The sequence below is a fragment of the Primulina tabacum genome, chromosome 3 (genome assembly GCF_025594145.1).
Source record: "Primulina tabacum isolate GXHZ01 chromosome 3, ASM2559414v2, whole genome shotgun sequence".
Taxonomy (NCBI): Eukaryota; Viridiplantae; Streptophyta; class Magnoliopsida; order Lamiales; family Gesneriaceae; genus Primulina; species Primulina tabacum.
In genome coordinates this window covers 18,748,718-18,820,806 of record NC_134552.1, presented here as the reverse complement: position 1 = coordinate 18,820,806, position 72,089 = coordinate 18,748,718, and the positions used below count along the sequence as shown (strand labels likewise).

The window sequence follows — 72,089 nt, the reverse complement described above, 5'->3', positions numbered from 1 at the left end:
AAAATCTGTTATTACCCTTCGAAGTGGTAAGGTTGTGGAAAAATCCATTCCTGAACCTTGTGAAGATGATGATAAATCAACTCCAAAGGGTAAGGATGTGGAACCCATAACTTGCGAAGAGGAGGTTCAACAGACAGTGTCACCACCATTCCCTCATGCATTGAAAAATACAAAAAAATCAAATTTGAATTCTGATATATATGATATTTTTAAACAAGTAAAAGTTAATATTCCTTTATTAGATGCAATAAAACAGGTACCATCATATGCCAAATTTTTGAAAGACTTGTGCACTGTGAAAAGAAAAATTGAATGTGAAAAAGAAAGCATTTTTAGCCGAACAGGTAAGTGCAATCATTCAAAATAATAATACTTTGAAATACAAAGACTCTGGTTGTCCTACTATTTCATGTATTATTGGAGAACGAAAGATTAAAAAATCCTTGCTTGATCTTGGAGCTAGTGTGAATTTACTTCCATATTCAGTTTATCAAGAACTCAATCTAGGCGAGTTAAAATCTACTTCGGCAACACTTTTACTTGCCGATAGATCTGTTAAAGTGCCAAGAGGTATGGTAGAAGACGTGTTGGTCCAAGTTGATAACTTTGTATATCTTGTCGATTTCATAGTTTTAGATACACAACCTATCGAAGCTTGTAATGCAATTTCTGTAATTCTGGGTCGTCCATTTTTAGCAACTTCTAATGCTCTTATAAACTGCAGGAATGGAATAATGAAGTTGTCATTTGGTAACATGACCTTGGAGCTCAATGTTTTTAATCTTTGTAAGCAACCACATGACAAAAGAGATGAAAGTGAAGATGAAAATCTTATTGAAACTCTTGTGGAAGAAAACATTCAAGAAGGGAGTACTCGTGATCAATTAGATATTTGTTCAATTGAAACTGTTAAAGAAAATATTGAAATTGATCTTGATGATTTTATCAGGTATCACTCGTTACCAGGATCAGAGAAAGAATTTGATGCAAAATATGAGAACAAAGATGAACCACCCATATTGGAGTTAAAACCCTTGCCAGAAGAATTGAATTATGCATTTCTTGGAGAAGATGAAACATATCCGGTGGTAATTTCTTCCAAACTAGAAAGTGATCAAGAAGGTAAATTAGTTGATATGCTTAAAAGACATAAAAATGCAATTGGTTGGACACTAAAAGATCTCAAGGGCATTAATCCACTAATTTGCACACACAAAATTCACTTAGAAGAAAATGCAAAAACATCTCAACAACCACAAAGGAGATTAAATCCACACATGAAAGATGTTGTGAAAATTGAAGTTCTCAAACTACTTGATGTTGGGATTATCTACCCTATTTCTGATAGTAAGTGGGTAAGCCCAACACAAGTAGTTCCAAAAAAATCAGGCATCACAGTGATAAAAAATGAAAAAGGTGAATTGTTAACAAGTCGTGTCCCATCTAGTTGGCAGATGTGTATTGATTATAGAAAATTAAATGACGCCACTAGAAAAGATCATTTTCCATTACCATTTTTGGATCAAATTTTAGAAAGAGTAGCAGGTCATCCATACTACTGTTTTCTTGATGGATATTCAGGTTATTATCAAATTCCCATTGCACTCGAAGATCAAGATAAAACTACATTCACATGTCCTTTTGGAACATTTGCATTTAGAAGGATGCCATTTGGATTATGCAATGCCCCAGCAACATTTCAAAGATGTACGCTAAGCATTTTTTGCGACATGGTTGAAAATTATTTGGAAATTTTCATGGATGATTTAACTGTCTTTGGGAATACATTAGATAATTGTCTTGAAAATTTGGAAAATGTTTTAAAAAGATGCGAGGAAAAATGTCTTATTTTAAATTGGAAAAAATGTCATTTCATGATTACTTCTGGAATTGTTTTAAATTGGGAAGAAACGGATGAAAAATCCTTACGCCTTTACACCTTTTAGATTTTGATTTACGCAAGATTCATCCGTCCGAATTTCAATCCGACTGTGGTATCGTGTTTCTATCGACGACAGCTTCAACTAGACGTAAGTTTTCTTATGTTCTGATATGATTTGAAATTATGATATTGCCAGAATCATATATGATTGATATATGCTGTTATTGACATAGTAGACATCGTATAATCGAAACTGAATCGAAGAACAGATACCGTATGTAATTGTTACGAATTTTCAGAGTTGATTTGATTGTGATTAGACCAATTTGATATCAGAATTGTGTTGTTATCGATTATGAGATGTTGGGATTGATATCTGATTGATACTGTATTGCTGTTTATATTGATATTATTCAGATTTGGATCAGATGAGTTGTTGATTGTGTATACTGATATTGTATTGCCGGTATTTCGAGATTGTACAGTTATGCCGTTGAAACAGAATTTGATTAAGTTCTGATTATATCCAGTATTGATTTGATTGGTGTATTGATATTACACTCCTCGACCTTTGTTATTACTAGATTGATATGGACAGATCTGTATTCGAGACTTCGACTTCGTCAGACCGAGAAGATAAAGGTATAAATCGATGTTAAACGAGAGATCGACTTAAGTTAGATTTAACTTTTGTTTCCCTAAACCACATACTTTATTTATTGCATTGATATTTGTGATTCCTGAGACTAATATGCTTAGTTTATTGATTTATAGCAAAGCATATAGTCTTTGGTTGATTGTTTTCATACTTTTGTATTATCTGTCTGAGTATGCTTATTCTATTGACGTATAGAACAGTGTTGCGACTTTGATTGTTGCACTCCCAAGAGCAGGTTGTCAACAAGTAGTATAATTCGGTGAGTCCGAATATCGTATCCACATGGAAGCTAAGGTAATTACAAGCCCACTACAATGTCTTTTTGTTTTTGTTTTCTTTTCTTTTAATGGTTTGAATCTTTAATTGGTAATTTTTAATTGTTCAAATTTTAATTTAAGTAGTTGAGATTAAAGGATCTACTCTTGGTATTTTAATAAAGTTATTAATGAATATTATTGAAATCCACTTAATAAAATGGTTCCAATATATATTAAATAATCATATTTTTATTATGTTATATATTATTATTTTATAAATATATAATATATACCAAAACTTGTAAATGTTGTTAAGTATTTATTGTGCTATATATATATTTGTAAACACTAAATCAAGGTTCCCACTTTAAATGGTTGGTAAAACCAAACAAACATTTAAATGGTACCAAGAAATTAATATTATGATATTAATATATAATAAATCAAGGCATCCACTTTAAATGGTTGTACATTTAAATGGTTCCAAGAAATTAATATTATGATATAATCATATAATAAATCAAGGCATCAACTTTAAATGGTTGGTAAAACCAAACAAACATTTAAATGGTACCAAGAAATTAATATTATTATATATTCATATATAATAAATCAAAGCATCCACTTTAAATGGTTGGTAACACCAAAATAACATTTAAATGGCTCCAAGAATTTAGTGTAACATATAGCAACAATAAATCAAAACTCTCACTTATAAGTAGGGTATAATAATACTTAAAGAAATAAATATAACATAAACAATAAATAATGATTAAATAATATAAAACATAGATTCTTACCTTTTAATAACCTTATTATCATGCCAAGAGTTTCACCTTTTCATCTCAACTTTGGGAAGTTAGCTACTCATTATTCAAAGTGTAAAACTTTGAATATGAATTTAACATGCTAATTATATTTAAATGAAGAAATAAAGGAAAAACAAAGAGAGAAATATTATGAACTCAAAGATTTGTTCATAAAATGACGGATATCTCAATACATTACAATGCACCCCTATTTATAGCCAAATTTGGGGAGACCACCAAAAATAAAATATTATTTTTTACACATAAGTCTTCATTGGTGTTCCAAGAAATTAATATTTTAATACACATCAATTTTGAAAATCTTCCCATCTGAATTTTCTTCTCCACATAAAATAAAACATGTAGATATCTGAGTTGTTTGAATTGTGGTATTTTTTTTAACCATTTGACCAAGTAATTTGAGAGATATGGTCAAAATACTAGAGCATGGTAAAACTGCCACTTCTTTGGTAACTTTAATTGTTGCTTAATTTGATCACACTTGTGAGAAGATTTTTATCTCATGCTTGCCACCAATATTGTAGATATTAACATCAACTTTCTACAGGTCCAAGAATCATCTTAATCCCATTTGCAACGTCAAGTTTATTCTTGTTTTATCGAACCTGTAAAAAATAGTAAAAACTTATAATTACACAACAACTTATATTTTATACAATTTATTATAAAACATATAATATTTAAACATTTAATAAAACAAAAACTATATATTTATATTATAAAATATTTAATTAATATACAAATTTTTATCTTTATCACACTCCCCAACCAGCTTATTGCTAGTCCCTAGCAATTTAAGCGTTAATAGCAACACAAAACATATTGATTAATTTAAATAGAAATGTAATTAGAAATATCCAAATGTTTAAATTAAATTTGAAAACTGTCAAAGTAATATCAAGATCATTATAATTATAATTTATGAAATAATATGAACTGATCAATTCAAAGCTTATTTTCAGGTAGTTAAATGTACATGGCCTTCAGAAATTCCTACTAAGAGTCTCAACTCCATATCCTCAAAGGTTAATAAGTGTTTCAATTTATGGGAATGATTTCTCTCATGGAGTTAGAATACAGATAAATGCTCAGGAAAATGGTTTACAGAATGCAGATAGACAAACGAGCCAAACTAATCAAAAGATAGAAAATCCATAGATTCAAAATTCAGTTGTTCTTATTATATATTTTTTTCCTGATTTTTTTTACATCATGGAATCAGACTAAGTTTATGCTTCTTGACCACATATTTATTTAATTTGTACAATGTATTTCTCTCTTTCTTTCTTTTTTTTTTCCTTTTTTTATTTGTATTTTTATGAGAGATAAATGGGTCGCAGCATAAAACTTAGAAATTACATAAATCTTCAACATCTTTCTTTTTTTTTTCAGGAAATATCAATTTTTTTTTTCAAAATAAGAACATAAGATCTAAACAATAGATAGCATCTCTGATGATCAATAAAGGCTCGCAAGCTGTTTTCTCAATCCTCTCCACTCACTCACAAAATATGTGTGAGTTTAAAAATTTTAGGCACTCTTATCAGATATATCTTGGGCCATATACTTTAATAACTGATTTTATCACAATGGTTAATCATTCAAAAAGATTTCATAAATCATATTTTTATAGTGATCAAAATATTAAAATTGACTTTTTTTTCAAATAAAAATTTAAACATCCTTAGATAGATTATTACAATTTCTAATCTAAACCTTTCAAACATGTAATATATGATATTTTTGCAAAAATTACTAAGATACAAACAATAAACATGTTTTTGTTTAAAAATAATTTTACATGTTTTTATTTTAAAATAATTTTTTTTTTAATTTTTAAGTTTATTCTCCTTCCAATCAGAATATGACATTGTCCTTAATGTCAAAATAATTATTAATAAAGAGTACATAATGAAAGAGATATCACTTGAAATTTTATTGAAGATAACAAACTGAAACAAACGCAAACCAATCCACGATTTTTGAATCAATGATATAACTTTCTTTTCTTACTGCTTGATTGCGACCAATTGATATTTGTTATCATCGGATCAGGCTTATGAACAAAAGCTTCCAAATCATCAATTAATTGATCGGCAGTCGAAGCATAGATGAGAATCCGTCGTGAATTTTCGAAATAAAATTCTGTTCCACAGCTTTATCAAGAAATGTCAACAAACTGTCATAATAATTATTGATATTCAACAAGCCCACAGGTTTATTATGGATATTAAGTTGTGCCCAAGAAACAGTGTGAAAAATTTCTTCTAATGTACCAAAACCACCTGGTAGTGCGATAAAAGCATCAGAATTTTCAATCATTTTGATGATTCTCTCATACATAGAAGAAACTTTTAATTCCTCACCAATCGTAACACCTGTAATATTTCCTTCAGCTAAAGCTGTAGGAATAATACCTAAAACCTGACTACCTCCAAGATGAGCAGATGTTGAAACAGATCTCATTAACCCAATATTACCTCCCCCATATACCAAGTGAATTTTTATCCCAATATTACCTCCCCCAGATCCCATTAACCCAATATTACATCCTCCATTAATTGTTGCTTATTTTGATCCCACTTGTGAGAAGATTTTTATCTCATGCTTGTCACCAATATTGTAGATATTAACATCAACTTTCTACAGGTCCAAAAATCATCTTAATCCTATTTGCAACGCCTAGCTTATTTTTGTTTTATCGAATCTGTAAAAAATAGTAAAAACTTATAATTACACAACAACTTATATTTTATACAATTTATTATAAAACATATAATATTTAAACATTTAATAAAACAAAAACTATATATTTATATTATAAAACATTTAATTAATATACAATTTTTTATCTTTATCAGATAGCAGTGTATAGCAGATAGCTATTGAGTGAGAGTCACTGACATAGGGGCTGAATTGTGACAGAGTAGTCACTGGCCCATTGCACATTGTCAGAGTAGGATTGGCTTAAGTGCCAAGTCTTTGGCGGATGTGCCAAGACACTGGACGTTTGGTATATCGATGGGCTTAAGAGACAAAGAGGTCCTTAATGCTGATTGGTCGATATAGAGTAGACCAAGTCCAGGAATAAGGACGTACCACCACCGCGAATGGGAGAGTTAGGGGGAGACTTGTTACGTTCTTATTCAGACCGTGATCCCTAGATGAGAGATGAGTCGAGTCTGAGATGTCGAGTCAGGAGTTTGATTTGCAGACCTGTATTGATTTATGTTTCGTAGATTACGATTCATGTTTTATTTACAGTTTGATAACGATTCATGTTGTTCGATTATGATACATGTAATGAGATCTAATTCATGCTTCTATATCAGTTTATATGATTGCATGTATACATGGTTTATACTGGGAATATAATTCTCACCGGAGTTATCCGGCTGTTGTCTTGTTTGTATGTGTGCATGACAACAGGTGGGACAGGATTCAGGATCAGGAAGATGATGAGAGATTATAGGTAGCGTGGAGATCCGGGCCCAGAAGCAGAATAGGATTCAGCACTTGATGTATAGCTGTTGAATCTAGTTGATATAAAGATATGTAGTACATGATTTGTACTTTTATATTGACATGTATATTAGATAAATTACTGTTACGTTTCCGCATTTATAATTTAAAAAGGAAAAAAATTTAGTCTCACTTTTCTTAATTGTTATGTTTGACATTAATAATGATTAAGACATGAATTAGCGTCCGGGTTCCCACATCGAGGCCCATCATTTAGTCTTCTAACTATCTGTAAGGTTAAGCGACAGAGATAAGACTTGTCAACATTGTAAATTCTCAACTATGAGTCGAGTTGCTTCACTGCACTTTGATTTGAACTATTTCAACATGATGTGTCCAAAAAGAAGTTAAATTTTTTATTTTGGTAACATATTGATATATATAGTTTTATACCCAAAAAATACCTTATATTTTTTTAAAAAAATTAGCTTTGTTATTTAAAAATATTATATATTTTTTATTTTATATATATTATTTCGGTATTTCGGTACATACCGAAACTTTCAAATTTTATACCGTTACCGTACTGAAAATTTCAAATTCCATATCGTTACCGTACTGCATATTTTGGTATGGGTACTATACTATACCAAAAATTTCAATATACTAAAATTTCGAAAAATTCGATATTTTTCGGTAAAATAACTTTGGCAGACCGAAAATTCGGTATTTTTCGCCACCCCTATATGCGATTCCAGAAGATGATTCATAATAAGATCAATTACGTTTATTGGTGGACAATAGAGTGGTTTTATAAAAGAAAACTCATTTACATATTATTGTAACGACTATTATCATACCTTATAGTTGGGTTGTACCTAGTCGTTGGTAACAAAGGTTTTGCCCGATTAGTGCTCGGGAAGACAATATTTGCATTCTTTTACTTGAAAGTTGGAGGATTTTCATTTCCTTGATATATTCACAAAACTTAGATTTCCACCCCCCATTTAGGCCCAATAATAAGGTAAGAGTGTTGGGCTTATAGCAGGCTTTAACCCAATAGAATTGGGCTTTTTGCACAACAAAATTCTCTCTCCCGTCTCAAAATAAAAATAAAAATCATCAAACTATTTTTTTTAGAAATCAAACATATCAATGGTTATTAAAAAATTTCTCTCTATTTTTGTGAATCTTAATTTATATCATTTCATGTATTCACTTCAAATATATTAAGCTAACGATTCGAAATGTATTACCTTATTATATAACACTTCCCATTTATTTTAGAGGTTTTTTTAAAAAAAATAACTTCGAGGAAGTCATTTTCTTAAAAAAAATAGTTTATCAAACTTATTTTAAAAATTTCCCCTTAAATATACCAGTCCTTTATTAAAATGAATCAGTCAAGCGTTAAGAGTTACTTGATGTGAAATATTTTTCAAAATTTAAGGCCGATTCGTTATTATTAATCACAAATACGTATTATTCTACTCGAAGAACCAAATAATTTGATTTTAAAAAAAATAGGGATTGCTTAATGGTTTTGCCCAAAATAAGGTGAATATATCATGCACGTGATACAAATGATCGGTAGCTCTATGTTCTAGAACCATGCACAAGTGATTTCACTCCGATAATGATTCAACCAACAGATAGTTGCTTGCACGCGCGCACACACATATAAAGAATGTTAGAAGGCATGCTGCATGCATGACGATTTTTCGAAGAAAATTTCTCCGACGTTCAAGTTAAAGATCGGAAAATATGGATAAAAGGGAAAGGATATAACTTAAAGGCAAGAAATAACAATCTCAATATACCAGTTTTATACAATAGATGGTTTTAGGAATGAAAATGGTTTAAATATTTTATATAACCAAGCTTTTAAAAAAATGTTAGAAGTAATTTTATTTGTTTGCCCAATAACTAAAAATTGAATTAAACATATTTTCTCTTTAATTGATAATTGTGGATTCATGGTCGAGCATTTATATAATTAAATTATCATAGACACCACATAATAAATCTATATGTGTTAGAGTAGGTGTTCAATATATGGCTTCAGCTTTATTGACTCTTATGTAAAAATAATTTTTATTTTAATAATATTTTATGGTTATATCCAATTATGATATTTACATTATTTGTATACTCATGCAAGCTGCATATATTAAGTCCTTGAATATATTAAAAGTGACATGAGATCTGTTTCTCAGCGCAAGATCATGAAACTCGTTAGAAAATGTACCGTATATTCTAAACAAGTTCTTAGTCGAATCAACCGCCTGAAATAATTGATAAAAGTCGTTTGAGTTTAAGACTAGCATATGTGATGTAAACGTCATGTTTCATTGACACGAAGATGTTCATTCATACAAATGAGTAATCATTTGATGATGTAGTGAACAATCCTCCCTCGAACTGTTTACGTGGTTATCACTTATCACGTGAAATAGTCTATGGTTATGGTCTTTCATCATTAGTCATTTGACCCGGGACAACGTGGATGCTCTACGTACTAGCATACACTTTAATCCGTTTACCGACTCTGTTGAAGGACATCAGGTGGAGAGGTTGAGTGTAGTTTCGAAATGCGCAGGAGTCAATACATTATAGCTGGTGATTCAACGCTCTCCTATAAATGAATATATCCTATGTGATCTGATGAATTAATAGTGTAAATTAAAAATAATATTTTTTCATGATGACCAAAATACGCGTAAAGATAACACAATCTCATTTCCTCGTTAAAATCGCAAACCATGTTAAATATTGTTCCGAGCGGAATGAACGGAAGAATAATGTGTTAAGATGTGTGAAATGAAACTAACAAGTGGACGGACGCATGCCCTTTTGTTGGGACATGTGAATTCCATTGCCCCCTTTTGTCTCTTTCATCATCAATGCATTTCAATTAATTCTATTTTTTTAATTTTATACACATAAAATTATATATTTTTACGGGGGTTTGCCTATTTTAAATAATAATATAGTAATATTTTATAAAGTTAGCACTGTGAATGTTTGTCCTTTTTTCATTTTGTGCATTTGCAAGCTGAATTGTACATGCTTACCAAAATCTGACACTCCCTTGGGCCACCAAAAAAATGTAGTGTTGGCACTATCAATAAAGTTCATGCTCTAAATTTTTTTTGTTTTTCAAACTCCTCTCACCTAATTCTACTGAATTGTTATATTATAATAAATAATAATAATTAAATCCAACCCTACTCATTTTTTTTATATATGACATATAAAAAATATTATAAATCAATTTACATGAACGTGTAGGTCTCTTGTGAGACGATCTTACGAATCTTTATCTGTGAGACCGGTCAACCACACTCATATTCACGATAAAAAAGTAATATTTTTAGCATAAAAAGTAATATTTTTTCATGGATGACCTAAATAAGATATTCGTCTCACAAAATACGATCCGTGAAACCGTCTCACACAAATTTTTGCCTATATGAATAATAAATATCATATGGGCAAAACACTTCTGAAGTAAACAGTCAACGTGTGATGTTTGAGTTCTTAGATGGTTATAATTCGTTATAAATTTTGATATAACGGTAATCGTTCGATTCTATAATTGATATCAGAATCAAAATCACGTGTTTGATTTTCGTTAATTGTGATGTGTTTAGTCATTGGGAAAGAGATTGTAATATGAAGTAATCGTACCTGCTAGAAGAATTATCTTATTTGATAAAACGACAAACATATTATTAGTATCGGATTTTTATAATATCCACATATTTATAAGATAAGTCTCATTTCCATAAGGCTGCGTTTACTTAGTGTGTGATGTGATTATATATGGATAAATCATAGTAGGACTATTAAACAAATTTTATAAGTAACGATGGATAAAGAATAACATGTTTATTTTGATTAATCGATTTTGTAAATGAAATACGATAAAGTTACGAGTTACAATTTTCTCGTCCGTCTATGATAAATAATCTTATTTTTAGTTTGTATTTTTAAAGTTGATATTGTGATTTTTTTTATTGAAAAATGTAAATTATTATTAATTTTTCTGTAAATTAATTTAGTGAACCAAAATTATTGGGTATACATATTGGCTATTTTCTAAAAATAAAAATCAATAAATTGAGTAAAAATAATTCAATGAATAAGGATAAGGATAAAATCAAATGAAATGTGTAAAATAATATCTTAAATTATTTGATTTTTTATTCATATTTTATATATTTTTTAAAATAGGTTTTTTTATGTACAGTTTCTTGAAAAGTAAAAGATATTTATGTAATCTTTCTCGATTGAAAAAAGTCTTAGTTAAAAAATAATTATTTACAATCATCAAGTTTTAAAGTCTCAATTAAATACGTATGAATGAATTTTATGAATTAGTACGAGCTATAAAAAATAAATAAACATGAGATCGACGAAATTATCGATATATGATACGGTAACGATACTGAAATTTTCGGTACGTTAACGATAAAAAATTTGAAAATTTTGGTATATATCGGAATATTGAAGTATCGAAAAAATATATAAATTTTTTAAAATACATAATATTTTAAAACAATAAATTTATAAAATATTTTAAAAATGTAAGGTTTTTTTCAGTATAAAACAATATATATTGATACGGTATCGAAATCTCGGTATATTGTACAATTTATGTATAATCGATATGCTAATTATATATATCGAAATTTTTGATACGATATCGGTATAAAATTTGCTTATATAGCAATTATCGATTCAGTTACGGTTAGGGATGTAAATAAACCAAACCGTTTGCGAGCTATTCAAAGCTCGGTTCGATAAAAAGCTCGTTTGAGTTCGTTTGTTAATCATATCAAGCCAAGCTCAAGAAGCTCAATTTTGAGCTCGAAAATTTAATCAAACCAAGCTCAAGCCTAAAGATATTCGGCTCGTGAGCTCGCAAACATGTTTGATAATAGGCTCGCGAGCTCGAGCTCGAGCTCGGCTCGTTTAGTTGTGTGGGGACCTGGACGTTAATCATGTTCTTAATCATCATTGGGACAATTTAATCAATTATAATAAACAGAGTCTAATTTTTTTTAAATACATTATTAAATGCGGAACGTAATGGAATACATTCTAAATATACATGTCAATATTAAAGTACAAGTCTTGTACTATATACAATCATTTAAACTAAGGTTTAACAATTAAATATCAAGTGTCCAAACCATATCTCAAATTAAAGTCCGTAGTCTCCACCCTAATCACGATCTCTCTCTTCATCTCCTCGACCCAGATCATGTCCCACCTGTTGTCATGCACACATACAAACACGACAACAGCCGGATAACTCCAGTGAGAAATACATCCCAGTATAAATCAACGAAACATGCAATCATATAAACAATGTAAAAGGATGTATCAGATATCAGTAACATGTATCAAAATCTGAAACATAACCAATAAAAAATCGTCACTCAGACTCGTAATTCCACGTCTATGACTAGACTCAATCCTAGTCTAGGGATCCCGGTTTCCAGACGTTGGTATTCCTATATCGAACATCAGTAATAGAAGAAACTCCAATTCTATCCACTTCGATATAACCAAACATCCGGTGTCTTGACCTATCCGTCACAGACTTTGGCACTATCGCCAACTCACTATCTTGTGACAATGTGCAATGTGCCAGTGACGATTCCATCAATATCGGCACTTATGTCACAAGATCACTCGTCTAATACTCGTCTAATACATGCTTTCTATAACTCAATAGAACAAGCATATTAATTCAAATCAATGTGCATAATAACAATAAGTATGTGATTTAGGGAAACTCAAGTATATCATACTCGAGTCGTTCTCCCGGTACCACATTGACTTATACCTTTCTTTAATCGCAGTTCTGACAACGTTCAAGTCTGGAATTCAAAGTCTGTCAACACTCAATCTGGCAATGACAATATCAAGAGGTACTATATCAATATACTGTTCAAATCAATACCAAATATGATCAATCTGAATCTAACTCAAAATTAACGGCATAACGGAACAATCTGAATATCCCCGTCAATACAATATCAACAGATATCAATTATCCCAACTCATAATCAATAACAACACCAATCTGATATCAATCTCAATCAAATCAACTCAGAAAATCATAACAATTCCATACGGTATCTGTTCTTTAATCCGATTTCGATTTTTTTGATGTCTAACATGTCAAGAACATCATATCTGAATCATATCCGATTCCGATAATATCATAATTTCAAGACATATCAAAACTTAAGGAAACTTACGTCCAGTTGTAGCCTGCGTCGGTAGGAACTCAGTACTGAAGTCGGATTGAAAATCAGACGGACGGATCGAAATATAAAAGCGTAAGAATTTTCTGAAACTATTCTGTTCTCCTTTGTTCGTTTTCTCCATTTCTGAATGAAGGAATTCGTATATATATACCCTAACTTGCATGGTTCAGCAACGTGTCGCTTTTCTTGGATATCGGTTGGCGCTCGAGCGGACAAGAATTTCCGCCCGGGCAAGGGCGCTCGGGCGGATAAAAACTTCCGCCCGGGCGCGAGATGCTCGGCTTTCTTCCCTATTCAATGGCGCTCGGGCGGACAAAAACTTCCGCCCGGGCGCAACACTTTCGGTCCAAGAATTGGTACATTTCATATACTTGCCCAATTTGGTCTCGTAATGGCCCGGCTACATTCACATCAGCTCATAATCAATAATCTCAGATTAACAGAATCAAAATCTCGGGCATTACAAGTTGGCTCGTCGCTTGAGTTTGACTCATTTGTTGAGTTGACAAATAAAAATATTAGTACTAATATCAATGGAAGGAATTGAACACAAGATAAATAAAAATATTAGTATTAATGTTATTATGAACTTTGCAGGATACTTGACTAGTTGTTATTGGAGATGATTTTGTAATTCCTGATTTTAATGGATTCTTTGACGTCCTCCTTACTTTCTCACCATACTTAGTTGAAATATTAAAGGGGTGAAATTATTTCATTATTATTTATATGGTGATATCAGTGTATGATGAATATTCTAGACGTATTATTTTGGAATGTTCAATAAGATATTGATTTATATTTTTTTGGCTCTTATTTGTGTCGTTTTGGTTATTTATGAAGAATGTACATTTTTATGTTTGATTTAAAATTAGTTTATAGATATATTTAATTTTCAACAAGCTCGAATCAAGCTCAAACTCGAGCTCCATTCTGTGCTTTACAAGCTCGAAAACGAGCCGAGTTCAAGCCAGACTTGTTAAACATGCTAAACGAGCTATTAATGAATCAAACTCGAGCCTGGCTTGATTAACATGCTAAACGAGCTTTTAACGAGCCGAGCTCGAGCTTTTCTCGAGCTTGGTAATTTCAAGACAAACGAAACTCGAGCCTGATAATAAAAGCTCGAATCGAGCTCGAGCATCAAACAATCTTAAACGAGCCAAGCTCAAGCCTGATACTGTTTGGTTTGTTTTGGATCGTTTACATCCCTAGTTACGGTATATAATTTCGGTACAATACCATATAAAATCCCTACTCATATATTAAGATCCACAAAAGCGTCTTATAGCATACATATTCTTAAAATAGAAATATATTTTGTTAGAAGAAATATTCAAATGGAGGTAAATGAGTATTATTTTATTAGAGAAATTATATCTTATTCTTAAATGTAATTATAAAAATGTAATTTTTCAATTTTTTTGTATTTTATAAAAAACAGTTATTATGATAAAAACATCAGTGGAAGAAATCATTTCCCCGCAAGAAAAGGTTCCAAAGCACATGGCGACCTTGTTTCATATCTTGCAACTAGGGATGTAATCGAGCCGAGCCGAGCCGAACTCTTGAATATTTGAGCTTGGTACGTTTATAATCGAGCTGAGCTCGAGCTTTATTTAACGAATATATGCATGGCTCACGAGCTTATTCAAGCCTTTATCGAGCCTAAACAAGCTTAATAAATATGAATTATACATTTAAATTTTTATTAAATTAATTAAAAAGTAAATTATATATTAAAAAAAATATATTATTCTTATTAAAATTTGTAAATTTATTATAATAAATAAATTTAATAGATTTTTCTATATATTTTCATAAATAATATGCAAAATCAATAAATTAAATATCAAAAGTATTATTTTTTCATCTAAAAAATTACTCATGAACTTGCCAACGAACATGTTCACGAGCTAACGAGCCGAATACTGTAAAGATTGAGTTTGGTTTGTTTATCTTAACGAGCCTCACTCATTAAACGAGCTCAAACGAGCTTTTATCGAATCGAGCTTCAAATAGCTCACAAACGATTTGGTTCGTTTACGTCCCTACTTGCCACTATCTCCGAAATTATTTCATATTTTTCGGAAAATGAAACGACTTCTTCTTTAGTATGCACTCAAATACAATGTTTTATTATATAAAATCTCATTTCTATTTGTAATAATAATAATAAAGGGAATCTCATTCCTATATTTTATTATATATAATTAAGTTAAATTATTTAGAAAATTGAAAACCTCAATTCAAATTCTAGCTGAAATCGAACTCAGAGTATAAAATAAGTATTTTATACTTTTCGAATCCAATATTGAACGATTCATGTGCGTCACAAGATATTTACGTAAATATCATGGAAGTATTTAGTACAGCACATTTATCGAAATCCAGAAAAATGTGAGGTAACGACTAATGTGATATTTTGATAGTTATTCATGTGAATATCTCATACGAGAGATATCTGACACGACTTTATTAACGAAAAATTATTATTTTATGTTAGAAATATTTATTTACTGTAGATAAAGTTTAAGTCAATTTATATTATAAATATAAATTCATAAGATTACGTCAAATGAATATATTATTACTTCAAAAAAGAAAAGTTAAAAATTACAAAAAATTGATCCTTCTTGTTTTTTTTTCCTTTTTCCTGACCAATCAAACTTTCTCCTATAAAGGGGTAGCTCACTCACTTGCACACTCGCACTCTGCTCTCATCTCGCAGCAGCCATGGCAGTCATGCTGCTTAGATCTCTGTTTTCTTTCCTATTTCTCTCCATTTTTACTCTCCACATTGCAGGTATAATTTTGACCCAATGCTATCTTCTTTTGCATTATGATGTTGACAATAATTGCGATTTCTTCTGTTCAATCCTTTTTCTTGTGCATGTTCTCTTTTTCTGGTTGAAGAGGTGTCAGCAGGTAGAACAATGACAATGTACAACAGATGCAGCCACCCTGTTTGGCCGGGCATACAACCGAATTCCGGGAAGCCCATCTTGGCCAAGGGTGGATTCGAGCTTCCGCCGAACAAGGCCTACACGCTGCAACTCCCTGAGGGCTGGTCTGGCCGTGTGTGGGGACGCCACGGCTGCTCATTCGACTCCGCCGGCCGGGGGAGGTGCTCAACCGGAGATTGCGGCGGATCCCTCTTCTGCAATGGGCTGGGTGGGGCCCCTCCCGCCACCCTTGCCGAGATAACCTTTGGTAATGAACTGGACTTCTACGATGTTAGCCTCGTTGACGGCTACAATCTTGCCATTTCCATTACCCCTTTTCGTGGCTCAGGTATGGATCCCAGCTAGTATTGTACTGTTATGCAAATATCTAGATTCACTCGTGATTGTTCTTGTTTCATTTTCGTTTGATGTTTGATTTAGAATTGCTGTTCAAATCGATGCTTATTTTGCTCAAGATATGTGATATATATATATATATATATATATATGAAAAAAACAAAGTAACTTTCTTCTTTCATCAATATATATATATATATATATATATATATATATATATATATTGATGAAAGAAGAAAGTTACTTTGTTTTTTTCACTTTCTTGTCTTCAATTCGAAATGAGAGAGTGTTACAATTATCAATTAATTTTTCGGTCAAATTTGAAGATTGACTTTCTCTGAAGATTCAAAAATTTTCTTAAAAAATGACCTTGTTGTTTGTTGTGTGTATATATATTTGGCAAAAACTTATATGTGACGGTTTCACGGATCGTATTTGTGAGACGGATCTCTTATTTAGGTCATCCATGAAAAAATATTACTTTTTATTCTAAGAATATTACTTTTTGTTGTGAATATCGGTTCGCGAGATCGTCTCACAAGAGACCTACTCTATATATTTTATCCGAGGAAAATCATAATTTTTTTTAAAAATTGTTTGGAGGATAGGTTTTGGGGGAATTTTCGGGAATAACCTTGGTCAAAATTCTGTTTTTGATTGAAATTAGTAGATTGGAACAATTTCTCTTAAGGTATTATAACTAACCATACATAAAATAGTTGTACTCTGATGTCTTATGAGATTAGCATCCTTGTTTTCTGCCATTATATTGCCTTATTGCGAAACAAGAAACTGTGGAGTGATTTTAAGATTAAGAGATACTCTGACTAAAAGTTTTGGGTTCTCTTTTGATATTGCAGCCTTATTTATTGTTTGGAAAGATTGTATCTCCATTAAATTTCTTTGGATCGATCGAGTCTCTTTTGTAAACGAGTGGTTATCACATGGATTTTAGTTAAAAATCGTCTGGTTTACTTGATCATGTCATGTTTGTATGGCCGTTCACATGTTGATTGAGAAATTTATTAGCTTTGAGCATTTGGCCTCCACTTCACTTGTGAATTTTGTAGGGAAGCTCTTATGTTTAGAAATTAACGTAGTTGAAATTTATGGGGAAGCTCATGTTGATCCTGTAAAGTGTTGTTGTATTTTATCTCCTTGAAGATTTCCGTATACTTCCTTCATCTTTGCATTTCTAGCAATATGAATTGTGTTTCAATATGGTTGGCAAAGATGAAAATCTTGGAACAGTTCAAAATAGAACAATGGATTAACTTACCAAGTCCTCCATTGTTTTGTCATCTGATAAAGTTGGTGTTACATTCATGTGCAGATTATAAAATTTGTATGTGCATTGTGCATTCAAACTAATATTACAGAAAGTCGTTCATATCGGATTAGCCAAATCATGTTTGTACTTTAACTGCAAATTTGTTGGCTCGAGCATGTCTTGATTACATTAACAAATACTTAGAGATATCATGCTTGTGAGCTGGGGTGTGTCCTAGATAAACTTTGCTAGCTTTTATTTCCTATCTATCTTCGTCGTACGAAAATAATCAACCAAAGTTGTTAGAAAAATAAACGAGATAATCTTATGAATCTATTCACAATTTTCCACCATATGTGAAACGGGATCTTGTACTAATGCTACAACTCCTCAAATCTGGGACACTCATATTGTATGATGACAAAGTGATTGATTAGCATATATGTTTGGCCATTGAAATACTGCAGGAAAGTGCAGCTATGCAGGGTGTGTGAGCGACCTCAACATGATGTGCCCGGTAGGGCTTCAGGTCCGATCAGACGACAAGAAGAGTGTGGTGGCATGCAAGAGTGCATGTTTTGCATTCAACTCCCCAAGGTACTGTTGCACAGGCAGATTTGGAAACCCCGAATCATGCAAGCCCACAGCCTATTCCAAGATTTTCAAAGCTGCCTGCCCCAAAGCTTACTCTTATGCATATGATGATCCCACAAGCATTTCCACTTGCATCGCCTCAACCTATTTGCTGACCTTTTGTCCCCATCATTAGATATATATCTACATATATAAATACATTCTGCAATGACATTATTATTCTCATCATAAGTAACCAGTACTAGTACTTTTTGTCATCCATTGGGGGTGTAGCATCAAATTTGATTACTTGTTTTGCCCTTGTTGGACGGGCTGGTTCAATGATTTGTTGGTGCATGAATTTCATTACTCGATTCGAAAAGATCAAGTTATGGCTATAGCCATTCGATGAATGTGAGCTTGGGCTGTTGTACCAATTCCTCGAAAATCTAGTAAATGGCTCTAGAGGTTGGAGTGTTGCATGTAGGTATGTAATCGAGTCGAGTCGAGCCGAACTCTTGAATGTTTGAGCTTGGTTCGTTTATAATCGAGCCGAGCTCGAGCTTTATTTAACGAATATCTGCATGGCTCACGAGCTTATTCAAGCCTTTATCGAGCCTAAACAAGCTTAATAAATAAGAATTATACATTTAAATTTTCATTAAATTAATTGAAAAGTAAATTATATATTTAAAGAAAAATATATTATTCTTATTAAAATTTGTAAATTTATTATAATAAATAAATTTAATAGATTTTTCTATATATTTCATAAATAATATGCAAAATCAATAAATCAAATATCAAAACTATTATTTTTTCATCTAAAAAATTACTCATGAACTTACCAACGAACATGTTCACGAGCTAACGAGCCGAATACTGTAAAGCTTGAGTTTGGTTTGTTTATCTTAACGAGCCTAATTAAACGAGCTTTTATCGAATCGAGCTTCGAATAGCTCACAAACGGTTTGGTTCGTTTACATCCCTAGTTGCATGTTGGAAGTCACATTCCACACACTGTCGTAGAACGTATGGAAACAGATCTTGGTACCAACCGTGCTTACTTTTGTGGCATTCGATTACTTGTTAATTTCAACTGTTGCTTCAAAGCATGGATATAATTGTAAAAGAAACTTATGCTTAAAATAAGGTGAGGTAGAAGTATGATTCCATCTATTTTTATTTGACAATCCAATTACTTATTTTATACAAATATCACATTTTGGGTAATGTAGGATATATACTACTTGAGGAAACCGACGTCAAACTATAACGACTCATAAATGGTAACATGTAGTTCATATGACATCAAAATCTTAAATTGTATAGGTTATTGTGTTCTTATTTTTTAAATAAGTTTTAATACGAGTATTTCAATATTTTTTAAAAATGTGAACAACTTTGATGACCGGTTGGTGCCATATTATGTTTTTTCTACATGAATTTAGTGCTACAAGTTGTCATGTTTATTTGTCATTTAACTTGTCAAATTTATGTTTTAGTTTTATAGTTTTACGTTTTGTTGGCTTTTAATCCTATTACACCGCATATTGATGTGATAACGAAAAATATTAAAATAACACTGAAAAATGTTAACGTAGCAGCGAGAAATTGTCGATATATATAATGTTACGTTATATTACAAGGAAAAAAACATGACTAACTTCATGTATGGACCTAATATGCTGGGCTTGACTAAGCTTAAGCCCAGTAAACCTCGAAGCTTACAACCACTAGTTCAAGTTGATTGTAGCCCAATCATTAATTTAATCCTGTAAAATTTTGCATCGATATCAACAAGTTTGAAAAAAATTAGTGCGTAAACACCCAAATTTTTTGCTTTCTATAAATTATAGGTAAAGGCCCAGAGGAAAAAAAATATTGAATTCGCTCTTGAATTAGAATAGGTATCTTATGAAACGATCTCACGAATCTTTATCTGTGACACGGATCAATTCTATCGATATTTACAATAAAAAAATACTCTTAGCATAAAAAATAATACTTTTTCATGGATGACTCAAATAAGATATACATCTCACAAAATACAACCCATGAGACCGTCTAAAACAAGTTTTTGTCCTTGAATTAATGATTCAATTGATTGTTTTCCCTTTTTCTTATCTTATCAATGACATATTTATTTCAAGTGCTCCCTTTGATTTGATTTATAACAAAATTAGTATGATATCAATCAATTTTGTTATATAGATCTCAATATATAAAACTAAAAAATAACTAGATTCAGGAAAAAATATTATTTTTATTATAAATATAAATCGATAAATCCATGTCACATTCATAAATTCGCGAGACCATAGTATAAAAATTTCTTTTTTTATTTGTTTTCCTCGAAAGTAGTCGAATTACGGTGCGTTTGGTAGGGGTGATTAGGTGGGTTTATTTTTTTTAACCCACCTAATCACATGTTTGGTAGGTGTGATTATTTAACCAAGTCTATCCCTCATACGAATGATTAGGTTATATTAGGTGTGATAAAATAATTACTTCTCACCCTCTAAGATTATTTATCACACCCTTAATCCATATTATTTTTTCAAGTTTACCTTTCTCCTAAATTCAAACTCACCACCACTTCCTTACACCGACCACCAGCGACCGCCGCCGCCGTCGACGACCGACCGTCACCGGCCACCGCCTACGCCGACCACTGCCTACGCCGACAACCGCCGTTGCCGATCGCAGCCGTCGTCGACGACCACCCCCTCCTCCTGTCGGCCGATCGTCGGACCGCCGCCGTCGACCACCGCTACAAAATTGAAAAGACAATTTTGTCAATTCATTAAAAGATTATTATTTATCCTATTTTTAAAAATCATACCACACATAATATTATTTTATCCTTATCTAATTCAATTATTCTTTTTATCATTTTTATTTTAATTATTTATTATTTATTTTTCACCCAATCATAGCCTTAGAGTTATAATTGCAAATAATTTATAGTCATGATTCATTTTTTCCTGATTCAAATATTCAATCTCCTCCTCTTAAAACAAAAGGATAAGCCCCACAAACAAGACTGAAATCCTGGTTCATTTTTTCAAACAAACAAACAACAGACAGCCTGACGCGTGGATAGCCTAAAACGCCGCCGTTTATGCAGCGGCGTTACTAGACGCCGCCATCATCCTTTTGAACTCGTCAAAGCTCACAAAACCGTCTCCGTCGGAATCAAAGGAGTTGATCATGCCAGCACAGTCGGCGACGGAGCAGTTTTCGCCGAGTCGGGTGAGGATCAGGTGAAGCTCCGCGGCGGAGATCTTGCCGTCGTGATCCTGGTCGTATAGCTCGAACGCCTCCTTCACCTCCTTCTCCGCCGAGTTGTACGGATCGGCGTCGCCCTTGCAGAAGGCGGCGAACTCCTCGAGATTGATATGCCCGTCCTTGTCGGTGTCCATCTCCGCCATCATTTTGGCTACCTCCTCGTCAGAGATGCTGGATCCGAGAGCCTCCAGCACTCCGCTGAGCTCCTTCGTGGAAATCTTGCCGTCTCCGTTAGAGTCGAAGCGCTGGAACACCTTCCGAACCTCGTCCACGTTCTGGAGATACATCAGGGAGGTCGAATTCGTGGCCTGATTCGCTGCCATTTTCTCTGATTTTTAGGGGTTTATGCTTCGGTTTGATTTTTTATATTTGTGGAAACGAAGATATATAGGAAGCGGATATGCTGGCTTGCACGGACATACACGTGTGGACCTTTTTATTTTATTTTATTTTTGTTTAATAATAATAATAATAGGTAGTTTGACTATATTTGACTTACAAACGAGCATATTACTTTCGATAAATGATTTTTATTTGGGAATTTCGATTATATTTAAAATATATCTTTTAAAACATGTTTAAATTGATATTGATTGAATTTGAAATTCACTCGTAATAAATAATGTTGAGTAGATCTCTTGTGAGACGATCTCACGAATCTTTATATGTGAGACGAGTCAACCTTAACGATATTCACAATAAAAAATAATATTTTTAGCATAAAAAGTAATATTTTTTCATGTACGTCTCACAAAATACGACCCGTGAGACCGTTTCATACAAGTTTTTTTCAATAATGTTTGATCAAAATTTTGAGATTAAAGATGTAATTAAAAATTGAGTTACAGTGATACACTAGAAGAGATGACACTAACCAAATCCAATTTTACTTAAGTCAACATAATGATTAATTAAAGCTTATATATATATATTTATTTATATATATGTATTTATATATATAAATTGATTTTTGTGGAGAGTAGAATGCGTGGCAAGTATGGGACCCTGGTACATGTCGAGTACAGGAAGCTAACTCGTTTCCTCCGCGCTTCCGTGTCGGTAGGTTTTTACCTATATACCCAAATTTATTTCTTTCCCTTTTATTATAATTTATTATTATATACAATTCGTTTATTATAAAAACTGATCGTAAATATGTAAAATTTATGTCTATGAAATTTATTATTATATGCAATTCATTCTATCAATATAATTATTATTTTTACTTAAAAGATAAAATATGATTAATATAATAGATTAACTTTATATTTAAAAAATATAATCACTTCGACCATCTAAAAATTGCAAATTACGTGAGACTGGCCAAGCAAGACGAATATTGTACATGGATATTAGGGGCATAAGTTAACAAGATTTCCGATCTAACCTGATTTGATATCATTTTATCGAACACATCATTTAAAAAAAAATTTAAATATCAATTGCATATTTACACACAATACATATGTGTTCGTATTTATTTTTAGAATAGATTTTTCCTGAGATTGTCTCATATATTTTTAGACAAAAACTTGTGTGAGACGGTCTTACGGGTCATATTTTGTGAGACAGATATATTATTTGAGTCATCCATGAAAAAATATTACTTTTTATGTTAAGAGTATTACTTTTTATTGTGAATAACAGTAGGGTTGACCTGTCTCACATATAAAGATTCGTAAGAGAGTCTCACAAGATACATGCTCATATTTTTAGGCAAAAACTTGTGTGAGACGGTCTTACGGATCGTATTTTGTGAGACGGATCCCTTATTTGGGTCATCCATGAAAAAGTATTACTTTTTATCCTAAGAGTATTATTTTTTATTTTGAATATCGGTAGGGTTGACCCGTCTCACAGATAAAGATTTGTGAGACCGTCTCATAAAATACCTACTTCATATCTTTATCAAGTGACATAATCAATCATATCTATATTTACGATAAAAAATAATTTTGATATAAAAAAATCTTAGCTTTTTCATATATAATAACACATAAAATACTTGGCCTGTGACAAAGTTTACATGAAGCTAATAAGATTCCGACACGTATAACAAACCATCAACTGACTTGTAGCCTTGGCATTCGCGCTTCTTCCTTTCTTCGTCGTCCCTCTGCTCTTAAACTGGAAAACCGACACTGAGATTTCTTCTAAGCCTTCCGCTAAAATGCGCGGTGGCGTGGCAGTACTGATGTAAACAGCTACCTTGATCGAACGGAGACCAATGGCCCACTGGATTTCTACCAAGCTCAAAGCAGCTGAATCTCTTCTTCAACAGGCAATTAATCCCCCTATCATTTGGTTTTGATTTCCATTTAAGAAGTTTTTGTCTGTATTAAATGGGTTTAGAAACTTGTCCAATGATTCGTGTCTTATTATTTTCCTTAGAATTTAAAGCGTATAATTTCAATCGATGAAAAACCCTAATTAGATTAAAATTGATGAAAAGCACGTGTCTCTCTGTTTGTAACAATATTCTTGTCATGAGTGTAAATGTTGGATAGTAAACGATGGTGGATTTTAGTGTAAACGTTGTCTGATTAATTGAATGGGTGGTTCAGATTGATCAACAAGCAGCAGAATCACTGGGTAATAATGAGAATCCACGACCTACAATGAATTAGGACTTGAGGGCTCACCTGGAAACACTCCTGAAACTAAACGATTCTTAAAAGGATCAGCTGAGGAAGAAAGCTGTTAGAGTAGATGTCCTGCAAGCTAACGGTTGGCTAGGGAATTTATTGACTCAAGTGTAATAAACAATCTTTATTTTAATATAATTTAATTTTTTATGGTCTTGTTTTACTTTATCTGTATACCCATTCAATCAGCATAGATAAAGTCCTTGATTATACTTTAATACAAATGAATCGTAATTCGATGTTAAAACTCATTTATAAACACAGTATAATCTAAATTCGTTCCTAGTCGATTCAACCGCCTAAAACATGGATAAAGGTCGCTTGAGCTCGAGACTAGCATCTATGATGTTGTGTACCACGTTTCTTGGTAAGGACATAGAGATATCCAAACATGCAGATGTGTAGTCATATGATGATTATACCGAACAATCCTCCATCGGACTTTCCAAGTGGTTATCATTCATCAAGAGGATAAGTCCGTGGTTATGATTGTACACCATTAGTCCTTACGACCCGGGACAACACTGAGGCTCTATATGCTAGGGCTGTGCTTTGACTCGTTTACCGGCTCCAGGAGAGTCATCAGGTGGCGAGGTTGGGTACAGTTGCGATACATGTAGGAGACAGTGCATTGTAGTTGGGAATTCACCGCTCACCTACGGGTGTGGATATCCTATGTGATCTGATGAAATAATAGTGCGTGGAATTTCTGACCAGAGTATGAGATGTACATTGGAGAAGGAGTTCTCCAATGGTACATACGATGCCACTATTATATGTATCATATAGTTATCGAATTATTATGCAACCCTCGATGAACCAATGGTTGCAGATTCGATCAAGATATATGAGATGAAGGGACCTTACTGTATGTTAATCATAACTGACTGGTTCTTGCAGGCACTATCAGTGATACATAGGGAGTCATGGGGCGATGCTACTAGACGCTCTTACCATGATTCGATGGGTTTAATAAAAAAATAGTTTCTGACATTCTCATGATCAAATGTTGGTGCATGGAATGTGGCAAATTAGGGTAAGCCCGAATAGAGGATTATGTCCTGAATCACAAATAGTTGTGAACCCACGGCTAGCTGTATCCCTGAACCATTGAGGGTCACACAAGCACTTGATCATTTGTTCCCGTTGAGAGAATAAATTCAAGAAGTTGAATTTATATTATGATATAGTAATTCAAGGAGTTGAATTTATGATAATTAAATTTTGAGAAAATAAATTCAAGGAGTTGAATTTATTAAATAGTAAATTCAAGAAGTTGAATTTATGAATTTATAAAGTTTGAGGAGAATAAATTCAAGCTCCTTGAATTTATATTATTTGGGAATTTAAATTAATAAATTGAAAATTTGAATTTATAATTTAAATATTAAATTCAAATGTTGAATTTATAATGAATTTAAATTAAATATAGTGAGAAGTATGTTTAATGGGCTTGTAGGAGTACAAGTCCAACATACTAAATAATTAAAGTTATTAACGGAATTTGATTAATTAATTAAACTAGTTGTACTAGCCAAATTAATTAATCAAGCCCCTTAATGTTAATTATAGATATTAGGTCATGAATTGTTTATAAAAGGGAGAAAACAAGCCATAACTCTAGCCTCAAACCTTCTATTTTTCGAAAATCACTCCTGACTTCTTCTCCAAAATTCGGCCACCCCTAAAGTGAGTTTAGGGTTTGAGCCGCCTCTCGAATTTTTGATCTCTACGCAAAACTTCTTCTAATTTTCTAGTGCAAGTTAGAAGAAGAACAAGTAATCTGGTCATGGACCTGATTCGAAGATTAAAGAAAGGAGATTTAAAGAAAGTTCGTAGGGAATTCATCAAGAGCTATCTCCGCTAACCCCGGAATAGTTGGAGCCTTATGAATCTTTTCACCGAAGGTATAAATTACTAAACATCCTATGTATGTTTTAATGGTTAAAATCATACGATTGCTCAAACAATTATATCTTGAATGTCAAGATCTAAAAAAATTTTAAAACTTCCGCTGCGTTTTGCGCACGAGAAAACCTAGATCCTACAGTGGTATCAGAGTCAGGTCTTTCTAAATCGTATGGTTTTAAATCATATTGAATAATTTGTTTCTAACCACACAAGAAAATTTTTAGAAAATTGTTGAACCATAAAAAAGTTTTTTTTTCCAGAAATTAAAAAAAGGAGGCTGCCAGGAACTGTTCCGGGCAGTGCACGGTGCGCGCGCGCACAACAGGCGCGCAGCGTGCGGAGCGTCCGCACGCTGTGCGCCCCGTGCGCCCAGGCTGCTCGCAGCCTGCCCGATACGATCGGGCAGCGCGAGCGGCTGTGGGAGTGTCCCGGGAACCGTTCTGGATAATGGGCTTGAATTGTTTGGGCTTAGACTTGCGATTTTCTAATTTTTCAAAACTTTCGATTAAATTGATATTTTATTGAAATGAGTTCAATTTATTTTTTTTGAAAAATAAATTTTTGGAAAATTAATAATTTTTTTGTAAAATAAATATGTATAATATGATTTTAATTATTTATGGTAAAAATGAGTTTTACAAGAAATCAATTAACATTGATTTAATTAGAAATTAAATAAAGGTGTTTATTTATTTATTAAATTCTTTAATAATTGTGGTGGTTAGTAATAAAATTATTAGATACATGATTTATCAATTAATTAAATTTGTTTAATTAAATTGTTGTTAATATTTGATATTAAAAGCATGAAGGATGATCGAGAACCTTTACCAATGTGTTAGGTGTATGTTATGATATTTTACTGTTATTATTCATTTTGTTAATATTTGATATTATTAAAGTGGGCCTGGTTTATGGCCCGTTCCCACCCCATGAGATGTATCCTTTATGTGCCTATGGCTATTTAAATCTAAATATTAGAAATAGTGGGAGATCAAGACTGGAAGATGGTGGGCCCGATGCACAAGATGAAGACATGTAAAATATTGGAAGCTCTTGTAATAGTTGCATTTGCATCCCTGCATTCACCTAGGTTTTGGTCCTGGATCCATGTCTGGCACATATGGATTTAATAGTGTTGGCGATCGATCATCCTTATTTATTGTTGAATGTCATATTATGATATATATGTGATATATAATAGTATGCATGTATGTATATTATTAAATAATATAGTTGCTTTGAATCCGACAAACATAGAAACTCGTGGCACGCAATTTTAAATTAAAATGATGAGACAATTTTAAAATTAAAATTCCTCATTTTGAATAAGATTCAAAATTTATATCAAACCACAAAAGTAAAAATTAAAAGAGTTTAATTTTTTTCTTGCCTTCCACCAACCGTGGTTGCATGTTGATCGCTACCCGCGGACAGTGTCTGGCTCATATTATTGGGGAGGCCTGGACGCCAGAAAGCTGTGACTTCCACCGGATATATGATGTGAATTGAGTGGAACTCCCATGACTTCGTCTCATATTATTGGGGAAAATCATGGCGACCGTCCACTACAATTCAATATTGATGGGTCGGTTTGACACGCGAAAATAAACGGCGTCACATTATTGGGTCCTTATTAAACGTGAGGCAAAACACGCGGAGGTTGCATAGGGATGCAATTGGATTCCACCTTTTAGAAATTATAATTGGCTGATATTATTCGGGATTATAATTGGCTAATTGGACTTTACATGCCCACTAAGGAAATACGATTTCCCTTTTTCATCAGAGGGTGGTGGAAATGTCAAAATAGCGGGAGAGAAATTTATAAATTGAAATCCATTTTTATATCTTAGAATTATTTTAAAATAATCAGCAACCATTATTCTGTTTCCGTATAGTATATTTTCGATTTCGTCACGTAATCCATTTTTGTTATTAACAAGCTAACCGAATCTAAATTTCAAGACTGGTTGGGAAAATTGTTCTGAATTCGGATAAAATGGCATACACACTAATGTCAGTCATGCTGAGCTGACAAAGCATGTAAGATGGTAGGACAATAGTATGCAAGCAAAAGTGTAACATGCTCGCTTTTATGTCAAATGAACTGTAGAGACAGTTTGAGGAAATTATGAATGCTGCTGACATTCGAATGCACGTACAAGAGTTGCATGGTACATGAAACTCATAAAATGATGCATACCACTTCCAAGGAGCTCATGAGTACACGCATGCAAGATGAGGTTTTGGCCCATGAGCGTGATGTACATATGATGGGCTTATTGAGAATGTGGTGGGCCTGGAATACGTGATTCATAATGAGGTAATTGATGACATCAATTTATTGTCATTCTCTTCCTCATTTGACGGGTTTATGGTGAAATTCAATATGAATAAGATAGATGATAACCTTGAAGAGCTAGTCAATACGCTTATGACTTATGAGATCACCATAAAACAAGAAAATGTTGTTTTTCTAATGGGCCTCTCGTCAGGACGAGAAATGGCTCACAAGGTAAGGGAAAGAAATGTTCTGCCCCTCACAAGAAAAATAAACCCAATAAGAGGCAAACTTCGAAGGATACTTTAAGGGCCCACAAAGCCTGATAAATCAGAACATATTTGTTTCACTGCAAGAAGAATGAGCATAAGAAATTATCTGGGCTAGAAATGTTTTGGAAATTATAAGTGAATGTCCAAAATAAACAGGATTTCAACAACAAACAAAAGAAAGTTAGATGATCCAAATCCCGCACAAATATGGCACGCTAGGCTAGGTCCCAATTTCCAAAGAAGGATGCACAAAATAGTGGGAGAAGACATGTTTGACTTGTCAGAGATAAATTCTCTACCTACTTGTAAGTCCTGTTTAAAAGGAAAAATGACCAAGACTTCATTCAATGGAAATGTGGAACGTGCGCATGGTCTACTGGATTTGATCCACACAGACATTTGTGGCCCGCTAAGTATTAGCACAAAATATGGGCAATCCTACTTCATTATATTTACTGATGATCATTCGAGGTATGAGTATGTTTATTTGATGAAACACAAATCTGAAGCATTTGAAAAGTTCAAAGAATTCAGATATAAAGTAGAAAAACAGCTAGAAAGAAGTATTAAGACATTTCGATCTGATCGAGATGGAGAATACTTGAGTGCTGAATTTTTGAGTTATCTAAAAGAGAATGAGATTCTCTCACAGTAGACTCCACCAGCAACACCACAATTGAATGATGTTTTTGAACGTCGTAATAGAATCTTGATGGACATGGTTCGATCCATGATGAGATTCACTGAATTGCCTACAACGTTTTGGGGCTTTGCGCTTGAAACTGCGGCAATGTTGTTGAATAATGTCCATACTAAAGGAGTGGATAAAACACCATATGAGATATGGATGGGAAAAACTCTCAAATATTCTTACATGAGAATATGAGGATGTCCTGCTTACGTGAAGCAGACAGTGGGAGACAAATTGGATAGTAGATCCAATTTGTGTTACTTTGTAGAATATCCAAAGAATACTGTTGGATATTATTTATATCACCCCAATGAAGAAATGCCACCTTTTTGAAAATGAAATTTCTATTAGATAGAAAAGACAAGATGATAGAACTTGAAGAAATTCAAGATACTCCCTCAACTGTAGAAGTTGAACCTAATCCCCAACAACCAGTAGTTGAAGTACAAGCTCCTAGAAGGTCTGATAGGGTTATTAGACCACCTGCAAGAGATACGCTTCTTCATGAACAAGGCCATGATGAGCCTTGTGTTGGATGTGATCCAATGAATTTCAAAGAAGCAATATCTGACACTGATTCAACCAAATGGCTTGAAGCCATGCAGTCAGAAATGGACTCTATGTATTCAAACCAAGTCTGGACATTAGTGGATCCACTTGAGGGAATCGTTCACATAGGATGCAAATGGATCTACAAAAGAAAGCTTGGGGTAGATGGGAAGGTAGTGACCTTCAAAGCAAGACTGGTTGCAAAAGGTTATATTCAAAGGCAAGGAATTGACTATGAGGAATATTTTTCACCAGTTGCTATGTTTAAGTCCATTATAATAATATTAACCATATCAGCATGGTATGACTATGAGATATGGCAAATGGATGTAAAGACTGCATTCCTCAATGGAGACATCAAAAAGAAATTTATATGTCTCAACCTGAGGGATACACATCAGTAGGAAGTGAGCATAAGGTATGCAAACTTCAGAGATCAATATATGGTCTCAAGCAGGCATCAAGGAGTTGGAACCTCAGATTTTATAGCACTATCAAAGAGTTTGGTTTTGCTAAGAATCCTGAGGAACTATGCGTGTACAAGAAAGTTAGTAGGAGTGCAGTGACATTCCTAGTACTTTATGTTGATGATATCCTACTCATTGGGAATGATGTAGGATTAGTGCAATCAACTAAAGTATGGTTAGAAAGTAAATTCTCCATGAAAGACATGGGTGAAGCATCCTATGTATTGAGAATACAAATCTATAGAGATAGATCAAAGAGGATGCTGGGGCTCACTCAAGCCACTTATATCGATACCATTTTGAAGCGATTCTCTATGGAAGAGTCCAAGAAAGATACTTACCAATGTGTCATGGTGTTGCTCTATCTAAAGCTATGTATCCCAAAACTGATGAAGAGATAGAGATGATGACACGTATTCCATATGCGTCAACCATTGGTAGTATCATGTATGGTATGATTTCAAAACGTCCTGATGTTGCTTACGCTCTGAGTGTTACAAGCAGATATCAGGCGAACCTTGGTCCAATGTATTGGAAGTTCGTGAAAGATATTCTTAAGTACTTAAGAAGTACTAAGAACTTGTTCATGGTCTATGAGGGTGGAGAATTAAAATTGGAAGACTACACTGATTCAAGCTTCCAATGTGACGTAGATGATTTGAAATCGACCTCTGGTTTTGTATTCATGCTAAATGGTGCGGCTGTCTCTTGGAAAAGTTCCAAGCAAGACACCGTTGTGGATTCCACCACTGAAGCTGAATACATTGCTGCATCTGCTGCAGCAAAAGAGGCAATTTGGATGAGGAATTTTGTCCAAGTGTTGGGCATTATTCCAAATGGAGTTGATCCAGTCCCGGTGTACTGCGACAACACTGGTGCCTTTGCTCAAGCAAAAGAACCAAGGTCTCATCAGCGATCCAAACATATACCGAGGAAGTTCCACATCATACGAGAGATTGTGGAAAGAGGAGACATATCAGTCGAAAGAGCCCCCTCTGCAGATAATGTTGCTGATCCACTTACAAAGCCCTTGCTAGGACAATTGTTTGAGAATCATCGCGAAGCAATGTGATTAAAGTTATGGATATTTGGCTCTAGGGCAAGTGGAAGATTGTTAGAGTAGATGTCCAGCAAACCAACGGTTGGCTAGGGAATTTATTGACTCAAGTGTAATAAACAATCTTTATTTTAATATAATTTAACTTTTTATGTTCTTGTTTTACTTTATCTGTATACCCATGCAATCAGCATAGATAAAGTCTTTGATTATACTTTAATACAAATTAATCGTAATTCGATGTTGAAACTCATTTGTAAACACTGTATAATCTAAATTCAATCCTAGTCGATTCTGTAACGTACCGTACTTTTACCATTCAAAATTTGCGGAAAAATTTAAAATTTTCTTAAACATAAAATAACCTTCAAAATTTGCTATAAAATATCTCAACCAAGTCCCCCATAAGAAATGGTTGTTCAAAATAACCACAATAAAATTTGCTCACAAAAGGTTTGCTCAAAGTATTTCCATCAAAATATGAAATCAGAGTAATTTAACTTTTGCATAAAATTAAACATGGCGGTCCTCGGGTTTAGCTTCCCGCTCAGTCCAAGCCTGCTCTTTGGTCCCCACCCCTCGTCTCAACATGATCATCCTCACCTGCATCGATCAAGTCTAGTGAGTCTAAAGACTCAACACGTATAAACTGGAAGTAACGAATAATACGTAATAAAACCACATGCAATTTCAAAATAGAGCGTACATACTTAAACTTGAACTTGCATAACGTAACTTGAACATACGTACATACATAGACGTGCCATAACTTGAAAGCTTTCATAAACATGCTTGCATAACTGAACGTACTTAAACATACATGACTTTATTTTGCATAGAGGCATGTTTCAAAGCAAGTGACCCATAACATAATAAATGCCTGATCAGACAAACCACAGTACTGGGCTGACAGGGACGTATCCACTGCCACATACATGAGATCCCCGTTCATAATTTAACGGGCTGGTTGGTCCCCGTTCATAATTTAACGCTTTCCAACCTCGATCTAACCCGTTCATAATTTAACGAGCGGATTGGTCCCCGTTCATAATTTAACGCTTTCCAATCCTAACATAATTTGGTTACAAGACATTTAGCATACCTCCAAAGACTTAAAATATTTTCTTTGCACGTCATCATACTTACTTGGCGTTGAGGGATTCGTTGGACTTCGATCGGGGGCGTTGCTGCACCTACTAATCATGAATTGGCATGCTTATCTGCGTAACTCAGACATAATTTCAAGCTTACATAAGAACTCATTCAATTCCTTATGACGTTGTAAATTCCCATGACTCGACTGCGTAAATCACTGAACTAAAACCATGCCATCAACCCCCCCCCAAAGCATACTATAGAAATTTTCCCCAAAGTTGTGAAGGACACGGACCCCGTGCCTACCTCCGTGTAGGGGTCCGTGTAGACTCGGATGAGAAGGCTCGAAAGGGAAGGTGGACACGGACCCCGTGTCAGGGTCCGTGTGGGGGTCCGTGTAGACTCTGGAAAAAGGCACTTCGGTGGAACAAGGGCACGGACCCCGTGTGGGGGTCCGGGTAAGGGTCCGGGTACTTACTGTGAACGCGAACTTACGAAAATTTTGTACATGTTTCGCTTAACTTTCTAGACTCGATTGCGCGGACTATGAATCGACACTCCAAGGCTCATCCTAGCACGCCATAACCTCAAACCAAATTCGTACAAATCCCCAAGGCGACTATGTTTACCCTACGACACATACCAATCAAAACATTGTAATTGACATCAAAAGTTACCCACGACTTTTAATTAAATCGAGCGCCTATTGACATGAACCGAAACCTCAAAAATACTCCCAACATCGTACTAAGCATATCTAAACGCAGCAACGATCATCCGACGATCCCCAACGAAGCCTGCAACAATAAAATCTCAAGAACACATCAAAACATAATTTCTGAAAAACGCAGTTTGAGCAGTCCCACGAAAAACGCCATAACTCACTCAATTTTTGTCCAAATATTTCGAATTTACTGTCAAATCGAAGGTATCGAAAAGTTCTACAATTCTCTAGTTGAAAGTTTTATCAAAATATCGACTGAAAACTCGCAGTTTCAACCAGAACAGTAAAAACGTGATTTTTGATCCCTAAAATGGTTTCAAAAGTGATCCCAACACAATTGCTCGAACTTCTACACATCGTACACATGGTTTTACGCATAAATAACAACGCACGCATAATATGACATGATCGATGCATCAAGAACAGATTATACGTGCCTTTTGATGATAAACTTTACCGAAACGGCGACACCGAAGCGGAGATAGAAGCGAGGTTGATCTAGGACGAACGTGACGCGATTTTCTTGCAATAAAATCGATCAAAACTTGCTGAAAATTTGACAAGGGAAGGGGCGGCTGCTGTTCTCCTCTTAGAACCCTAGGTTTTGCTCTTTAAAAATAAAAGAAGTGGAAATCTGAATGTGAGTGTGTGTTTAGGCGTTATTAGTGTGTGTAAAAGTGTGTGTGTGTGATTAGTAAATTAGGAAAATCACTTAATTAAATAATAAATAAAACTATTTAAAATACTAACACTCTTTAAACTTTAAATAAAATCCCTCAATTAAAATAATGCACAAAAAAGAAAGAAGCTAATTTTAAAAGTTTCAAACTCTTAAATCACTAAATAAATAAATTTTAGGCTTTAAAATACTAACAACTTAGTAAGCCCTTTAAAATGCCCCATCTTCAACTTAAAATAAAAGTATCACATTTTAAATTGCCAAGAATCGTCCCCGGTCTTTTGTCCTCAATCCCGCCTCGAATAATCGCCTGAAAATGAAACTCGGAAAACATTTTAACGTGCATCCCAATAAACATGGATAATTTAAAATAATGCATATTCATTATTATGCATGGCTAAAACTTTTTTAAAATTAATTAAATGATTTAATAATTAAATGAATGCATGGATTAAACGTGCACTGAATTTGGGTACTACAGATTCAGCCGCCTAAAACATGGATAAAGGTCGCTTGAGCTCGAGACTAGTATTTGTGATGTTTTGTACCGCGTTTCTTGGTAAGGGCATAAAGATGTCCAAACATGCAGATGAGTAGTCATATGATGATTATACCGAACAACCCTCCCTTAGACTTTCCAAGTGGTTATCATTCATCAAGAGGATAAGTCCGTGGTTATGATTGTACACCATTAGTCCTTACGACCCGGGACAACACCGAGGCTCTATATGCTAGGGCTGTGCTTTGACTCGTTTACCGGCTCCAGGAGAGTCATCAGGTGGCGAGGTTGGATACAGTTGCGACACATGTAGGAGACAGTGTATTGTAGTCGGGAATTCACTGCTCACCTTCGGTTGTGGATATCCTATGTGATCTGATGAAATAATAGTGCGTGGAATCTCTGGCCAGAGTATGAGATGTACATTGGAGAAGGAGTTCTCCAATGGTACATGCGATGCCACTATTATATGTATCATATAGTTATCGAATTATTATGCAACCCTCGATGAACCAATGGTTGCAGATTCGATCGGGATATATGAGATGAAGGGACCTTACTGTACGTTAATCATAATCGACTGATTCTTGCAGGCACTATCAGTGATACCTAGGGAGTCATGGGGCGATGCTACTAGACGTTCTTACCATGATTCAATGGGTTTAATCTAAAAGAGTTTCTGACATTCTCATGATCAAATGTTGGTGCATGGAATGAGGCAAATTAGGGTAAGCCCGAATAGAGGATTATGTCCTGAATCACAAAGAGTTGTGAACCCACGACTAGCTGTATCCCTGAATCATTGAGGGTCACACAAGCACTAGATCATTTGTTCCCATTCAGAGATTAAATTCAAGAAGTTGATTTTATATTATGATATAGTAAATTCAAGTAGTTGAATTTATGATAATTAAATTTTGAGAAAATAAATTCAAAGAGTTGAATTTATTAAATAGTAAATTCAAGAAGTTGAATTTATGAATTTATAAAGTTTGATGAGAATAAATTCAAGGAGTTAAATTTATATTATTTGGGAATTTAAATTAATAAATTCAAAAGTTGAATTTATAATTTAAATATTAAATTCAAATGTTGAATTTATAATGAATTTAAATTAAATATAGTGGGTAGTATGTTTAATGAGCTTGTAGGAGTACAAGTCCAACATACTAAATAATTAAAGTTATTAACGGAATTTGATTAATTAATTAAACTATTTGGACTAGCCCAATTAATTAATCATGTCCATTAATGTTAATTATGGATATTAGGTCATGACTTTTTTTATAAAATGGAGAAAACAAGCCATAACCCTAGCCTTCAACCTTGTATTTTTCGAAAATCACTCCTCACTTCTCCTCCAAAATTCGGCCACTCCTAAAGTGAGTTTAGGGTTTGAGCCGCCTCTCGAATTTTTGATTTCTACGCAAAACTTCTTCTAATTTTCTAGTGCAAGTTAGAAGAGAAACAAGTAATCTGGTCGTGGACCTGATTCAAAGATTAAAGAAAGGAGATGTGGGGGCCCGTGCTCCTGATTAACGTTTAATTACCAAACAACCATGATTTATTAATGTAAACAGCGAAAGCGATTAAAAATTTTCCTTTTGGGCCAATAGAAATTTCGGCATGACCTCCCCGTAAGTAGGACATCCCAAAAATTTCCAAACAGCACAAACAACATTTATATACTCGAAATAAAGTCATAACATCAATTCACAACCTATAGCCGTACTGGCCAGGACTAAACACATGTAGAGCCGGCATGGCTCGTTCACACAACTATCAATTCAACACATCGTAAAAATAACAGTACAGCTACACAGGGCATTCCCTAGCAAAAGTATGACTCCATAATATAATATCTGGGAACTCTCAATCACAATCCAACTACTGGGCACCGCTACCTGACGTTCCACCGAACGCGTCAAATCCTCCTGGATAACCTGCTATGGCATCAAAAACAACCACAACATAAAAAAAACGAGGGGTCGGGCCCCAGTACGACGAACCAGTAATATTACGACAAATATAACTGACATGAAATAACATCAAGTAAAATCCGATGCAATGCAATGCGTGAAAGGTAACAACCGATAACGGATACCAAACGGAGTCCAAATGAATCGCATCAACAACAGTAACAGTGGCCACCCGTGTCAGGAACGTAGCAACGCAACATCAAGTCGCCACTCATCCATGCACGTAGCATCGAGGGTATGGGAGCTACCCGCTTAGCCCTCATGCAAGTCATCAGGAGTGCTAATCCTACCCACCCGCTCCATCGATGACGCAACAACTCGATAGATCAATATCAATAGCAATCAAAGGAGTCAAGGCTCGAAATGCTATGCACCAATAGTATCAACTCAAATAAATGCATGAATGCAATCACGTATTCATAGAAGCATATAAGGCACGCCACAACTCATTACAAAGTACTTAACGTCATTTCACATCATATAGACGTCATAATAAAACAGTTCATGCGTACCTCAACTGACTTTAATTTACCACAAAATATCTTAAATATTTCTCGAAAACTCCAATCATGTGGCAAATAACACATTTCATATCAAATTCCATTTATTTTTCCAATATTTGATAATTTAGCCTAAAATTCCAAAAATTCTTAATTTAGGCTTTACAATTTCTAAACTCACTGCAAAGTCAAATATAACGATTTATTTAACTTAGTAAACCTAAATTCCTCAATAATATACAACTTGAAATTTCGAAAATTCAATCGTACCGAATCTGAAATTTTCGATATTTCTAGGAATTTCTAAAATTTTCATTTCCTATTTCTAATGTTATAAACACATGTCAATAACGATTTAACACTTCAAAATATCATAAATCCCAAATTAATAGGCTAAATTCGAAATATTATCTAATTATATTTCGAAAATTAGCTTAATACCTACAATCGACTCCGATATAGCACCTACAATCAATAATCCAATATATATTAATTATTGGAACTCAATTGAATTAAAATCCCCAAAATTCGAAACCCTAAAATCATAATTATACCTCTGAAATTTCGAAAATTGCTAACAACATAACCCAAGCTTTCTTCCAACTTTTCCGGCGAAAACAGGCAGCGGTCTCCGACGGGTTTCCGGGAGTCACGAGTTTTCTGCGAAATTTTGGTATCAATGGATAGCTCTCGTCGAGAGGATTCCGAATATGTATTTGCTTAAATTTTTGGGCGATCGGAGCGGCCACAATCGAAAAATGAAATTTCGAAATATGTTGAAGAAAAAGAGAGAAGCTTCGGCCGATGCAGCTCGGGGAGAGAGAAAGGAATTTGATAATTATCAATTTTTTCAATTTAACTTAATCTTTAAATGGGCTGGGCTTTGGGCTCAAATGGGCTGGGCTCTCACATTCTGCCCTACTAATAAAAGATTTCGTCCTCGAAATCTAGCATACACAACATTTATACAAAAGTGGTTTACAAACATTTACCACTGATAGTATAAGAAAATCAGAATACATGGAATAATTTATTACATCTTCAAACAAATGAGGCCATTTCTGATGCATCTTAGCCTCTAATTCCCATGTAGCTTCTTCTCTCCCATATCTACTCCACTGCACCATGACCAGTGGAATCGTCTTATTCCTGAGTTGCTTTTCTTTACGATCAAATATTTGCACTGGATGCTCGACATAGCTAAGAGAACTATCTAACTCCACCTCATCAATCCTCAATATATGAGAAGGATCCAGCTCGTACTTTCGTAACATAGATACATGAATACATCATGTATCGCAGACAAACTGTGCAGCAAGTTCAAACGATAAGCCAAAGTACCAATCCTCTCAACAATCGCATATGGACCAATATAACGAGGAGCTAGCTTCCCTTTGCGCCCGAATCTCATAGTACCACGAAACGGTGATACTTTCAAGAAAACCTGATCGCCAACCTGAAATTCTAAAGGCCTACGCCTTTTATTAGCATAACTGGCTTGACGATCCTGAGCTGCTTTCATTCTTTTGCTGACCATTTCAACCTTTTCTTTCATTTCTTGTATAAATTCTGGCATTGACATCTGTCTTTCTCCTACATCTTCCCAGCATATCGGAGATCTACACTTTTTACCATACAAGGCTTCAAATGGTGCCATTCCGATGGTTGCTTGGAAGCTGTTATTGTAAGAGAATTCAACAAGTGACAATGATTCCTGCCAACCACCACTAAAATCCATCACGATTGCTCGCAACATGTCCTCGAGTGTCTGAATGGTCTTCTCAGACTGAACATCTGTCTGTGGGTGATATGCAGTGCTCATTGCCAATTTTGAACCCAATGTTGATTGCAAACTGCCCCAAAACTTCAAAGCAAACCTGGGATCACGATTCACGATCCGATACTATGGTTACAGGCACACCATGCAATCTCACTACATGATCAATGTACATTTTTGTCATTTTCTTATAAGTACAAGTACGATCATAAGGAATAAAATGGGCTGATTTAGACAATCTATCCACAATCACCCAAATCGCATCACAACCACGATTAGAACGAGGTAGGTGTGTCACAAAATCCATAGCAATGTGCTCTCAATTCCACTGTGGCACTTCAAGACTATGTAACATACCACCAGGTCTCATTCTCTCAGCTTTAACCTGTTGGCACGTCAAACATCTAGCCACAAAGTCAGAAATCTCTTTCTTCATACCTTCCCACCAGTAATGGGATTTCAAGATATGATACATCTTTCTGATTCCAGGATGAACACTGTGTCGACTACAATGAGCTTCTCGAAGTATAGCTTCTTTTAAGTCTATCAAATTCGGAACCACGAGTCTACCATTATAGCGCAGACATCCATCTGAAGCAACACTGAACTTGTCTGATTGACCTGTCTAAGTCAATTCTTTCAATTTATGAACATGCGGATCAGTTCTCTGTGCTGCTTTGATTTTATAGACAATATGTGGTTCAACTTGAATAGCTGAAACGATAAAGTAGTCGCCCCTAGACTGGTAAGTCCATCCTGAAGTTCCCAAATACTCATGAGCTTTTGAAATAGTCAAAGATGCCAACATTTTAGTCTGACCTTCCTGCTCAGAGCATCTGCAACTTGATTCATTCGCCCTGGTTGGTACTGAATCTCACAATCAAAGTCCTTAAGCAATTCCAACCATCGGCGCTGTCTCATATTCAAGTCAGACTGTGTGAAAAGATATTTCAGACTCTTGTGATCAGAATAAATCACAAATTGTTCTCCGTACAAATAATGACGCCATATCTTCAATGCAAACACAATGGCAGCTAACTCCAAATCATGAACTGGATATCGAGTCTCATGTGGCTTCAACTGACTAGATGCATACGCAATCACTCGTCCATTTTGCATCAAAACACAACTCAGTCCATTTAGAGAAGCATCTGTACAAACAACAAATCCACCTGAGCCTGAAGGCAAGGCTAGCACTGGAGCTGTGGTCAAATTTTCTTTTAAAGTCCGGAAACTAGACTCACATTCCGCAGTCCACACAAAACGTCGATCTTTCTGTGTCAACTGGGTCATAGGCCTAGCTATTCTAGAAAATCCCTCAATGAAACGCCTATAATACCCAGCTAATCCCAAAAAGCTTCGAATCTCTGACACATTTGTTGGTTTAGGCCAGTTGATAACAACTTCAACTTTACTAGGATCAACAGATACTCCTTATGCTGATATAACATGGCCTAAAAATAAAACTCTGTCCATCCAGAACTCACACTTCAAAAATTTGGCATACAATCGTGCTTCTCTGAGTGTCCGAAGGACTAGTGTCAAATGTTCTTTGTGCTCTGTTTTTGACTTAGAATAAATCAAGATGTCATCAATGAAAACGATAACAAATTTATCTATGAATTCCCGGAATACACGATTCATTAGATCCTTAAAAACCGCTGGAGCATTAGTCAAACCAAACGGCACAACTAGGAATTCATAGTGTCCATAACGTGTCCGAAATGCTGTCTTAGGAACATCTTCCTCTCGGACTCTAAGCTGATGATATCCGGAACGAAGATCAATCTTAGAATACACAGAAGTACCCTGCAACTGATCAAACAGATCGTCAATATGCGGCAGAGGATACTTATTCTTCACAGTAGCCCGGTTTAACTGCCGATAATCGACGCACATTCTCACCGTTCCGTCTTTCTTCTTTACAAACAATATTGGAGCTCCCCAAGATGATATATTGGGTCTGATATAGCCTTTTTCCAGTAAATCTTGAAGTTTTTCTTTGAGTTCTTTCAACTCTGTTGGAGCTAAACGATATGGTGCTCTAGAAATAGGATTTGTCCCTGGCATCAATTCAATGCTAAGATCTATTTCCCTTTGAGGCGGAAAGCCTGGAATCTCATCAGGAAATACATCTGGAAAATCCTTGACAACGGGAATGTCTGAAACTTTCAATCGTTCTTCCCGTGTTGCATCAAGAGCATAGATAAAAAATCCTTCATTGCCGATTGACAACAACCTGAACATTTCCATTGCAGATACTAATGGAATTCGAGACTGTGAATCATAACCATAAAAATTCCATTTTCTGCCATAATATGGTCTAAATCTGACAACTCCATGGAAACAATCCACAGTGGCTCGGTAATTCGTCAACACATCCATACCCAGAATACAGTCAAAATCAGTCATGGCTAATTTGATTAAATTTTTTATCATAATATTACCCTCAAATCTAATCACACAGTTCAAAACTATCTCACGGGACATCAAATATACACCGGCAGGAGTAGCAACTGACACAGTATCCAACAAAGGAATAGTAGCAATCTCATGCTCATCAACAAATGCAGCAGATAAAAATGAATGAGATGCTCCTGTGTCTATCAATATGCATGTAGGACAGTCAAAAACATAACAAATACCTGCAATCACTCCTCCTGGTGCATCCTGAGCCTGGTCCTGAGTCAAAGCATGGACTTGGGCTTGCTGTGGCCCTGGAAATGGCTGCTGAATAGGACCTCTGGGAGGTGGGTAACTAGACTGCTGGAATGATTGGGTAGGAGCATATGGTCTAAAGACTGGTCCACGGAGAACTTGACCAAACTGTTGTGGCTGGAACTGCTGTCTCCCTTCATTAGGACATATCCTGGCGTAATGTCCAACCTGACCACAATTATGACAAGTCCCATGAACTCCTACACATTGGGAACTAAAATGTCGACCACCACATCGGTCACAATGCACAGTGCTAGACGACCCAACAGAACCTCCCCCTCGTGCACTGCCTGAACTGGAAGAGCTGGATTGAGACTTCTTCTTGAATTTCTTTCCTTTTACCTTGTACCTCTGCTGTTTGGGTTGTTGGTATGATTGTACAGGCTGATATGGAGGTAAATCCACTGGCATCGACATACTTGTTGTGTGTTTTCTTAAATGCTCGCAAGCGCACGATGTCAAGTTATAGTAAAATGTACTTTTGAGTGCAAGTGTCGATCCCACGAGGAGTGTTTATAAAAATATATCAATGCTTGTAATTAAAATAGTCAAGACTTTATCTAGACAAATCAATAACCAGATTGGTTTGTTTGAACGAATTAATTAAAAACAAAGGATTAATCTAATCACCGAATTGAAGAATAACAATTAAGAGTAACAATTAGAGAAAATATCTAGAGAAATGTTTTCACCAAGTTTCCACGACAATTATTCCCAGTTAAATTTATATTCCTGAATTCCAATTATTTAATGGCCAAGAACACTTAATTATTTTATTCTCGCTTTCCCAAGTGACAAATAAATTGTATCAATCAAATTTCGATTCAATTATTCCTAATAAAATCTAAATTTAATTGATAAATGCAAACGATGTTCTTATCTAAGCCTCGCTAAAGTTATACGCCTTCCGAACGAAATAAACATTCAACGATGTGTTTCTAATGATCTACAATCCTAGTCCCTCTCCCGAGTTATAGAATTAATCAAACAACAAACAATTTATGGCCAGTAAATTGCAGTGAAATAAACATAGAGAAACACAATTAAATATGAAATGGAATTCAATCATATAAAATAACCACGTCAAATCATCGCGTCCACAAAGCTACATCATTCTCTAGAATGGAAATTAGCTCATCACGAAATCCAAGCGAAGACAAGACATATTAAACATTTTAGACAACAAAAATGTAAGAGCGAAGGGAAGAGAACAAATCCGAAGTGTCGTCTTCGCACTTTAGATCTTCGTCTCGTGTCCGCGTTTCTATCCCGTGATCTTTTCTCTCCAAATTGGTGTTTTTCTCATGTTCTTTTCTCCCACGGCGGCTCGATCTCCCGTTTCTGACCTAGCTCGCGCATTTTATAAGATTATGGACGCTCGGTGCGCGTGGTGGCGCATGATCTCGCGCGGCCGCGCGCGCCTTTCTGCTCGCTGGCTGCGCGTGAAGTGGCGCGACCGCGCGCGCGCCTCTGGTCTTTGTTCTTCATTTGTGCGCGCGCGGCTGCGCGTGAAGTGGCGCGACCGCGCACGCGCCTCTGACCGATGGCGTGCTCGTGGCTGTGAATTTCTTGGTCCACTTGGCTTCGTTTTCACTTTTTCTCCATACCTGAAATGACAATCAAAACAAGCCAAAAACGCATAATTTCATTCGAAACTAACATAATTCAATATGAATTCTTATATAAATTAAGTGCAAATCTTGCACTTATCAATACTACTCCCAGATCCCTGAGAAACAGATGATGGACCTGGCTGTGGGTCTCCTCTGAGCAAACTTGCTTCAATTTTCTTCGCCTTTTCCACTGCTTGAATATACGTATTAGGCGATCCAGTCATTACCAAAGTATGAACAGTCCGCTGCAACCCGTGCAGAAAACGTGATAGTTTAGCCTGATCATTCCTAGCAACATGTGGAACATAGGGCAAAAGAGCAGAAAACTGTGAAGCATATTCCACCACTGATTTATTGCCCTGCACCATTTGATTGAACTCTTCTTATTTAGCAGCATAATATGATGGTGGTGCATATTCTTGGGTAAAGTGAGCACGAAAAGCATCCCAAGTACTAATTTCACCAGAGTCCTTCATTGCTTCCTCTGTGGCTTCCCACCAGAGTTGTGCTCGGTCTTTCAGTTAGTAGATGGCAAGCTTCAATCTAATATCTTTGGAATACTCCAACAAATTAAATAGATGATTTATACTTTTCAGCCAGCCTTCTGCTTTTTCTCCGCTCTCGTTGCCAAAGAATTTTGGAGGACGTAATTCTTGGAAATGAGAAATTATTAACTGCATTCCTCCAACTTTCTGTGTCAACTGTTCCACTTCTTGCTCAATCGCTACCTGTCTAGCTTCAGGTCTTTTAGGTCGAGGAGGTTCTTGGTTCACTTTTTCTTCATCATTTTGAGCGACTTGTCCTCGAGGTCGACCACGTCTACCTCTAATGATATCTGCAAGTCCTCGAACATTTTGTGCCTCAGATTCTTGAGCTATTTCTTTTCTTTTTCTACCTCTTCCTCCAGGTGCCATTCTACAAGACACGAAGATTAAATCAACAGGCAGATAACAAGTAAAAGAAAATTATAGGCAATTTCTAAACTACATACCATGCCCAATCAGCTAGTAATTCTAACGCAGGTAAATTCAAGCAAATCACACCAAATAATTCAAATAAGAGCAAATAGTCCAACACATGCACAATCATGTTATTTGTGTCTAGACTCAAATGCCCTAAACTCTAATTCGAGCATATCCAATTATGCTCTGATACCAACTGTGGGGGCCCGTGCTCCTGATTAACGTTTAATTACCAAACAACCAGGATTTATTAATGTAAACAGCGAAAGCGATTAAAAATTTTACTTTTGGGCCAATAGAAATTTCGGCATGACCTCCCCGTAAGTAGGACATCCCAAAAATTTTCAAACAACACAAACAACCCGAAATAAAGTCATAACATCAATTCACAACCTATAGCCGCACTGGCCAGGACTAAATATATGTAGAGCCGGCAAGGCTCGTTCACACAACTATCAATTCAAAACATCGTAAAAATAACAGTACAGCTACACAGGGCATTCCCTGGCAAAAGTATGACTCCATAATATAATATCTAGGAACTCTCAATCACAATCCAACTACTGGGCACCGCTACCTGACGTTCCACCGGACGCGTCAAATCCTCCTGGATAACCTGCTATGGCATCAAAAACAACCACAACATAAAAAAAACGAGGGGTTGGGCCCCAGTACGACGAACCAGTAATATTACGACAAATGTAACTGACATGAAATAACATCAAGTAAAATCCGATGCAATGCAATGTAATGCAATGCGTGAAAGGTAACAACCGATAATGGAGTCCAAATGAATCGCATCAACAACAGTAACAGTGGCCACCCGTGCCAGGAACGTAGCAACGCAACATCAAGTCGCCACTCATCCATGCACGTAGCATCGAGGGTACGGGAGCTACCCGCTCAGCCCTCATGCAAGTCATCAGGAGTGCTAATCCTACCCACCCGCTCCATCGATGAAGCAACAACTCGATAGATCAATATCAATATCAATAGCAATCAAAGGAGTCAAGGCTCGAAATGCTATGCACCAATAGTATCAACTTAAATAAATGCATGAATGCAATCACGTATTCATAGAAGCACATAAGGAACGCCACAACTCATTACAAAGTACTTAACGTCATTTCACATCATATAGATGTCATAATAAAACAGTTCATGCGTACCTCAACTGACTTTAATTTACCACAAAATATCTTAAATATTTCTCGAAAACTCCAATATTGTGGCAAATAATACATTTCATATCAAATTCCATTTATTTTTTCAATATTTGATAATTTAGCCTAAAATTCCAAAAATTCTTAATTTAGGCTTTACAATTTCTAAACTCACTGCAAAGTCAAATATAACGATTTATTTAACTGAGTAAACCTAAATTCCTCAATAATATAAAACTTGAAATTTCGAAAATTCAATCGTACTGAATCTAAAATTTTCGATATTTTCTAGGAATTTCCAAAATTTTCATTTCCTATTTCTAATGTTATAAACACATCCCAATAACGATTTAACACTTCAAAATATCATAAATCCCAAATTAATAGGCTAAATTCGAAATATTATCTAATTAAATTTCGAAAATTAGCTTAATACCTCCAATCGACTCCGATATAGCACATACAATCAATAATCCAATATATATTAATTATTAGAACTCAATTGAATTAAAATCCCCAAAATTCGAAACCCTAAAATCATTATTATACCTCTGAAATTTCGAAAATTGCTAAAAGCTTCTAAGTTAAGCTTCAAACAACATAACCCAAGCTTTCTTCCAACTTTTCCGGCGAAAACAGGCGGCGGTCTCCGACGGGTTTCCGGGAGTCGCGAGTTTTCTGCGAAATTTTGGTATCAATGGATAGCTATCGTCGAGTGGATTCCGAATATATATTTACTTAAATTTTTGGGCGATCGGAGCGGCCACAATCGAAAAATGAAATTTCGAAATATGTTGAAGAAAAAGAAAGAAGCTTCGGCTGATGCGGCTCTGGGAGAGAGAAAGGAATTTGATAATTATCAAAATTTTTTTTTTAATTAAACTTAATCTTTAAATGGGCTGGGCTCTCACAGGAGATTTAAAGAAAGTTAGCAGGAAATTCATCAAGACCTATCTCCGCTAATCCCGGAATAGTTGGAGTCTTGTGAATATTTTCACCGAAGGTATAAATTAATAAACATCATATGTATATTTTAATTGTTAAAACCATACGATTGCTCAAACAAATATATCTTGAATGTCAACATCTAAACAAATTTAAAACTTTCGCTACATTTTGGCATGAGAAAACCGAGATAACAACAGTGATAAACTTGATTTAAATGTTATTAGCAGAAGTAATAGTGATATTAACCGAAATCATGAAGCTGGAATATCACCAAATCTGAATTCCACAACGAATTTGAGTGGTGGACTTACTGAGAGTGATTGGACGGAATTGTTGAGTGTTCCTGATAAAAGGAAAGGTTTTGGGGGGAGATAATGTGAGCCGTAATATCAAAGGAGCATTAGGGATTCAGGGTTTGAAGAAAGACGGTAAGAAGGTGAGGAATTTTGTCCCAGCTTCAAGAAATTCGAATGTTGGCTTGGAAAATATTTCAAATGCTGATAGTAATGATCGGGCAAACAATGCGAGAGATGTGATGCCGCTAAAATTAAACGATCAATCACCAAGCAATGGAGGTGGAGGTGAATCGGATCAAAAGTCAACTCTTGACGCTGATGGTAACAATGCCATGACAATTGAGGAGTTGAATGTTGTTGTAGATGGACAAAAGATGCATTCTGCAATTGATTTAACCGACAAAAATAATCTTGACAAGGTTCCAGTTTCTCGTGGAAGGAAATTGAAATTGAAGCTGCTGTCAAATGATGGTGAAACATCAAAGGGTAGGATGAATGGGAAAAATGGACCTACAGTGAAGGTTCCTTCTCTACCAAGCGAGTGGAGTCTGATTCTGAAGCAGATACAACTTCAACATCAGATTCTGAGATAGAAAGAGAAAGGGAAGAAAGGAGAAAGAGGAGGCAACAGATTCTGGCAGAAAGAGCAGCTGCAAAAGCAATTGAGGCAATTCAGGAGCGTGAGAATTTAGTTGCCAGATTGGAAGGGGATAAACAGAGTTTGGAGAAAATGCTTGACGAACAAGCTAAACAACAAGTACAGGAGGTACTTTCCCCTCTTTCTTCTCCTCTTTGGAGTTAATTTTTTTTTGGGAGATGGTATTTGGATCCATGCATTTGAGCTATGTATTGTTCGTTCCTCAGTCTACCTTCCTTTGGACATTTACATGCCATGGGATCCAGGGAATATTAAGTAAACTGGAATATAGGGAACATAGTCATAAATTCGTGAGGAGTGGAGAAAAAAATTCATTTTTATGGTTTGTTTTTCAATTTAACAATCCAATTTTTATACTTACTCATAATATTTTCATCCTTTCATTCCAATTCTAAGTGTTTCATGGACTCTCCATATCATTTCGAACATTTCACGTGCGATATTTGTGCCTTTCAGTTTAGATCTTGAACGAATTCCCATGGTTATACCCTGCCCCCTATCATCCGGCTAATTAATCCACAACAAGAATGAACAAAATGGTGATAATAGTCTCCCTTTCCTCAAATATCTCGACCTTCGTTTTGGTTTAATAATCTCTGAATAAGAAACTTATCATTCATATCCTAACATTCATTTCCTCCATTTTTTTACCAAAGCCCATATTTTAAGTCACAAAATTAAGGAAATCATTAATTTTGTATTAAGAGAATTTCTTAGATACATTTGTTTTTTTGTAAATCACTAATTATATTTTTCTTTTGAAAGGTATGTTATTGTTAACGAGACTAGTTGATTAAAGCTGACTCATTACCTCCATTAAGGATTCCTTAACTTATTCCACATTCTTGGTGGACCTTTAGAGAAAAATTCGTGAGGATCAATTAAAGATACTTCTTTGCAGGCTCAAATTCCAATCCCTCGAAACCAAAATTTCATTATTGTCACCCTATGCCATGATGAAACATCTTATAAGGAAATCTCTATGACTTGTGATATATGGTCTCATTGTGAGCCCCCAAAATGCTGATAACCACCCGTCCTTTTCTTGTGGATTACTGTAAACTTTTTTTAAGTATCAAGACTTCTTGTCTTGATTTTATTTCACACCTCTGTGCATTGAACATGTACAAAAGCCAACTCGGATGGCCATCCATGCTTTAGAAATAAAAAGATCTCTTATATACAAAATAACAATAATAGAAAGGTCTCTTCCATCCATCTAAATTTATGACTACTTTAGCTTTAATCGGTCCCCAAAAGGTTGAGATCGACATAATTCCTTTTTATGTGAGACCATTGATCAACTAGGAGGAGCAAACTGTGTATCCCACCTATTTTGCAAGTAACTCATCAGATCATCATTAACATTGTTATTCACAACTCTAAATCTCCCCAACTTATTCACTCTAATCAGATTATAAGTTCTGCTCCTTTTAAGAATTTTTTTCACGCATACGTATTCAAACTATGTGCATTCGAAACCTGCTCTTTTTCTTGCATAATTGCATTTGCAAAATACAAATTCTTTCATATGTTCTTATTGATGAAGACGGAAAAAATTCTCTCGAGGACCGAGTGTTTGTTAAAAACCTTTAATAGCTTTAAGTTTATGATCAAATCTAGCCATTTTAAACGTCTTTTGCTCGTGCTTTTTTTTTTTTTAAATTTTTAATTGCTACAATGTTCCAATTTCATCATTTTTTTAATAAACTATTAGCTGATTGTCAACACAAACTTTCTAAATTGTTGTGGATTCGTATAATTAGGTGGTAATTCTGCTCACATATGAGTGCAACTTTACTTTGTAATTTGCTATTTCATTTTCTAGCTTTTGTGTATAGTAGATATTTTTAAGATAAGAGTTTGCTTGATTTGCTTCAGGCCTCAGAATTACAGACATCAATGATGGAAATCATGGAAGCTGTTGAAGTAGAGAAGCAGAAACATAATAACACTCGGATGGAGGCCCTGACACGACTAGCCAAACTTGAGGTGCCTCGAGTGGTTGTATGATTTTGTGTTTTGATTTTGTCTCCATATTCATACACCTTATCATGATTCATATGTTTGCCCAAAGTTCTATCCTTGTCTTTGTTGTAATCATCCTAAATTTTACCGCTACTGCTACTGCTACATCCATCTCATAGTTGTTTGTTTTACATCCATTTACCAATTTGAATCACCCTTAAAATATAATTGTCATCATAATTTGGAACTGTTAGCATGATGTATATTTGTTATAATGACTCATTGCCGTGTTATTATGAGGAACACGACGAGCTTTCTTTTATCTCTGATACACTTAGCCAATAATTTTCTCGCTGTATATGGCAGAGTGCAAATGCTGATCTTTCAAAGTCTCTTGCTAATGTACAGAAAAGTCTTGAAGCAGAGGTAATAACTGACCCTTTTACGTCTTTGGTTTTTATTGTTGAAAGTATAGCTTCAACTTATGGCATTCCTCAAGAACTGACTGAATGATATTTAAATACCTTGAGATTCAAAACTTTCTGTGTTGCACTTTGCAAATGAGTAGGCACTCTAACTGTTGTTCGGCCATCACCTGTTAAACTTATTCATATATTCTAACAAAAGATAAACCACATTGATAATGTCTTTAGCTCGTACAGAAAGGTAGTCTCGCTCATTTTTTGACGCTTTTTTCTGATTGAATCATGATATTATTTTATTGGATTAGGTTGATCAAATAGCTGAACTTCGTCAAGAAGTTGCTTTGACAGAAGCAACTCATGAAGGTATTTTTCATGCATCTATGCTAACAGTTCTTTAATCATCCCTACCATTTGCAAAGATATTTATGTCTTTTCATGCCAGCGGCATAGTCAGTTAATTAGAACAAGAGATCTACTCATATCACTTTGTGTTTGCAAAGAGACTTTCCAAAGGATTTTCATTGACAACAAAAACAAGGGAGAGTTGGGTCAGTGACCCTACAGAAATTTGAATAAAAAAGAAATAGCCTCCATTTGTTAAAATCGCATTGTGCAATATGTTGCATCATGTGTTTTTACTTTTTAGTCAAAGAAGCTTATATGAAAAAAATAAAAAGATTACTTTTCACACTGTCTCTTTAATAGGATTTATCTAAATGCTTGTGTTGTTTGATTTATTTAGGAAAGAAGACATGTTGTTTGTCATTGATGGTATTAAAGCTTCAGTACTGATTTTCTCTCTCTTCACGGTAGTATTGCAGAGGAAGATACCAAGTACGCAGCAAAATGGAGATAAAGTGAGTGGTCATTGCTTCTCTTATTTAGTTAAGACACATTTGTTTGCCTTCTTTGTTAGTTTTAATTTTTAAGTAAAACAATCTGTATCTGCAAGCTTCTAAAGGTGTTGGTTTCGTTCTGGGGATGCTTGAGGCAGAATATTCCTTCATGACAGATAAATCGGGAAGAATGCAAGAAAAGGTGACTTCTGCTTTTCAGACCAACTTCATTTGTCATTCATATTTAATTTAGTGTCTAAAGAAAACAGTTTGAGTTGGTGGTTTGAGTGCTCAGTCCACTATCTGGACGCGCTTTCCCTTGCTAGCTCTTTACAAAAATATATTTTTCCAGTTGAGCCGCCAATTGTCGGGGATCCATTAGGAATGTGTGTCTTTTTTTCCTCTTTCTATCTAGTTCATAAATAAATTTTCTATATATAAATTGAAGCCTTTTTTCTGTGGACTTGAATACTGGTGGGGGTGGGGTAAGTAAGGGTAGTGTGGTAGATAATGATGCACGGGTATAGGCACGACGACGTGAACACGACTATAATGAATCCTCGATCACAACGTGAATGAAAAATAGTATTATTTATTTTTTTGTTAAATATGTTAGATTTAATTAGAAACTCACTGTTAAATATATTTTATTTATTAATTCAAAAATAATCACAGATTGTGTTATTAAATGTTAATTATTTGAATCTTCCCCGGAAAGTTGGAAAACAGAACAATTCCTGCAATCTCCTAGGCATTGATTTTCTGGATACAACCCTTGGCATGTCTGAGCCATGTTTGCATTGTGTTTTTGTATTTGAAACATGCCGATGCTGCATCAAGTGATCTTTTAATTGACGTGGCCGTGAATTATATTTGTGGTGGTTTATTGATTGAAGATTGTGAGATGAAAGAGGGTGTCTTTGCCATAGTGCACTATCACGTTACTATTTCAACATGAATAATCTAAAATCCATCGAGGTTATATTCTCACCAAACAGCTCTGGGTTAAATAAATTATGTATTAGTGGATACTCTCTCTCTCTCTCTAATTGAACACTATGCAGATGAGATAGGTGACGTTAAATATATTACTTGTTAAAAATAATGTTCTTATCACATGCAGGCCAAGACTCTAGAATCAAGAATTGAAACAACCCGGAAAGAAGTGAAATATCCTACAGAAGTAGAAACTGAGCTCAAGCTCTGAACAGGTCTGTCTTTCACACTGAGTAACTCAGAACCTAAGACAAACATGTAGGAGAAACTTGATTACAGCTACTAGTAAATAATAGACAAATAAGATTAATCAAATGCAGTTTTTTCGAGTTTGGGAGAGTATCTATTCCAAAGGAGACTCATGTTTTACTTTATGCTGGTAGCATTATTTAGCCCTTGTTTTGTAGTCTGAATGTAGAATTTTCATTTTTGTTATCAGGTTGAGACACTTTATCAGGTTGAGACACTAACTTCAGAAAAGGCTTCGTTACTTTTCAGGATCGAAGTAAGTCCTTGTATCCTTGATCTAAAATTACTGCAACACAGCCAGAAAATCTTGAGTCAGTTCCATTTTATTTGAACAATTGAATTGAAATTTATAGGCGGCCTCAAGATGGCTAGACGAAAACAAGTCATTGTCCAATTCAGTTGAGACTCCAAATAAATTGGAATTCTCTAGTTCAAAGCTCAAACCTTTGTTGAAGGAGGGAATGCAGTCCGGTCATCGACATTTTGGATCAATTGTTCAACGGCTGGACTCGCTCTTTTGTTTGGTGCTATTTTTCTGAGAAGAAATAGAACAGCAAGAATATGGTCAGTTGTTGATTAAATTAAGATAAGTAGAAGTAATAAATTTATTTTTGAGGGTAAAATCAATAAGTTTTGGAAAGGCTTAATTTATCTCTAAGCTAACCATTCCATCAAATATGTTATTAATCAATTATTATTTGTCATTATCATATAGGTTTAATAATTATAGTATAGTTTATCATTTTGTATTCTATCACATCAACTAAGCTTAACCTAAAGCTATTATTCGAAAGTTGAATGGATTAAAATGCTTGGTATATCTTTTAATTCAAACACAAACTAGAATAAAATCAAGAATATATATAATGCATAAAACCGATTCCAAGCACCCCAAAACCAGACTTGATGTATTGGTCTTATGATGACTGAGGTAAATACTCAGACAGAATCAGATATAAAAAAGATACTGGTTTTTACTATCCACCGGAAAACTGTTCCGAGAATGGGATGAGGGTGGAGTTGGCTTGGGTCTCTGAACTTGCTACCTAAAGTCAGGATCTTTTTCGGCCGGTTTGACATGTATCGTACTGCCGTGCATTAATCTATCAAGACATCACATTCCGGTAGATGGATGTTCTCAATTATGTGGTCGTGGGATTGATACAACAGCACATTCTTTATTCTTTTGCTCAGCTTTAGCTCATCTCTGGGAAGATACAAAATTTCATCAGATGCCGAAAACCAGAAATGGAGCTTGGACTTTGGAGCTGTGCGGCTGGTTGATTGATCCTTTTCAAAAGCTGAGTTGGAAAAATGTATCATGCATATGGGGGCGACATGGAAAGAGCAGCAAAGGAGGATTATGGAAGCACTTCTTCATACCATAAATCCACTTACGGTGAGGCCAAAAGCTGATGAGAAATGATTAATCCAAAATTATACAAAATTTACATATAATTTTTTTTTTTAAAAAAATGAGGCTAAGCCCAGGTATTTAGACATGTGGCTCCCCCACTACATGCAAGTTTTGACGGATTCTCTCTTTGCCAAGAGGATTTGAGCTACACTTGAATCCATGCCCTTGAAGTTCAGAAGCTAATGGATGAATTAGAGTTCACGAGGCTATTCCATGTTCGCCGCACATCGAATATGGTTGCACATTGCATTACCAAATTTTCTTCTTTAATTATCCCCAATTTCAGTTGTTTAGGAGGGTGCATGTGACTTTTCTTTTGGTTGGAATATTTTGTACTTGAGGACTTGCACATCATTTTTTGAGTAAAAGAGTTCAAGATTTTTCTTTTTTAAAAAAGTTGGATTTTATATTTTATATATGAAATCAAATGTGGCAATAAAACAACGGGACAAAATTGAACGTGATTATGAAAACATAGGGACAAAGATAAAATGATTTTAAAAAAAACTGTAGTAGTAAATTTGATTTATTTTTACCCGGTGTCGCAATGTGCTCCATTTCCTCGTATCTTTGCATGAATTTGAAATATAATTTTCTCGACCTGTATGTTTGAAGGTTATTTTTTTTATTTAAAAAAACTCAGAATTAATATTATAATTCAAAAATAATATTTTTATCGAAAACATTTTTCAAACAATCTCTACTAACATAATATAGATGTAATACTTAGTGGAATATATTAATTCAGATTTTTGATGACTTTTAATGATTTTTTCAATTGATAGACTTTTATGGATTTCATATATTTTTATTGATTTTTACAGAATCTCACAGATTTATAAATAGATTTACGTGGATTCATGTAGACTTTTTTGCGATATTTTTATATACTTTTGTGATTTTTTATTTTATTATAAAATTTTAAAAATTTTGTACTTAATTATAACATATTATTTTTTATTAATTTCTTTGAACCAATGATTAATTGACATATATAACATATTCAGTTTGAAATAGTTTTTTAATATTTATTTTAATAAATAAATTTACTTATTTAAGAGTTGGATCATTTAATCCTTACATGTGTATATATTTGGGTTTGTATGCATGTTTGTAAAATTTTTAAAATACATCAATTGATTAATCTGTAACCTTGTTTTTGAATTGATAATATACATTTGAAAAGAATATTATTTAACATTGTGTGAATATAATTTGTATACAAATATCATAGCTTACATATTAATTGAAAATGCTAAAAAAATTAAAAAATCATGGTTATTGCGAGGCTATTCAATTATTAAGAATTAAACGACAATTTTTGGATCATATTTTATTATTATTGAATATTACATTAATTTGTATAAATCATAAATTAAAAATCACAAAATCAATTGATATAGAATTCAAAATTTCATATGATATTAAAATAAAAAATTATTAAATAAACAATCAGCTAAAAAATGAAAAATTTGAAAAAGATAGATGAAAATATATATAGAGATACACATCGAAAATTTGAGAGAGTGATAGAGATAGATGAGAAGAGAGAAGATAAGAAAAGAGATTATGTGAAGCGACATAGATAAATAAATAGCTTGTGTATGAATTAGAAGTTTTAAATATCCATCCAAATATTTGGGTTAACCCAAATACAATTTTTGATAATTTATAGTTGTACCTTAAGTTTTAATGTTTGTATGTCAATGAATTCCATGAAGTTATTAAAAGTCTATTGAAAATTTGAATACCTATAGACTTTTATAGAATTTTTAAAAGTCAATGTTGAATATCACTTTGACTTTTTAAAACTTTATGAAAGTCTATTTTGAATACTACTAAACTTTTATAGAATATGTAAAAGTCTTAATTGAATACATTTAGACTTTTAAAATCTACAAAAATCATTAAAAATCAATAAATCTCCTATCTTGAATGCACCATACAGGTTGGGAACCTGAGATGATGTTTATTTTATGCTCAACAATATGAGCTGGGACCTCGAACAGCTCTGAAGAGAACCATGCAAAGATATCAGCATTCTTTAAATAAGTCAGCAACTCGGCTTGGTATATGGTTCAAGATCCAAGTCACCTTGGTTGTTTTCCCGGGGTGCCTAGGGACTATATCCACATCTTCAAGTTCTTAGTCCATCACTGCTCGCATTTCCCCAATCGAGTGCACCTCTCCCTTCCGTGACCTTCTTTCATCTCCTTCCCTTCTTGTTCTTTTGTTTTCCACCCGAACTGTCTCAGCATAATATTTTCAAGAGAATGACTGATCCCCAGACTTCTCCTACCATGCTTCCCCTAGAAAATTTGATTTTCTAATGGTAAATCGAGGCGACAGACATGAGGGCATTCATTATTGGCCTTCACACAAAATAATGTTATTTGAGGAAGGTGCATTGACCACCGTGAATGTTATCATTACCGTGTTCCTCAAGTCCTTAGATCCGACTGTTAAGAAAAGCATTATCTTTTTTTTGGGTACACGGTGCGACCAAAAAATCCAAAGAGGGTAGTCTCCAATGATTCCAACTTATAGATCTTCAAATCTATTTGGTCAAGAGCTTCCTAGAATATAACATTGAGAGAGCTCTTGGAGTCCCAAACACCCACCTCACATCATAGTTGGCAATTTTGGTTTGGATAACTAAGACATCATTGTGAGATAAGCTGGTGACCCGTAGATCCTGGGGACCAAAGCTGATCACTGGCCCCTCTCCCCAGGTTGCATTCTCTACTCCCAAGCTTTCTCTCCAGCTCCAAGCCTTCTGAGCCCCGTTAGAATCCCCATCTATAGATCCGTCTGAAATCATTTTAGTTATGTCCAGATTGGGGAAGCCTTCCTGGGCCTTTTCTTCTCGGGCTCTATTTCCTCGGGAGAAGCCGTCCTAACCTCTCTGCCTGGGCTAGAAGCCCGGGTGCTTAAGGGTAAGACGGGTCTTGAATTCCTTGGCGCCCACGGGAGTCCTCATGCTTTTTTTGCAGGCTTTGGTATAATCCAATAGAGAATGAGCTTGCTTTAGTTTCTTGCCTTCACTGGTATCATGAGCACATTCCTGATGGTATGTGCATAATTTGGTGGTTATACTCTGGTCCTGTGGGGGTATTGAGGGTCGTGGGACAACCATGTCATCATCATAAAGGTGCACTACCAGATCTCGAGAAACCTTCAAAGGTGTCTACTGAGAAAAATGCCCTAGAGGGTTGGCATTTTTCTGTATCAGGTCATTTTCCATGCCTACCCTATCTCATATTTGTTTTTCAAGGTCCTTTTTTTTTCTTTGGGTTTTTTCCATGTTTATGTACTCTTTTGCTCAGGATAACAAATATTCAAAATCACGGGGTAGTTGTTTTTACCAAGGACCGGAAGAAATCACATTCTCGGAGCCCCCATGTGAAGGTTGTAGTATTTGTCTCTGAGGAACATGATGGTACCTCCAAGGTATCTTTGTTAACCTGACAGATGTATTCCTGCATGGATTCCTCTCCACTCCGCTTCACTTCAAATAGATTGAAAATGGTCTTCTTATGTTTCTTCCTGCTGCTAAAGTGATGTAAGAAAAGATTTTTAATTTTTTTGAAAGAATTGATGCTTTGAGGTTCAAGCTTCTCGAATCAACTCTGGGCTAAGTCTAGCTGCTTGGTCAAAAAATCCTTGCATTTGATTATCTCTTCGTAGAAATGCAACATGAACATTTTCTCAAACTGGGTCAGGTGCTCTTTTGGATCAGTATTTCTATCATAGTCCATGATCTTAGCTGACTTGTAGTGGATGGGCAGGGGCACATTCTCTATCTGGGTGGAGAAGGAACATCCCCTTGACCTATCCCGGGCAGTATGAGAAGACTTGGCCAGTCCTTCCGGTATTTTTACCTTCTTCCTCGGCTCTTATAATTCTTAGGCCATGGTAAGAGCCTTGGAGCCAGCTCGAGAGTTTTCATCATCCTTTCCCGACTGGTCCCGAGGATGGAATTCATCCTCGGACTCCTCCTGCTCTCATAAGAGATTCTTGTATGGGTTAGTTTCCCAACCATGGCCTACTGAATAGCCGTCGTATTCCACTTGGCTAGCTCTTCGGGAAGAATAGTTTTGGTTTGCTGCGAGTTGTTAGGGGGCCTCCCTTTCAGAGTGATTCATTTGTGATGAATTTCTAATAGAAAACATATCAACATCTATAGATTGGTTTCCAACAGGACGATGCCAATGATACTGCTTGAGAAAATTGGGTGAGCTGGGTGGACAATTTTTTGGGCAGAGATATAATGTTTCTCTGTACGTGCTGATGACCGAGCCAGATGAAACCTGGGCTGGATAGTCTGTCTATCTGAGAACAAGAAATATTAGTGGGGCACTGGAAGGATTTCTGGCATAACCACCATGTCGCTCAAATAAGCCAATTATGCACGCAGAGGGAAGAAAGTGCTTTTAAATAAATATATAGTAAGTACTTGTGAAAATGAGAATCAACTCCCCGATTTTATCTATGTTGGGGTTATTTATATGGTACCACAGTCGGTGACCACTCCGACATGGTCAGGTAGTGGCCACAATGTGAGAACGTGGACCACGTCTTGGTTTCAGAATGATCTAAGAACGTGGAGGGGAACATGCCTCTTGATTATCGGTGGACAGGATCCATGATCAATTGCCTTAGTCTTCACGTGTTGCTCGTTTGAGGCCATGGACTCGGGCTTGTACAAAAAGTAATACTTTTTCATGGATGATCCAAATAAGAGATCTGTCTCACAAAATACGACCCGTGAGACTGTCTCACACAAATTTTTCCCAAAATATAAAGAGTCGAAGAAATGTGGGTTGGGGCCATCTTGTATTAATCCACTTTTTAATCCAATGATCCATTATTTGGGAAACACAAAATAAAATAAATCTTCCTCCTCCAATTTAGTCAACCACATTTCATTTTATTATTATTTACCAAAGGTTCGTTTGGTGTCACAAAGACGCCAACTACTCTACTACAACATAAACTAAACTTTATTTCAATTTATAATGTACACACATTTTATTTTTTTTGTAAAAAAAATCAATTATCGATAACAATTCATTTCAATTTATTTTCGGATTCTAATAGAAGTTAATAATAATATAACAAAAAATCTCGTGATACCATTTATTTGTTAACCGTTGTGAAATTCAGTCATTAATTAGTGGCAGAAGTTCACATTCTTTAAATTGAATTAATGTTATCATTTAATTATTTTTATAATGCACGACCAATGTAAATGTCTATTTATATTGCACGTAAATCAAACTAAAAATGCTCAGAAATTATATATATATATATATATATTGGATAATATTAACATATCATGTTCTTTGTTCCACATTAAATGAGAGATTTTTTCAAAAAAGGGGATTATTATATTATTATTATTATTATTATGAACATTTTTATACCGAGTAAGACAAACAATGTGACTGTAAAGCAGCTACAACCTATCTAAACCTCCGCTTCCTAGGACTTAAAATCGAAATTATCGTATTTTATATGTCTAAGATGCCGAAATATGTAAATGTTTGATAAACAGGGATGATAATTTTTCCAATAAATTTGGAGTCCCGCGAGGAAAACCCGAAACAGGGATAGAGATCTCTGATTTTTTCGGGTGCGAAGAATTTTTTAAATACTTGATATAGTTCGGGACGGATATGTTATAACTAATAATAATATATAATAATAAGTTTTGGTTTGAGAAAATTTCCGAATCCCTTATCGTCTTGTCATATTAATATTTTTAAACCGAGGATGGGGGTAAGGATGAGAATTTGATCCCCGAAGTTTCGGATTTCGGGATTCCACGAACCCGAAAAAGCCAGGATCGGGACGGGTATTGAGATGGGGATAGAATTCGAGGACGGAGATGAGGATGATAAACCCGCCCCCGCCTCGTCCCATTGCCATCTCTATTGACGAATAATTAAAAATTTGATTCCATGTATAACATTTTTCGCACTTTTTTGAATGAGCTTATCGTACAAAGTTTGCATAGTATGATTTACTTGATTAATATGATTTACCGACTATTGCTTTAGTCCTGAAATTTATCTCATACACACGGAAAGAAAACAACTGATATCTATTTGAAGGTTTAAGCTATTTATTATATGAAAATGATTTGATTCGTAAAATTTAAATCATTTTCTTTTTACGTGGATTCAAAACATATTTCATGATATTTCTTCTATTAAGTAGAAAACAAAATATAAATATGAACTCATTACATATCAGTTTTTTTTTTTTAATATTTGACTCAAGTTTTGTAAATAATTAATTATATTATATGGAAGAAATGATTTAATTTCAGTTAAATAAATAATTTATTTTTCAAAATTTTATCAATTTTATAAGCTAATAAATAAATTAAAAATTATATTATTCCAAAAAAATTCCCTCATCATTAATCAACACACACACACTTCCCTAAACATTCTATACTAAAACACACACACACTTCCCCAAACATTCCTATACAGCCATGTCTCCACACATCATCATCATCACCATACTCTTCTCCACTTTCCTCTTCGCCACATCTTCCCTACCCGTTTTACCCAACCCGGACCCGGCTACCCGGACCCTGATACCCGTTTCCTCCTCCCCTCCCGCCACCATTCCCGCCTTCCCGGAACAATCTGACGCCGCCGGCTGCCCCTTGGACCTACCGGAGGCCCTCTTCCACGACATCAAATCCGCGTGCGGATCCATATCCCGCTCGGGTCAGCTCCACCGCACGCGGTGCTGTCCCGTCCTAGCCGCCTGGCTCTACTCCGCCTATTCCAGGACCGCATTGAGCTCGCTCGCGAAGGCGAAGCCGCTGCAGCAGCAGTCGCCGGCGTACGAGATGCCGGTGCTGCCGGACGACTCGGAGACCTGCGTGGACTCCCTGGAGAAGGCGTTGGGGAACAGGGGCATAGAACTGGGCAGGCCCAACGAGACCTGCGACGTGGTTTACTGCTACTGCGGCATAAGGCTGCACCCGTTCAGCTGCCGGGAGGCATTCTCCGTGGATTCTCGTGGGAAATTAGTGGGCGGCGAGAATGTGAAGAGATTGGAAAGAGATTGCGTGGATAATGGATTTCCAGGCCTGGGAGGATGCTCAAAGTGCCTCAGCAGCCTTTATTCTGTACGTTTCCTTCCATCTCTGTTGCTTTTTTCACACACAAAACGCACTAAAATGCGTGAAAATTCTTCCTTCTTTGTTGTACTTTTTTTTAATCATGGATCCATAGTCGATAAGTTTTGCAAATCACGTTAATTGGATAATTTATAATTAATAACATTTATGTTGGTTATTATAATATTTGGTATATAAGATTGGACATTATCTTATTTAGAAAAATGGTCAATTCTCCGATTGGACTTATTAAATACTGAAATCCCATTCGTTATTATGAATGGTTTGGCGGCCAAACACTTGCGGATCTGCCAAGGGTATGGTGAGGGTCATGTGGTTTAGATCTGACTCTCTTTTGATATACAAACCGAAGGGAACCGAGGGCTTACGGTTCGGTCAACTGGAAACCGGAACCATAAATTTATGTTTTTAAAGTCCCTTTAAAATTATATATATAAAAATAAGTTATGGTCCAAATCGGTTCAAACCGTAACAAAAAATGGGTTTCAAAACTGTAACCAGAAAAAATTAAATAAAAATTAAAGATAATTAATGTGCCCCTCTTAATTACTGAATGGGTGGGTGTATATTATATGGATTAATTATATATTACAAAGGGGTTGATTAAAGGCTGGCCGTGTGAATTTTGCTGGATGTGGTCCTAGAGTTGTCCTATTATTTCCATGTTACTTGTCTACCGTGTATTAATTATACTCTATTATTTGTTCATCATTAGTATTATTATTATAACTTTCAATTTAATCCCAGTGGTAGAAGTTGTAAAAACCGTTGCTAAAGCCGTTAATGTGTTGGAGCCAAAGGCAAACAAGATTCAAACTTTTTGTACTTCTATGCAGCTTAATGGAGATAAGGCTAAAGGAACAGACAAAACTGAGAGGACAAGCAAAATGCATAGCCGGGATTGCGAGCTGATGGGTTTAACTTGGCTTCTCCATAAAGACAGATTTGCATACATACATACGGTGTCGGTCGTTTTGAGGGCTCTCATGATGAACACTGAGGATGATGTGAATCCAACTTTTTGCAGCCTTAACAGTGATGACATGCCACTTGCGGTCGATTCTTCGGAGATCGGTGATAGTCAATCTTCGTCGAATATGCTGGAAGTACGTCTGATTCCCTACCTCCTACTGTTTTCTTTGTTACATGCGATCGTTTTTTCCTCATCCTTTCGATATTAGTTGGTTGTTTAGTTAGTTCTTTGTCGTGTGAGATTGTGAACATTGTTCGTTCTTGTTTTGCAAGCTTAATTCTATGATTCCATGTTAGATGTCTTGGTATATGCAATGTAAATAGAATTCAGGAATGGCCCGAAACTTGAACGTTTCTTCTTGACATTGAAGGATGTCTGTTATTCATAACCTTTTTTTAGCCTTCGTCCTATAAGACATGCGGTTGATGGTATATATGTATAATGAAATTACAATTCTTCTTCCATTCTCCACTAAAATAGTTGTTTGTTGTGCTGCTATGAAAGCATGTTGGAATGTGCTTACTGATTTCTACAGGATGAGTACGAACATGCTGACTTCCATTTAGTATCAGTATTATAGACAACAAAATACAAACAAAAGAATTGCTAAAAAACGAACATAATATTAATGTATATCCAACAACTGCAAACCAAACAGTAATCTTGATCATTCGATCCCATAATCCATATCACAAACTAATGTATTGAACTTATAAAGTATACAACAATAAATCCGAAATACAACCAACATAGAATAACATCTCCAACATGACAACTACAATACGTCGACAAAAATATCACGAGACAAGAACCTCGCGTCCTCTAGATATCAGCGTAAGCATATCACAATCTGTCTCACTAGAAGTTAAGACTTGCATTTGGTATCATTACAACAGGAGGTTGAACCTTTGTTGAATTTGAGGTAGATGGTTGCAATCTTGACAAGATGATAAAGTTTGTGCTGCCTTTAACAATTACAGGAGTTTTCCTACAACAAAAGAAACATCATTAGCAAAATAATTTATAAAAAGAAGAGTTCTAAAATATATGCAAAAAAACAACCTTCAACGATGCAATTCTATATGGCATTCCTCATTATTGCCACACTTTTCTTCGGTCTTCTCACCTGAGAAATTAAAATAACTACTCTGTCATACGATGAATCAAATATATATAAATTTTTAGTGTTTATTTTTATAGTACCTTTAATTTTTCTCTGGTCAATGTTTTCTTTCGATGAATATGATCGGTGGATATTGACACTGTTGTTCCTTGCAAACCATATGATTCTTCTACTGTTATGAGGGGTTGAAAATGCCGACCATCCACTTCACTTTGGACAACAATCTGATTATCCTGTATTTTCACCCATTATTTTCTTGTTACAAGGTTTTTCATGTGGATTAATTCCAAATATTCAAGAGTCAGAATCTGTCAAAGTTAGTTTTTTGATGTAGTGGGTAATTGTTATTTAACTTTCTTGGTAGTTTTTCCTCAAACTTTGTTTTATAAAAAGTTTGTGCTTTGTAGTTTGTATGTGAGAGAGTGTGAATTATAAGAAATTCATTGAAACTTCAATCAGAGTTTAGGGAGTTAGAGGATCGGGGAAAAGCCGATGAATCATTTGTGTAATTCTTGTAATTGAATGAAGAAACTTGTTCAGAAAATTTCTTTTGCTTCTCTTCTAAAATCTCTCTTATTTGCACATCACACACACATTCCCCAATTTTATACAATATTCCTTCAATCATTTGCGGTCAAACCTCAGCAGTTTCGAATTATGGCTTGCATCCACACAAGTTATATGTTTGTTCTTTCCGCACCTCTCACTCAGATTCCCCAGACAGTGGATTTCGTCCTAACAGCTCCTAATAAATTAAATACTTGCATTAAGATACGAACACCACTTCTTATTTCACAACGACGAAATCACTCTTTCACTCTTTCATATGCAAGCGGATTTCACTTAGAAAAAAAGAATGTTCTATACTAACATATTTGAGTCCAAAACCGTGAGTTCCAATGTATGAGAACTTGTACGTGCAGAGATATCTTATGCATTATGTTAATATATGGCTCAAGGAGACTCATCTAAAGTTAGATTGTTTTTAAAAAGAAGGGAGATTTACATTTTTTGTCCAATAATTTGTATTTTTTCACTTTTGGTCATGTTAACAATAAATTGGTGTTTTTAGTCTTAAAACATTACTACAACAAAATATGCCTTCAACCACACTCAAAAGACAACGGTTTTTTTTTAAAAACCGTTGTCTTTTACTTTTTAACAATGGTTTTAGTGAAAATCGTTGTTAAAAAGCAGCGTGTTTTTTGGGACAAACGACAACGATCGTTAAAAAGCAGCGTGTTTTTTTAGTGAAAACCGTTGTTAAAAAGGAGCGTGTTTATAAACCATTATCTATTAACGTGTTTTTTTGGGACAAACGACAATGGTTTTCTAAAATCGTTGTGGATTAGCGTGGTTTTTTGGACAAACGACAACGATTTTAGAGAATCGTTGTGGATTAGCGTGTTTTTTTGGAGAAACGACTACGGTTTTAATGAACCATTGTTAAAATAACGACGGTTTAAACAAAAACCATCGCTAATTTAAATTGTGACGGTTTTCAAAAACCGTCGCTAATTTTTAAATTAGCGACGGTTTAACAAAAATCGTCGACAAGCTATTTTAAAATTTGCGACGGTTTTAATAAAACAGTCGCAAATTTTAAAATAGCAACAGTTTAAACAAAAAATGTCGCCAATAGAGACGGTCTTTTGTTAACCGTAGCTAATAGCGACTGTTTTTGTCTAACCGTCGCGTACTAAACCGTCGCTAGTTGCGAATTCATGTCTCTCCCATATCGAGATAGGTTTATGCAACTACACATCGTTCTGACTTATTTTCTTCCACTTGAGATACAATATATACAAGATAGAAGTCTTGAGATCGTAGTTTATCATGGACCATCAATGTTCTTTGTCTGTTTGTTTGTTTTTTTTACGATGATGGAACCCGTAACGACTACCAAAACTTCGGTGACTACATGGTATGGAACCCGTAGCGGCTACCCGAACTTCGCTGAGTACATGGAAGATCCTCTGGCTAACGCAGTAACCTGCAAACCACGTTAGCCAGGTAAACCGCACTGGACAAACTTTGTGTGACAGACTTACTCGAGGAAATGTTGACTATGGATCAAACACTCACTTATTTCATCAACTCAAACACCTCATTAATGTTTTTGCGTTGCATCATATGAAGTTTGGTGTATGGACTATAGTATTTTCAAGCATTTGTATTAGTTTTAAAATTAATTCAAATGATTTGGAGTATATTTTCTAAAAGTGTGACTAGTCGACCACGATATATATCTCCCTCTAGTAAAAATAAAAATAAAAAATTTGAATCTTTATTACATTAAAGAGAAATTAAGAACTAAATAATTAATTAAAACGAGAAATTAACTATTAATTACACTATCAAGCATACCTGTTCTTTGTTTTGCAAGTATCTTTTGACCTCTACACGAGATCTGAATCTTTTCTTTGAGCTTAGTTCCATATAATGCTGCATAAAGGCATACATATATATAATTATTTCTTACTTATTTTGCAGTGTGATTCAAATTATATATGACATTTAAAATTTTAAAGCATAAAATATAATTTAGTATGTAAAATAATTTTAATCTAGTTCAGTTACAGTATTCCCATGCACTTCAATTTTTATGATATTTGATAATTTTAATAATTATAAATTTTCACTATTTAAATTCGAGGAAACCATATAATTAAACTTTTAAAATATTGAATAATCTTATGTGAAAATCATCATAGAATTAGTATAAAAACAGCTAAAATTTAAAAGTGTAAACAAAATACAGTAAAACCGTATTTACATTTTCAATAGTGAAAGTAACGGGAAAAAAAACAATAAAATTGGAATATTTACCGCATCTTTGTTTCCTGCACTTTTACCATTCAATCTCTCTTGTTTCCAAGTGATCCAACCTTGAGGAAGTTCGAAGTCCTTCGAGCTAATACGAACTCGTTTCGGCTCACCATTTTTGTTATCTTGAACCCTGGCCGAAATGGGCACGAGGGCGAGTTTTCCATCGTTCGACTCCCGAGTTTTCGCTTGAACATGAGCAGCGAAATTGTTCTCTGACCATGGACACTTGATGTTGGCCTCACAATTACTATTGATTCTTGAAGCCTTAATACATACCAACATTAACAGAAAAACATCATCAATAATGTGATGGCCTGGTTGATGAAGTAGGGTTTCAATTCAATTCACTCCTAGTATTCATTCTATACATCGAATTCGCTTCAATTCACTAATTTACAACAATCATTTCATAGTAAAATATGAAGTAGATGAGTTACGTATGATTTTCATGTTTATTGAAGAAAATAAGTTATTCGTGTGAAGTATCCGTGGTAAAATAGCGCGATGAGTCGGGAATAACATAATCATAATATTCTCAATAATAAAAGTACATCATACCCTTAAATTTATATCCATCATCCAAGTAGAAAAATGTGTCAAATCAATTACCATATAATCATCAGCAAACCAAGGAGTGCTTATAGAGTACTGCAAGTTCTTGATCTGATCATCTTTCTCCATGTCTACACATCCATGACGACTCCATATATTTCGAGCACTCCCTTCTTCAGTCGAAGGAGATATCAGATCTTGAAGATCAAACAAATTCATGAAAGTATAATATTGAACATCGGAGTATCGCAGATGATCATTTGGCATGATCCCCCATTGTGCTTGTGAATCATGGTGGACACTTTGTGCTAAAATCATTGCATTTGAAGCATCTGCTTGTAAATTGGATGAAACAGTGTTTGCAGACATCAGGGATCGATGCTAGAAAAAAAACAATAATCTTTAAGAGACGATGGAAAAGAAAAAGGTTATTTCATGAAATTTGATTTATTACAATGAAAACCAAATTGGATTTCAAGGGTTTGCAATCTTATATGTATTAGTACAATGGGAGTGCAAGTTCAGTGCAGTTATAGTTTGTTTCCTTATATAATAAATATTTGTGTAAAATAGTCTTTTTTTTATTTAATATTTAATTTGTTCACATAAATTTTATGCTTCAAATTTTTTTTTTTTGCATTTTGTCAATTGATTTGTATCTTCAAAAGAATTAATCCGAATGTATGGTACTTAATTAATAATTTAGATATCTTTTTCATTTATTTTTTATGATATTGTACTCTCAATTCCATGTAAGAATGAATTCTCAATAATTTTCTTTTTATTTTTTCCTCATTAAGTCTATGCAACCAACATAGAAATCAAGGGGAAAATGTGGGTAACGTATTGTGACTATACATATATTTAAGGGGCCAAATTAATGCTTAATATGATGGATGAGATTTTGTGATTATTTGTATTTAATTTTAAATAGATTCCTGATTCATTTGCTATATATATATATATATATATATATAATATATATATATATAGCAAATGAGAAAAATGTGTTTGATTTTTTTTAAAAAAATATATGATTGTAAAAGACCTTTAATTTAACACAAGATAGTTTATGGTTTTGGGGGGCTTTTAGATTGGTGGTATTATGCAATTTGCGGGCATTATATATATCCATATAGTTTGAATAGATGGATGAAAAGATTGGCCCGAAGGGTAAATATTGAGGCAAATGTTTGCTACAATCGGAAAGAATCCCGGAATATTAATGAGAATTAGCAATTTATTTTCAAAAAATTGCAATTTTCCATAATTATAGCTAATTTTAGCTTATAAGAAATATTTCGTCTTGCAATATTTATTAGTACTAGTGCTCTTATTACATGTTTTGTAAGTGGGGTTTTTTTTAAAAATATTATAAATTAATAAAATCATTGTAAAAATGTGGCAAGTTGAGAAAGTTTGTAAAAGTTGTATAATCCGGCTTTCACTGCCCCGGATTCATATTTTTTTTAAAAACAAAATTTTTTTTAAAAAAAATTAATTGGGGTCACGGACGGATTCAGAATCCGTGGCAGTAGGTCACGGATTCTAAGAATCCGTCTATTTAATTGCCTCGGAGTCTTTCAAAATGTGTATATGTACTGAGCCTTTCGAAATATTTCGGCCTTTCTTCTCCCAAAATTTCCGAGCCTTTCGAAACATTTCCGCATTTATTCTTTCGCCCAAATTTTTTTTCTCGTTTCGCTTCGTTTTTTCCACCACATTTTGTGTTAGTTAAATTTCTTCTCGGTTGACCGTGCCCAAAATTTCTTCTCGAGAATTAATTTATTTTATTATTATTGAATTAATGTTTTTTCCTAATTTATTTTTTATAAGAATGTTTAACATTAACCGGTTATTATATTCTTTGTTGATTGTATCATTTATTTCATAAGAGGAAATTTTAAGAGGTACCGTTATTTTTTTTGTTCATTATATTTTTGTTTGTTCGTTGAAATATTGAACTGAATTTGTTTGAATGAATTTTATTATTGAAACAATTAATATTTTAAAATTTAGAATTCATTTTTTGAATGGGAAAATATGGAGAAGTGCTGCTAATTTGAATCTAAAATCGACCCGATTAAATCAATTTAACTCAGTTACAAACTTCAGATAAGGAATAATATTGTTGACGGGGTCGCTAAGATTTAGATAATTTAAGTAATTTAAATAACTTTATTTTTATTTTTTAAATTTAGTTAATAATGATAATAATTGTACTAATTGTGTTAGGAATGATAATAATTGTATTAATTTAAGTAATGATAATAATTGTATTACTCAGCCGTAAACCGGCGTGTGCTTCGTTTCAGCACCATGTGTTAATTTTCATAATAATGATAATAATTGTATTCCTTTAAAAAATGACAAAATTAAATTTGTTTCAGCAACGATCGATGTTTAATATCTACAATAAATTACAAAAATTAACAGAAATATTATACAAAAAAATTTCAATATAGAAAGAAAAAACAAGGATTCGACTGAGTCTCAGCGCAATTCTCTAAAATTCTGATACTCAGCACAATTGTCTAAAATCAAATTCTAAATTACTATACTCGACGCAATTCTCTCGAATTTTGATATTCGACAGAAATCTCTCAATTAAAATTATGAATTATGATACTCAGACGCTCGGCACAATTTATATGGGGAGGAGAGTCACATATTGTAAGAATTAAAGCTAAGAAGAACAACCACGGTGGAAGAATGTCGAATATTATTTGCGAAGGAAGAATGCCGAAGAAGATTTACGCAAAAAGTATGCTCAATACTCGGTGCAATTTATAGAAGGAGAATTGATCACGGATTCTTAGAATCCGTGACCTACCGCCACGGATTCTGAATCTGTGGCAGTGGGTCACGGATTCTAGTAATCCGTGACCCCAATTATTATTTTTTTTGAAAATTTTGTTTTAAAAAAAGTATGAATCCGGGGCAGTGAGAGCCGGAATTATACTACTTTTACAAACTTTCACAACTTGCCACATTTTTACAATGATTTTATTAATTTATAATATTTTTAAAAAAAACCCTTATAAGTGCATATGATATAAACATTATTTGGGATTACAAGTTTCTTTTGTAATTTGGATTTTAATTTGAATTTTTCTTTGGTTTTTCGAAATCATTTTTTTTTAATCAGGTCCTCGAAAATTTTAAAAACGTGAAATTTATTAACATTTGCTTCTATGTTTAGATAACGAGAGACGTTCTTGTTGACGATCTTTTACTCCGACATCATTTAGAGTTCTTCGAACAATATGATATCTTATACAAAGATCGAAGAAAAACGAGAACAGATAATACAATATAATAATAATAATCATGTAAATAAATCTAAAATCACGTGGCAGTCCAAACGAGAGGAATGATTGATTGCATGGCTTCCACGAGACCAATCTCCTATTACTAATTTATTCATTCACAAACAAACATCTCAGCAATGGCGCATTTAGAGGAGACGAACGTGTAATGACTCAAAAATTCGATGTATGAAAGTTATCAAATATCTTATATTTTTTAATTAATTTATTTTAATTGTATTTACTAAATTTAGTAGGCATGTTTACCTGTTTAAAATATAGTTTCCAACTAGAATGCATAAAACTGTGTTTTAAAGGTAATTCGAGATGCGATCGAGGAACAGAGACCGATGGCCATATTAGGGAAAATATTTTATTAAATAATTATTTTTAATTGTTTAATGTGTCACTACAACAAAAATGACTTTTCGCAGCGTGCAAATTCTCTTTCTGCGGCGCACATTGCACGCTGCGAAGTTGCAAGCTGTTGAAAGTTCAAGATTATCCGCAACGTGCATGTGCACGCTGTTAATACTATGATCAACGGCGTGCATATGTACGCCGTTAATATAACTATCCGCATCATGCAATGTACGCCGTTAATATTCAAAAAAATCTAAATATTAGCGACGGTTTTGTACGGTTTTCGACAAAATCGTCGCTAATTAGCAACAAGTAAAAACAGAAGATACCGTCGCTAAAGTAGCGACGGTTTAAAATCCGTCGCTATATTAATTTAGCGACGGTTTAAAAACCGTCGTTTCATTTCGCGACAGTTTAAAAACCGTCGCTAAAGTTTGCGTAAAAATAAAAAAAATTACTTTTATAATTTAATAAAGTTTTAAAAAAATTACAATACAACTATGATAAATTGACTGATGATCTTAACTAACACTTAAAAAATTAAAAAAATTTGAAACAAAAAAATGTATTTAAATCGAAATTAAAATCGTATAAAAGTGAAAAATTTGAAGTGTTGTGAAGTGGTGTGGAGGAAATTGGAATGAAAATCAGATATTTATAGACAATTTGCGACGGTTTTGATTTAAACCGTCGCTATTATCGACGGTTTAAATATAACAGCCGCTGATTTACGGTTATTAGCGACAGCTTAATAAAAATCGTCGCTTTGATCTCCAAAACGTCGCAAATTTAAATTAAAACCGTCGTTAATTTAAAAATTCGCACCTATTTTCTACAGCGTGCTTTTAATGCACGCCGTGAATGGATAGGGTATTAACAGCGCACATTATTGCATGCTGCGGATAATATATAATATTACTTTCTGCAGCGTGCTTTTAATGCGCGCCGTTAATATTTATTAACGGCGCGCATTAAAAGCACGCTGCGGAAAATATATAATATTTACAGCACACATAAATACACGCTGCGGATATTACTTTCCGCAACGTGCTTTTAATGCACGCCGTTATTTCTGTCAAGTGCAACAATATTAACAGCGCACATATTGATGCACGCCGTTAAAATTACTATTCACAGCGTGCTTTTAATGCACGCTGTTGATGATGTGCTGCGGAAAATCATTTATCTTGTAGTGTGTGGTGTATTTTAAATAGAATTTTCGAATATGAGGTGTTTTGAGGTGATTTTATACGCCGAATCGTATTTTTAAACAGTATTCGATTGTCGACGAAAATATGAACTTTTCGATAACTCAGCTATTAATTTCACAAACTTTCCTAAACAAAATATTTTAAATATTTACTAAAAGACTTAATTTGCCTAATATACCTTGATTAATGGGCTTAGTCTTGCACTTGAATTTTAATTAAAATAAAAGGCATAAAATCCTAAAACTAAACATTGAAACTCACGCACACAATACCTAGGAAACCTAGGACTCTCTCATCAGCACACACAACACTCATCACACGTAAATTTGGGAGGAAATTCAAGCAAGATTGAAGGAAATTCAGCATAGGGTCTCCTCCACGTCGAAGTCCTTGCATCGTAAGCCATTTTTCGTGTGTAATATACGCAAAGGCATGCCCTAATCTCATTTTTTCATCTTTCCCACCATATTATGTGTTTGATACATGATTGCATGAAAAACATGAAAATTTTAAACATTTTCGTTTTTATGGCTATACATGCACAAAACTAATATTTTCATATTTTAAAACTCTTCTTGTTGATGCACAAAGAGGCTGCCATGTTATGGGAACTTGAAGGGATGTTTTTACACATGTTTAAGGGTCCATAGAGGCATGTTAAAGGGGCTGGACATTAGGGTAACAAGGCTGAACGAAAATATGAAATTCTAGAGTCCTAGGGTTTTGGCATGAGGTTCCTTGAAGGGGGTGGCTCAGTCAGGGTTAAGGGCTAGGTTTAGGGGTCCTAAGGGTCGCATGGTGGTCCTAGTTGGCTGGAAGGGAGGCTGGTGGAAGGAGGAATGGTCATAGGGTTCGAGGGTGGTCGCGCGCATATAGGGGACAGCTTGGTGGCTGTGGCGTGCTAGCAGCTAAAGGCTCAGTTCATTAGGATCCATAGGGATTCATTCTAAGGGTGGGATCGGGTAGGGACCCGTCCCATAACTATCTTACCCAATCCCCATCCCGATAAAAATTGAGAATCTTTTTTTCCTCGATCTCGTACCCGACAAGTGTAGGGACCCGAATGTTCGAGATCCCGAACATTCGGGATCCCGTCGGGTAGGGATGTGATATCCTGAATTTTTTTTTTGAAATCTCTCGAGACCTATAATTCAGTGGTCAAATACTCAAATATAGGAAAATCAATCCTGCAACACAACAAAATAGCAAGTACACTTGTGTTGATCAAGGCAACATATTTATTTCATCAATCAAGAGCTGAAATGAATAGCTAAGAGATAATGACTTCAAAGTCATTACTGAATGGTTGCTTAAAAAATTACCTTGGCTACACTTATTGTTTGTTGCTCCACAGCTTTATGAATGGTTGCCCTGTCAT

The 72,089-nt window shown here is 34.6% G+C and overlaps 3 protein-coding genes, 1 long non-coding RNA gene and 1 pseudogene across 4 annotated transcripts; 3 read left to right on the top strand and 2 right to left on the bottom strand.

The window, feature by feature from the left end:
• The first annotated feature begins 15,984 nt into the window (after positions 1-15,984).
• Positions 15,985-18,922, top strand: LOC142540941 (thaumatin-like protein). The gene is made up of 3 exons (XM_075647422.1): positions 15,985-16,179; positions 16,290-16,667; positions 18,413-18,922. Exons 1-3 carry the CDS (start codon positions 16,110-16,112, stop codon positions 18,712-18,714), a joined length of 750 nt encoding a protein of 249 aa, XP_075503537.1. The 5' UTR covers positions 15,985-16,109; the 3' UTR covers positions 18,715-18,922.
• Positions 18,923-21,561: 2,639 nt separating this feature from the next.
• LOC142540942 (calcium-binding allergen Ole e 8-like) lies at positions 21,562-22,186 on the bottom strand. The gene has a single exon (XM_075647423.1). The coding sequence runs from the start codon at positions 22,130-22,132 to the stop codon at positions 21,641-21,643; it is 492 nt and encodes a 163-aa protein (XP_075503538.1). The 5' UTR covers positions 22,133-22,186; the 3' UTR covers positions 21,562-21,640.
• A 14,016-nt stretch (positions 22,187-36,202) lies between these two features.
• On the bottom strand, positions 36,203-46,380 carry LOC142540940 (uncharacterized). The gene is made up of 3 exons (XR_012819186.1): positions 45,944-46,380; positions 37,174-37,626; positions 36,203-36,625 (listed from the first exon to the last, which is right to left on the bottom strand). It is a non-coding gene; the product is annotated as an uncharacterized LOC142540940 (long non-coding RNA).
• A 145-nt stretch (positions 46,381-46,525) lies between these two features.
• Positions 46,526-52,958, top strand: LOC142538550 (golgin candidate 2-like; annotated as a pseudogene).
• A 6,678-nt stretch (positions 52,959-59,636) lies between these two features.
• On the top strand, positions 59,637-61,756 carry LOC142540939 (putative GPI-anchored protein At4g28100). The gene is made up of 2 exons (XM_075647420.1): positions 59,637-60,340; positions 61,189-61,756. The coding sequence occupies exons 1-2, from the start codon at positions 59,693-59,695 to the stop codon at positions 61,531-61,533; spliced, it is 993 nt and encodes a 330-aa protein (XP_075503535.1). The 5' UTR covers positions 59,637-59,692; the 3' UTR covers positions 61,534-61,756.
• Positions 61,757-72,089: the final 10,333 nt, after the last annotated feature.

Excerpts from the sequence above, each read along its gene's own strand:
- LOC142540941 (XM_075647422.1), top strand. The coding sequence starts at position 16,110 with ATGGCAGTCATGCTGCTTAGATCTCTGTTTTCTTTCCTATTTCTCTCC. Across the intron at positions 16,180-16,289 it reads TTTTACTCTCCACATTGCAG|AGGTGTCAGCAGGTAGAACA; the intron begins GTATAATTTTGA and ends TTCTGGTTGAAG. Across the intron at positions 16,668-18,412 it reads TACCCCTTTTCGTGGCTCAG|GAAAGTGCAGCTATGCAGGG; the intron begins GTATGGATCCCA and ends GAAATACTGCAG.
- LOC142540942 (XM_075647423.1), bottom strand. The coding sequence starts at position 22,132 with ATGGCAGCGAATCAGGCCACGAATTCGACCTCCCTGATGTATCTCCAG.
- LOC142540939 (XM_075647420.1), top strand. The coding sequence starts at position 59,693 with ATGTCTCCACACATCATCATCATCACCATACTCTTCTCCACTTTCCTC. Across the intron at positions 60,341-61,188 it reads GCCTCAGCAGCCTTTATTCT|CTTAATGGAGATAAGGCTAA; the intron begins GTACGTTTCCTT and ends ACTTCTATGCAG.